This window comes from Excalfactoria chinensis, chromosome Z (assembly GCF_039878825.1).
Source record: "Excalfactoria chinensis isolate bCotChi1 chromosome Z, bCotChi1.hap2, whole genome shotgun sequence".
Taxonomy (NCBI): Eukaryota; Metazoa; Chordata; class Aves; order Galliformes; family Phasianidae; genus Excalfactoria; species Excalfactoria chinensis.
The window spans coordinates 74,854,108-74,925,970 of NC_092857.1; the positions used below are offsets into that span (position 1 = coordinate 74,854,108).

Genomic DNA, 71,863 nt, shown 5'->3' on the forward strand with positions numbered 1-71,863 from the left:
GTCACGTTGTTTTTCAGAGCTAAGGCCTATAGGAGCAATCTTGCTCAGCCAAAGCCAAGTTGCCTCTATCAGCACCTCGCATCTGCAGCAACTGCCTTCAGCACACTGCAAGAACTGCCTGCACCGCACATGTAGTATCCTTCCCTGACACTGAAGGTAAAGAAGGAAAAGCCACCTGCACACCTGTGCCTTCAGCTATCCACCCCAGTCTCCTGAAGCCGAACCAGGTCTGACCTCTAGAAATAAAATGTGAACACTGACTCTATAATTCCCTCCACTTTATTTTCTTGGAACCTGCATTACGTTTGGAGCAGCCCGCATAATATACATCCTCCATCATATCTGAAACGTTGTGGCTGTCCAGTGAAGTCCCCAGTGACTGTTAAAAGGGAAACATTAGCTCTATTTGTAAGAAAGGGAGAAAGGAATTGCAGGCGAACTACAGGCAGGTCAGCCTAATCTGTGCCTGGGAAGACCATGGAGCAGGTCCTCCTCAAAGCTTAAGGCTCAAGCTTAAGGTTCTCTATCCAGGAAGTGGTCCATCCGTCAGAACCATTTTTCTCCATTCTGGTTTGGATGGGCGTACGCTCTGCTGGGTGAAACACTGGCTGGATGGCCGGGCCCAAAGAGTTGAGGTCAGTGGAGTTAAATCCAGTTTGTGGCCGGTCACGAGTGGTGTCCCCCAGTGCTCAGTGCTGGGGCCACTTCTATTTAACAAATTAATTAACGATCTCGATGAGGGGATCGAGTGCACTGAAATGTTTTTGCTACTCCTGCCTCTGATCACATGAAAGTGGAAAAATTAAATCCGAGGATACTTCCATTCTGTCCACATGAGTGTATGTGTGTGTGTTTCAGTGGCATCCGGTCCCCCTCAGGAAGACAGCTTTGACTGGGAGTACAGTCTAAGATGCTCAGCTGGAGGGTGCAAAGAAATTCTGCTCATCTATGGGAGCCAGATGACAGGGAAAGCACATGAACATCAAAGTTGGTCTGTATGTGCCTGAGGTGCCTAAGAGTTTGTTCTGCTTGCAGCAAGCTCCAAAGTCTGTCCTGATCCATTTTGGCTTGAAACTTACAGAAGCTGGCGATCCAGTCAATCCAGTCTCCTGACACAATGTGAGCAATACCTTGTATGAGCTGACCTGTACATCCGAGCGTACACCAACAGACATAGGAGTTTCAGTGTTTCATAGGAGTTTCAGACATTTCAATATCTCTCTTCAAAGCCTCTCTGAACAGCTCAGCTTCAGGATGTACATGAACTTACTCAGTATACCTTCAAGCCTAGTGTGAAAGTCATAGTTGAAAACACTCTAGAAGGCTGTCCCTGTAATTGAGCCTTGCAGAATCCTGTTAGTGATTGGTTGCCAGCCTGATATAACCCCCTTTACTATAACCCTATGAGCCTGGAAAATTAGCCAATTATTCACACATTACACTGTGTTTTTGTCTGGCTTGTAGGCTGGACATTTTGTCCAGAAGGATACAGTCAGAAACAGTGTTGAAAGTTTTCTTGAAATCCAAGAGGATTGCATCAACTGGCTTTTGTTAACTGGATGGATAACATTGCCATAAAAGGAGATTAAATCAGCTAAACAGCTTCCAGTCAACTTAACTCCATTAGACTTATATGCTTCTAACAGAAAGCTTAGAAACAAAGATAAATCAATGTCAGATTGAACATACATGCTGTGGTTTAATATGGTGGCCAGCTAAACACCACAAAGCCTTTCAGTCCCTCCTTTCTATCCTGCTGGGATGGGAGAGAGAATCAGAAAAATAAAAGCAGAATCTGTAGGCTGAGATAACAACTATTTCCTGAGACTGAAAAGAAGACAGAAATAACAGTAATGATAATAACATATATATATATACATATATTTACTAAATAAGCAATGCACAGAGCAACTTTTCACCACCAGCCAACAAATGCCCAGCCAGTCCCTGAGCAGCAGCTGCCCCCAGCCTGGCCACCTCCCCACAGTTCAATAGTTTTTGATGTCATATGGTGTAATATGATATGGAATATCCCTTTGGCCAGTTTAGGTCAGCTGTCCTGGGTCTATCTATCTCCTCACTGTGTACCCCAGGTCTATCTCTGGCAGGACAGTACAAGAAGACGAGAAAGTGAAATGTCGTTGGCTCTGTAAAGCACTGCTCAGCAACAGCTAACACATGGGTGTTATCAGCACTGTGTTGTTGTTTTTTTTTCCTAAAGCTGAGACATAGCATCATACCAGACAATATGAAGAAAAACAAGTCTGTCCCAATTGAAACCAGGACAATATTAGTGAAGAACAGTTCTAGTGCTTTTCTGTAAGCAGAAAGCAATCTGCTTAAGAAAAATTACAGTTGTGATTTACGATCACAACTTAAAATGCGTGTATAAAATAGTGAACAAACCATACTTTTAAGGTCATAGGCTTCTTACACCATTTCTTATGCTATTGTCTTTCTAGATAGCTAGCTAGTGTTTCATTCACTATAGTAGGCATTTTTCCAAATACAGAATAACAGTGAGCACTGTTGGATAAACTGAAAAGAAGAAATGTTAAGGCCTTCTCCACCTTACTTAGGTGAGAGACACAAGCAGTTCGAACAGACTTCTCAAACACTCACCATTAATTGGTAACAGAGACTAGATAAAATCAGCTGAGTTTCCTTAGCCTTTGGCTAATACCTGCACATCTTCAAATTTCACTTAGTGTAATTGTAACAGCAGGTGTACTGTTATTCAGCTCTCAGATGTGGTGTTAACTTCATTAGCTTGTGTTTGTACAATGTTTTAAGCTTCTCATTAGAACATCCACAGAGGTATTTTTCACTAATGAGGGACTATTGCTATAACCTATCACTGCACAATTCCAACTGCATTACATGCAGACGAATTCTGCATGGGAAATAGTTGTTATCTCAATGGGACGAATTCTTCTACGTGATATACTGGTATAACAGTCAGTTTCCGTGGTCAGGTGTCATAGAAATTCTTTCCATTATGCTGAAAAAAGAAAATCTAGACACAGCTGGTAAATATCTCACCTACTAGCAACAGAGTGCTGCAGCCTACAGCCTCATCACACAGCTTGAGCTGCTGCCCAGGGGGCTCTGGTGGGCTCCAGCCCCTCAACCCAGTCCTTCCAGCAGAACCCTCCACAGATACAGCACTGCCTTACCCACATAATGGAATGGAAGTGGCCCCAGAGATCTAAATATGCAGTCTACTCCAAACAAAACAAAAACCCTGTGTTCAATACAGTGTCTGCTTCTGAAATAGTTCTCTTCAGGACAGTACACTTTCTAAGGTTATCATTGCTTCCAAGAAGGAAAGACAATGAGCTTAAGTAATTTAAATCCTGTGCATAGCTAAATATAATGCAATCTTCAAGGGAAAAGAGCCACACCTCAAACTTGTTTCCTCTTTTGCTGCAATAAGTTTTCTTCTAATTATCTTAGCATAGAAAAAGAACAACATGTATTGCCTTTAACAGATCTGCACAAAGAAAGACAGCAGGTTAAAGTAGCTCTTCACTTATGTAGGGGCTGAAATTTGTTTCTGAAAAGATACTGAAGAGGAAAATGATTCTTTTGTTTTTCAGACGCAATTTTGTTTTGCATTTAGAAAACAGTCTGCTGTACAATCATGTAAGATTAAGTCAGACTCCCTGGTTCTTCTTGTGCTTGTGTTAGGCATAATAAAAATACAAAGTAGAGGTTGTATGGAAATTTAACAGTGGGGATCATATTAAGACATGACAGCCAGGCATCAGAGTAGTAAGCTGCCATCTTTCTGATAGAGCAGAAAAACAGGTTTTGATACCCTGTATGTTTCCTGGACATTTATTTTTCTCATGAACTAGTCTAATCATTTTCTGAGAGAACCTGAGCAATCAGATATACGATTCACTCAGAAATAACTGTGGGAAATTTCCTATCAGTTGAGTTCTTTCCATTCCTTCTATTAGGCTCACTGTCGCAGCAGAGGATTGTCTGACCGTGGTCTGACTACAAGCCTGATGAAATACGTGAAGCTTTTGTTCACCTCAGTGGAGTTCTATGAAATGCCTCAAAACCTCTCCTCATTTTAGCAGTTTGCTGTATTGACATTCTAGATCTGGCCTTGCTAGAATTTTGTTTCTGTTATGATCTTGTTGCTGTTTTTCTGACAGCTATATTAACAGCTGCTATCTCATTATGTGCCTCATGTGTTATTATTGGCTCATGCACCATCCTGGTGCCGCTATTTTGGATAAACACTGCTGGAATTTTGGTGTTTTATTCACTATTTTGTTGAGCCATATATCCCTTAATTGAGGGTGCCAGTGCACAGGCAATGACAGCACTGCACATTGTGCAGACCAGTACCTCATTTACAGACTGCAGTGTTCCATAAAGCAGAATCTAAATGGAAGACAGCCAGCATAAGCTATGCTTATACCTTAGATATGATGACAATCCTAAGGGTAGGATGAAATTTTCAGTGTTTCATTGAGCTTATGTCATTCACCTCAGCAGTCGCCAGCCTGGTGAGATAAAGCCTCTTCTCGATTCTCAGCAGCATTTTACTGAAGGCTGTAATCCTCACAGTCACCACACAAAGAATAAAAAGAAAGGTGCGCTTTTTAATGTAAAAATCAGAGAAAAATTGCTAGCTTTTGCACAGCTTTGTCCAAAGCCAATGCCGTCTCAAACTGCTAGTATGACATCCTGCCACAAATACAACAGCTGGTTTCTTGTTCTGATTTATTCTTGGATAGTAGCAAAATTGAGTGTTTTCTTCAGAATGGAGTTTCAGACATCTCTGTTTCTTTTCTTTCTAATGAAGTCTTCCTTTGCCATCACTTCAACCTGTAATTTTTAGGCACTTAGTCAGTTTTCTCATTTTCAGCATAAACAAAATCCTCACTCAGAATATTCAGATTTCACCATATTTCTTTTCCTTCTATCTGACAACATCAGATTATTCCATCATCATACGGTGACTTACAATAAACATAACACAATTACAGTTGCTAATATATTTCATGCTATGTCCTTACCCAGAAAAAAATACTTTGGGAACTGAGAAAGCAAAAATAAAACACCATTTCTTCTACTGGATTAACTTCCTTTGAAAAAAAAACAAATCTCAGCATGAAGAGGATAGAAAATAAAAGAAAACTGTACATTTTTCAGGAGAAATTGTAACCTTCCAGTGTTGTCTGCACAGACAGGATAAATCTGTATGAGGTTCAAGGACACAAGTGACTTATTTTTTTCCTGTCTGCCTATCAGAAGTAATTGCAACAGCACTGGACTCCGCAGCACACAATCTAGTAGGAGAGCAGTACTGAGTGTCAGTGGCAAAGGTCAGAATTAAAGGATATAGTTCTGTGATTGAGAAAAGTATCCATATGCTGGGCAAGGGAAAGTGTTGAGAAAAAAAAGAAGTAGATTAGAGGAAGAAAAATAAATAAATAAAGAGAGAAAACCTGTTTTTGTGACACAGGTAATGAATTAAAAATCAGGCAATGTATCCAAGCTTACACACCACTGAGCTACTAATTTCTTGAGCACACAATGACTTCAGAAAGAAGTCAATGTACAGCAGGTAGCTGCACCATCGGGGATATCAGCTTCTTACTAGACCTGATCCTTTGCTGGATCAGAACAAGGAAAGATACACTGACAAAGTTTGTGCCCATTAACTACTACTAAGAGACCTGAAAGAAACAGCTCAAAGAAATATTGTCTCTGCCACATGCCTGTGTATGTACGTTACTTACTGCGTCCTACCATGGAAACTACTACAGATACAAGGAGTCCAATAATATGACTTGATAGAGCAAATTCTCAGCTACAAGACACTATTTTTCAACTCTGTCATCACCATTAGGTATATATTTTTGCTAGTGACGAGCAAGATCCTGCATGCCACGCTCATAAAAATCTGCACCAGTGGAAGTGACTCACTGTCACTGCTTCCACTGCTGAAAGGCACCACCCACCTCAATGTGCTGACATCCCTTGTTTCATCTCCATAAATGCTCAACAAGCATCATTGAATAACAGTGGGTGAATGGGGAACATTTATCTCAGCAGCCAAGCACGTGATTAGTTGGAATGGCACCAGCACAGGGAAGCCTGGAAACCCTTCAGTACAAACACGGGAGGAAATACTTTACAGAAGGGATGGTGTGGATCTGCAACAGCCCAGAGAAGCTGTGGATATCCCATCCCTGCAGGTGTTCAAGGCAAGGCTGGATTGCACCCTGGGCAGAATGACAGTGTCTGATGTTGGCGATCCTGCTCATGGCAGGGGCCTGGAAGTAAATAGGCTTTAACATCTTTTCCTACCCAATTCATGCTACTGTTCTGTGATTCCGTACACATATTCAGTGTGATCGTGTTATTGAAGGCTGGAAAGCACACATTTAACCCATGTTAGCACATGACAGAATACAGCGGTTTTGAAAGAGTCAGGGTGCCTGGTAAGAGAACTTATCCATTCTGTGGACAGCAGCATGGATGCATAAACTTAAAGGAAAGGAAATAAAGCCACAGTGCCTCTTGATGAAAAAAATCCTGCAGTTAATCTAGACATAGAAAAAATCAATTGCACTTTTTCAGTACTTTCTTTTTAATGCCCGGAGGGAGCACAGCTGTCTTTCTGACTTTTTATGGAAGGTTTTCATTACGCTTTCACATACAGTCAGTTTTCAAAATATAAATATTTCTCATTAATGATTTACAAGCTCACTATATCACTTCAGCTTTCCAATCAGTTACAATGATGTTTGTTTCTTTAAAAAGGACTTTTTCTCGGAAGTGGGAGGATGTCAACAAAACAGTGGAGCCAAGGCTGATTCTCCTTGTGACTAGGAGAGGAAAAGAGTTTCCTCTGATAGATTTGTTGAAGTTTACAGCACTTGCTGTATAGAGCAGGAATATATAGGAATAAATACATACTGCATGGCTCACCAGCCCTGTGTCTGTAATTTGTAATCAGCAGCATCAGGTAGAATCAGAATCACAAACAGGCCCAGATGGCAGGACCCAAATACACATAGCACAGCTGCTGAAAGAGGCAGCCATTCTGAAATTAGAATTCAGGGGAATTTTAAGCAGCTTGAGCACTGTTCCTAAATACAAGTGGCTTGATTTGTTCCAGAAGACATCTAAAAGGATCCAGAGTACACATTTCACTCTTTTCTTTCCCCTTTTCCTTTCAAGAAGAGGAAGTCATATATTTGAAATGTTCACTTCGCTTATGTGTGCTTCTTGACTCTAACGCTATTTCAGTCTTTTAGACTTGCTGTTTCTCTTGTTTCTGCCATGTGTAGATTTCATTATGATTTGCTTAATACTGATCACAAGATAAAATTTATATTAAAAAAAAAAAAGACTGCAATTTTTAATAATGGGGGAAAAAAAGAGAGAGAGAGAAATATCCATGTTGACATCAGAGTTATACAAGATTTCCTTCAGCTCACCAATAAAACATGAGAACATTCCAAACGCAAACATATTGCCTCACCATTTCTTTATAGATGCTGAGAAAAGAAAGAGAGGACTGAGAAAAGAGAGAGCTACATTCCACGTGTTTGTTCAGTCTCACTGCAAATGCTTCTTGCCATTATTGCCATGCAGATCTGAAATGAAGATTAGCAGAAGTTCGGAGTCCTTGCAGTGTTAACTCGACATTATGCCTTGCTTATTGTTTCTTCGAATAACCTTATCATTTATAATCATCTCCTACAAATAGCTATCCATGCAAATTTGCAGTTAATGTTTGACGTTGAGCAATCTGGTTGTGTCCAGTAGGTGTTTCGTGCATTGAGGTTTAAAAGCTTATCTGTATTTAAGATTAACAACGTTGGCTTTATTTTATGGCTTCTACATGCAGGCATTTGCAAAAACAAATCACTGCAGGAATGCACTCTAGTAATTTTGACATGCCAGAACAGGTGAATACAGTCACTTTTGAAAGATATACTGTCACATTGTTTAATCTTGGATAACTAGAGCATAATTCTTGAGACAAAATTAACACTTCTGGTAAAAAGTCTGTCAATGAGCCAGCAACTGAATCAGAAGTTGTTTTATATTCTTCTTACTAATTCATCAAAACAAGTTATTGCTATCAATGCTGACACGCTACCCCCAGCCTCGATGAGATTTATTACAAAGTAAACTTATGAAGTGTTCCAGATAAAAAACTAGCTTATCGTGTCACATGAATTTGTCACTTATTAACTGATTTAAAAAGACAGCCAGTGCTGTAATCAGACCGAAAGTGCATTTCCCGCTGCAGTGAAAGGCTGTGCATTTGAAGGATCACTACAGACCAACCAGAAGGTGCCTAACTCAGCAGCTGGCTCCATTAAGATGAAGAGAAAAGGGAATTCTTTGGATAATTCCATTTCTGAAGGTCAGAGCAGCTTCCGAAAGTCGAGCAGCATCCCTCCAGTCAGCCCTACAGAGAGTTCTGGATCAGTATTTCTAAGGTAAATAAGGAGGTTTTTGAGTACTCTCTCTCTATATTAATGCTGGGATGGAGAGTGCAGCAGCACAGGAGGGCACTGGGACAAAGAGACAAGCACAATGGCAAAAAATACCTCTTAATTTTTTGAAGGCTATGCATGCAGAGATGATCATACAACTTGGCATTACTGATTGCACTAGAAAAAGGAGAGTAATAGTGAGTGTAAATGGGACATTTGTAAGAAAGGACAGAAGAGTGTTGTTTTTTGTGTAACTATTACACTTATTTAGGGCTTTGAATGTGTACATTACACTAATATACTCGAGTCTTAAAATGACCTCTGCAGGGTCATCAAATACTATCTCTGATATTTGAGTGGGTCTCTGTATAAAACAAATTTAAACTAGGTTAGAGCACAATTTGAGAAAGCGTTTTTGTGTGTGTTTTGTCCTATAGCTCATGTAAGCTGAGATTGCTACAGGGGTTTATGACAGAACCATCAGGAAAACAATCACAAAAATAGTTTCAAGATGAAATCTCTTTTCTTTGAGGTGTGGAGATGCTTGATTGTGGGCTTACAGCTGCACTGTTGGAAGATTTCTGGACAAATCATGCATGTTTTTGACAGCATAGAAAAGTGAGGAAATTCAGTGTCAAAGTATCACTAGCACGTATCTATGTGATCTGCAGGGATCTCCTCTATATACTGTCTGTCTTAAATTATATTCCTTTGTGGCAAGATGACAGCTCATATTACTAATTGGGTAACAAGTATAAATAAGTCTGTTGGCCCCATTTTTTCATCTTGTGAAATGTTTTGGCAGCTTTTTAAGACTCTACCTGTATGTCTTCCTTTCCAACTTAACTGTCCATCAGCCTGCACAAAGAATGAGTAGCCAGAAACTGAGTTTCAATTGGACGTCTTGAGGGCTCTTACCTAGAAGTAATTACTTAAAGTCTGCTTTTTGAAACAGCATCCACATGGCTCTTCTTGTGCCTCTCTAGGTTCATCTTGCAATTAGGCATCAAACATAAAGACATACAGTGTTGGAGGGAGAGTTCAACACAAGTTGGTGATGTTTAACTGTTTGCAATTCAGGCAATAAGAAGTTTGCACTCTTTCCTCTCTCCAGCATGGAACACCAAGCAGACACTTGCCCACTTCTTATTTACCACTGATAACTGGCACATAAAAAGTTACATGTACTCTGATAGCAATGTAGAGTTATTTTACTTCTGTTTCTCAATAATCAGCCTCTCTGCTAAGCAGAAATTGGCTGGGTTAAGACCTTCTAGATATCTGGTTTATTCAGTCACTGCTTCCATAAGAAGGAATCTTTGGGATCACAAAACCTGGTGTGAAAACGTACTTCCAACAGTAGCGAATACAGAATAACAGGATGTAAATACAAGACAATTCAATAAGAAACATGCATGATTGCATTGCACACTGTGAGTTCAATAGCTCTACGGAGCTCTCACTGAACTTGCATTTCATGTGCTTGTCACAGTCACAATTTGCTTATCCAAGACTGGGTGCATGAAAAATCAGGGAAACTATTCTTAGGAAAAAACAATATATTTGTAATTCGGGTTTTCAGTTGGTATTTTCAATATAATCCTTCTCACTGAAGATACTTGCCATAAATTAAGATGTATCCACAATGTTCTGTATTAATGATTGCTCCTGTTCATCCTAATTATTCATGCCTGAGGCCTAAAACTGACTAAATAGCCAAGTTTTTACACACTTCTCTTTGCACTTCACCGTAATTGGCTCCAGGCAGATGAACATGAATTCGCCAGAATTCAGGAAGTTATTAACATTTTCAGACAGGGAAGCTCACAGCTTATCACCATGGCAGCACGTTATTCCTGACACCAAGAGGAACCGATTTCAAAAGCAAATTAAGACTCTGGAGCTGTGGCTGAGGTGTCATCCATGCATCACTGTTTAGAGATTTGGACACACATGTGAAGCATTTTATCACTATGAATGCACTGAGTTGCTCTCACAGCTGAACAAAAGATTTTCCAGTGTTCCAGGACAAAACACTGACCAATATAAATAAATAAAGAAAGAAAAATCTCAGCCATTGGAGCCCATCTCTATAGTGCAAGTCAATATCCTGCATTCAGATCTTCTAAATTCCTAAAAATCTTCAAGAGTTGACCCATCTTCAGAATGACCCTGAAAAACAAAAACAAATGCACTGAATATGGGAAAATGTGATTTTTGATCAGTTTTATCAGATCTACAAACCAAAAGTTCTGTGAGCATTGGTGAGTGGCAACACTGAAAAGTAATTAAAGGGGAAAAAAAAGTGTTGCATGGAAAAGCTAAGATTTCTAAGGGCACAGTGATGGAAATGGATGCCAAAATGTCCCCAACATTGCTCCTGGTTTGGTATCTTATTAAATCAATTAAACACCGTGCTTTTTTTTCCATCTGTGATTGGACATTAATATCTTACCTACAGTAGAATAATAGGGGGAAAAAAATGTTTAACAGCTTGCAACATAAAATGTAGATGTATGACAAATGTGTAAATTCATCTATATTCCTTCAAAGAGATTTCAGTGTGTTCATGTTTACAACACAGAGATTCATCTGTCTACATGTAAGCAGATTATTCATTAGGCACAAAAACCAATGACTTAGATTGAAAGCTGTTCAGTGCACTGGGTTTGAAAGGCAGTAATGCCTTCTATTTAAGTCCATGGAATCTACAACAGACACAAAGAGCACAGAAAAGCTACTTGATTGAGCAAATTCTTGCCAATGAAACGTTGTTTTTCAACATAGTCACCACCATTAGGTCTGCATTTCCACCAGTGATAAGCAAGATCCTGCATGCCAGGCTGGCAAAAATCTGCATAGTGCCACAAAACATTGGCATGAATAAGATGTGATTGTGAAGTGGGGGATATTGTTTTTCTCTAAGAGAGGTCTTATAAAGTTATAGTAAAGACACACGATCAAATCTTGAGTTCAATATCTGATTGCAATTATTTGCATTCCACTTGAAAATAAGGTATTTGTGTTGACTGAAAATGGAGTCACAAGTTTACAGTACACTCACGCTATATATGTGTATGTATATATCTACAGAAATCTTAAGGCTTATGTTCAAATTCCTTTGCCAAAACAGAGAGCAAGACTGAACACTTTTCCCTGTTTACAAGGCTGTGTTTAGGCGATTTATCAGAATGCATGCCAGAATGCACAGTTGCCACAAATTAATTTATCATTGCATTGCACCACCTCCATGTCTTAATTTCAAGCCATACCAGTCACACACTGATGTGAGTGTTGCTGACCAATGAGGCCAGCCTGCTAACTGGGGAAGAGCCACCTCCATGATACACTTAATACATTTTCTTCTCCTGCACTGTGTAAGTACTCAGTGTATATTCTACAGCCCTTTGGTCTGTTGTGTGAAGAGCGTGGTTATAAAAATGGAAGTAAATGTGTTGATAGGGTACACATACAATGTGTTACACATTCACTATGAGGGAGGCTGACACCACATCATTAGCACTCCATAAATTTTGTGAATCTCTCTGCTTTTCTTTCCGGGTGCTACAGTGTATAATTGCAGTGTAGTCTGTTGCATTCACTTGCATCAGAATTCAGCCACAACAAACAGTCTCAGCACTCCTCACAGTTTATGGTGAGAAATTCTCCATCCAGCAGTCTCCTTTACATGCCTTACACATCTACCTCCATGTCTAAAGGGTAATACAACCTCTGCAGTAAGCTGAACTTCTTTCAACAGCAACAGCAGAAACTTATAAGTAGATACAATTCTACCAAAAATATGAGGTGAAACCTATGCAGGAAGAGTAAAATGTTGTCATAAGTATCTCATCAACACTGAGTAGCAACTAGGAACTGCAACCACTGCTGTCAAACCAGACTGGTACATCAGTTCCATGAAAGCAAGGTCATATATTCCACCTTTCCACCAACATTCTGTTACATTCTGTTGCCATAAGACACAGAGGGGTGGTCTGGCAAAATAGTGTCCAACATAGAAGTGAAATAAAGGTGTGTCATTGAATTCCTCCACGTAGAACAAAACCGCATCTATTGTCATTGCTCAGTGCTTGCTGAAAGGTTATAAAGACCAAACAGTGGATGTGAGCACAGGTTGGGCATTTCAGCAGCAGTGACACTGACAGTGGATCAGCTCCATCGGTGCAGATTTTTATCATCATGGCATGGAGACTTCTGTTCATTGCTGGAGAAAATGCATAGTTAATGTTGACTACGTGGGGGAACAAATAGTGTCTTCTTCCTGAGAATTTGCTCTTTGTAGCTGATTTCATTTCCATGGGTGTAAATAGAATGCATTACTTTCGGAGCAAGCTTTGTGTATGCAACCCACGATGAATTCCCTCTATACAATGTGGCCCAGTCAAACCAGAAGGTTGGGCACCCATGGAAAAAGAAAACATTGTAATTGGAATAGCGAATTGTGATCCCGCCAGTGTGCTGCAATTTTGTTTCTCTGTCTTTTCGCATGGAACTTAAATTATTTTTGTGCAATAATTGCTTTTCATACTGCTTCAATTCTACTTTTTTTTTCATGCTTTTGTTGCTTTGCCTTTTTCACTCTTGTTTCGCCCTTTAATGTAGGCTTTTCAGGGCAGGAACAGTAAAAGATCCTTTGCAGTTTGTTTGTTTGTTTTTGCATCTATAAGATTCACTGTGCCCTACTAAACAAAAACAAAGTTCTTGATCATATTCCACCCACATGAGCAGCTGCACGTTATTTAATAGTTTAACATAACACATTCAGAATACTGTTATTCAGAATTTTCTCACTCTGGAATGCATGACTGTGCTCTGAAGTTGCTGCACCATGCAGATTCTGATGGAGCTTAGCCTCTGTTTCTTTTTCATACCCTCCAGAAAGAACGAGCTAGAGCAACCCTTGTTACTTCCACTGGCATTAACAGAATGTAATAGGAAAGAAACGCTAAAGAATTGAATCTTTGCCACAACCAAGGCTCTGAAAAGAGTAAAGACATCACTATATGCTATCAAGCATTATTCACTTTTAATGCGCAGGCAGCAAGGATCCATTTATTTCAATGTAACTTTCTTTTTACAGCAAATGCCTTAGCTATTCAATACAGAATGCTTTGCATACCTCAGTAACAGAGCTGGTCAAAACTAGAACAGAGATGAAGCTCCGGGAGACAAGAGACTTCTTCCTTTTCTTATGTCACTGTGGTCAAGGAATGAACCTCTGGAGAGCAGTGAGCAAAACAGGCAGCAGCAGCATTTCTCTCACATAGCTAGATCTGTCAGAGATTGAAAATCAAAGCACTCAGAAGGTGATTGATTTTATTTGTTCAAATATTTAGATGCCAGATTCTTATTCAGTATTATTCTGCTGGAGGGAGCAGAGCAACACAAGGGGACTAAAATAGCAACTGATGCATTTTTAGTGCATCCCAGTAATGAAAAGCCTTCAAAAACAAGGCAGAGGGCAGGCAGTCACTATTCCTACTGATTCCAGACATACTGTGCACACTATGGTAGCACACAAAGATAGTGAGAACGATTCCTAGGGAACCCAGAGCCTCACATAGGCTGCTGCACCCAAGCAAAGGAGCCTGGGTCCAAGCGGATGTGGGAAGACAGCCCTGTTCTTAAGTAATCTCTATTTCTCCTGCTCTATTTGTAGCCCAAATGGCTGAAGTGAGACCTATTCTGTTATCCTTTCCATGAATGGGACTCAGCTATACAACCACAGTCTGTGTAAGGTGGAGAGTGAAGCTCTGCAGGCAGTGCTAAATCTGCTCAGGTACTGAGTAGGATAGCATGAGGCAAAGGAGTTTCACAGGTCTGGGACATAACAGGTGTGGATGATGTTTCCTATAATCCACAGGTCTTTGTTTTCCACATGGGCCTTGGTTTTTACATTAAATAATGAAATATATATATATATATATTAGTTAATGATTTATCCCAGAAAATATTCTATTTAAAATTCGGAGCAATTTCTCATTTTCTGCAGGCTCCGTGTACCCAACCAGTTGTGGCATCCCTGAGCTTTTTACCCTTTAACTGTTGTTTCCCCTTAGTGAGTTCCCAAATATAATGCAACATTTTCCTAATACCAAGCTCTTCCTCTTTTACCATGCACAAGCATCAAGAAATCTATGAATCTTAGTGGTGCCAGCCATACATGTATTTGTGTCTATAATATTTTCCTAATATCCACTGAGAACACTCCCATGTATGTATTTTGCCCATAAAGCTCAGTGTTAGCCTGTTAGCTAAGAAGTTAGCCAGATAGCTAAGAAGAAAACGTTATGATTAACTCACAGATATATTATAAGACATTAAGCCCTTCCTTAGAGCTTCTGTGCCAAGACCAGCCTTTCTCATGTCACCCACTTAAAGCCACAGACTCGTTCTGTGCGATGGTGTTTTGTTAAACTAGTATCACCCCACACTGAACAGTCACTCAACCCTTAATCAGGTAATGAGAGCACTTCCCATATGTGTATACTCACATTTTGTGCTCGTTGTGTAAAAATGGTTTGCACCAGAATGCTTTGGCAGCTGTGGCTTTATAAAACATTTCCCTACAACCTGACAAGCACCAAGCACAGGAACCTGTAGATTTCTTCTGTTTTTTTGCCCAGTTTCCCACTGCTGACCAACCCTCCTGGCGTGGTGTTGAAGAGCATCCTCCAAAGGCGGATGGGGCTCACGGCCAGCGAAGCCCCCGTGGGGCGGGGATGGCCGGGTGGGTGACAGAGCCCAGACACAAGTTTCCAACCTTCTCTGTGCGCAAAGATTCCTCTCTGCTGCTCTCTAAAAAGCACGAGCTTTTACCCGAGCAGCACCTCGCGCTGCAGCATCCCGCCGGCCTTACACAGGGCTCAACTACTCCACCGCTGGCTTCCCCACTCGGGTGAAGGGGGGAACTGTTTTAATCAAAGCTTCCTAAGCGCTCCGCCCCCGGCTCAGCGCTCCGGCTCCACGGCGGCGGGTCCCGCCCCGGGGCGGGCGCATCCAGCGGTGCGGTCCGTCCCGTCCCGCCGCGGCGGCGGAGGGTCGCGCATTGCGGTGCCGATGGTGCTGATGACGGAGCAGCGGTGCGATGCGGAGGAGTGTAAGGCTGGGCGGCCGGCCGGCCGGCGGGAGCATAGGAATGCCTTGCATCTGTGAGTAGGACGTGGAAGGCGGACCGGCGGGGCGGCCCGGGGCTTTGGGGGTCGGTGTTCGGTGCGCGTTGGCTGTGCTGAGAAGTTGAGGATAAAGTGGAGAGGAGCGTCACGACGAAGCTTGTCCGCCATCCCCGGCGGTTTCCGGCAGATTGTGGAGTTGTGCTCCGCTCCTCCGGAAGCCCGCAACTCGGCCAAAAAGTGTGAGCGGGGCTGGGCTGGAACACAGCGAAAATGCTCCGTGGGGAGGCAGAACTGGCTGGTTGTCAAAGGGCACCGAGACCGAGCGGCTCCTGGGTGGCTCTTCTCCTTCCGAGGAGGCCTTGGGTGGCTCGGACGGTTCTTCGGACGGGGAGTGACCGCCAGGCTATGACCGTGCTCAGATCGAGCAGATGTCAGCTTCCTTCCCCGGCTGCCGGTTCACCAGGGAGCGAGCTCTCCCAGCGGCTCTGCTTGGACGGAGCACCTGGGAAAGGTGATACTGGAAAATCTGCTGCTGTTTCATAGCAAGAGGAAGAAAAAGAGAGAGGGAGAGAGAGAGAAGAAATCATGACTTGCTTTTAACGTGGGATAATTCTTCTCCTTTTAAGTATCTTTCTTCAAACAGATGTAATCTCTGGGAAGAAGTTAAGGGAAGAGAGGAGAGGAGAGGAGAGGAGAGGAGAGGAGAGGAGAGGAGAGGAGAGGAGAGGAGAGGAGAGGAGAGGAGAGGAGAGGAGAGGAGAGGAGAGGAGAGGAGAGGAGAGGAGAGGAGAGAGAAGGGAAGGAAAGGAAAGGAAAAAGGAAAGGAAAGGAAAAAGGAAAGGAAAGGAAAAAGGAAAGGAAAGGAAAAAGGAAAGGAAAGGAAAAAGGAAAGGAAAGGAAAAAGGAAAGGAAAGGAAAAAGGAAAGGAAAGGAAAAAGGAAAGGAAAAAGGAAAGGAAAGGAAAGGAAAGGAAAGGAAAGGAAAGGAAAGGAAAGGAAAGGAAAGGAAAGGAAAGGAAAGGAAAGGAAAGGAAAGGAAAGGAAAAAGGAAAGGAAAGGAAAAAGGGAAGGGAAGGGAAGGGAAGGGAAGGGAAAGGAAAGGAAAGGAAAGGGGAAGGAAAAAGAAGAACAAGTTGCCAGCAACCAGTTCCCTTCCTAGAGGGAAAGTCTGCGGAGTTCTGTTTTGTTTTTGTGGGGTTTTTTTGTCAATAATCATCCCCAGTCTTCAATGAGGTGTATTCCTAAAAGTTTATATCACGGTTGCCAGAAATAACACGCCTGTTAGAGAGCAGCAGTAGTCAGAGCTAATTCTAAGTGTCCAATGTCCTGCATGGTACAGCCATGTCAGCGACTTGACGTAACAAGGGAGACATAGCTCCGTGACCTCTAGAACATTTTGACTTCCAGCCTTGTGTCCTCATCCCCACATGGAAATATGGCAACCTCGTGAAGACATTCAGTTATTCAGAATTTGTGTCTGATTCTGCACTTGGGGCCAGGAGCACCAGGCAGCGTAGAAAAAATGTAATGTTGGAGTTACTAGATGATGCTCTGTTTTGTCCCATCTTTGAGAGGTGAATCTAGTGTGGTTTTAGAAGTCTTAATCAGCATGGTAAATGTTGGAAACTCCTTTTTAGCATCTCTGATGTGAGGAAAGGCTGAATAACCTGGGTAAGCTCAACCTGGGGGAAAAGAAGACTCGAGGGGATCTGATAAATGATTATAAATCATTGATCGTTGATGATTATAAATCATCAAGGGAGGTGGGAGACAAAAGGATGAGGCTATACCAACAGGACAAGGAACAATGGCCTAAAACTTGAACGTAGGGTTTTCCATACTAACATGCAGAAGAGCTTTTGTGCAGTAAGGGGGATGGAGCACTGGGACAGGCCACCCAGAGAGGTTGTGGAGTCTCCTTCTATGGAGATATTTAAGAGCTCCCTGAACACCCACGAGTGCAAGCTGTTGTAGGGAGCCTGCTTTAGCAGGGGGTTGGATTCAGTGGTCTCTTGAGGTCCCTTCCAACCCCTGCAAATCCGTGATTCCCAGCCATCAGTTTTTGTACCTACACCTAGAACGTGGCTGTCATTTGGGGCAGCTTCTTGGTTTTTTGTTCTGCAGGCTACAGAGTATTTGGTAGTGCTGGTCTGAGCAACAGGAGAATGGAAGTATTGGGGTAGCAGAAAATGTTGGTATGCTAGATTAGGAAATTGTATTAGTATGTAATAGCTGGAAATGAAGTTGAATTTGCCAATCCTATTTTAACTGATAAGTGGATCCCTGAAGAAGTGCCGTGTTAAGTTGGCCCAGAGTTATTGCCAAAGGTAAAGTAACATTGGTTTGACTGAAGTGCAACTGTAGGGAGACTGTTCAGCTGAAGAACAAAGGCAGCATCTTGGTTTTGATTCCTTCAGAGAGCTGAGCTAGCAAAAAGTTGAATTGCTGAAGATTTGTTTCTTAAAAAAAATAAATAAATCATAAATAAGCACATGCATGTTGGGATGGAGGAGGGGTGTTCTTTCGTTTCATGTACTGCCATGGAACAGTCTGCTACCAACAGGGCTTGTGCTGGCTTCTAGTTGAAAAAAAAATCCACCAGAGTTGCAGAGGAGTATGGAATCTTAACATTTTCCAAAGCATAAGGGGGAGAGAGATGTGTGTGTGGTTATCTGTACTTCCTTGTATGCTGTACATACCCTCCTATGCTTAAAATATTGTTCTGTATAGGGATGGACTTTGTAGCTCAAAATGCATCTGCAGCCATTGTGGTTTCCCAGGGGGATAGGTGTTTCTGATGGGTTGAAGCTGCAGAAGTGTTTGTTTTAGTTAATTGGTGTAAAGATTTGATCTGAGATTATATTTATCTGCTCCGTGATTCAGGAATCTTTGCACTGGAAAATTTAAACATGTTCTTACTGATTTAGGAAATTGGATTCTCTGGCGTATTCAGTAATAGGCACATGACCTCTACAAAGCTTACATGACATTTACAGAACAAAATACCGCAGTGGCTTCACTTGGGCAGAAGATGTGTGTTATTATTATGCACACACAAAGTAGTGTTGTGCCAAAACTTCACTGTTAAGTGGAGATTAAGTGAAACACTGGGCAGAAAACACTTCCAAGTGGTCATCAGTGACTGCTGTATCCTAGCATGGATAGCTGGTGTGTGGTACAGCACCAGAAAGGAATTTACTGTTGCACTGTACAGAGCAGACGTTGATTTCTCAGGTTGGGTGTGTACTTTGGGATGCTTGTGATGTTGCTTTAAGAAGTTGGAAGCCTCGCTGCAAGGACTGCTGTTGAAACAGAAGTTGTATCACAGGAAACAGTGCTGTGCTTTAAGGAGAAATGGCAGTGCTGTAGTAACATGCAGAGCGTATTCAGTGTCGGCATCTTTTCTCTTTCCACACGTGCTTGATTATGTTGTGTCAGAACAGAAATTTCTGGTTTCCACAAGTAATGTTTATCCTGAGACCATTAAATCTGTCTGTGTTTAGGGCAGTGTGTTGAATTACTGAATAGTAAGGTGTTGCTAAAATTAAATGGAGCGACGCTGCAGGCTCAAGGTGGCATCCAGCTACTGAGTTTAACTCAAACAAATGAGGAGCTGAGACATACAACACTGAAAGATTTGGAAACTTTTCCTTTTTTTTTCCCTTTGAACAGAATGGTGTGTAGGTCCTTGGGAAGGTGTACTGCTGAAAGCAGCATCAAGTGCTTGCATTCAAAGTATGTACTCCTGGGCAAAGAGAGAATGTGATTTGTACTGTGCTTTACTCTGTGTTGTGCTGCAGTGACAGATGTTACCTCGAAACTGTTTACCAATTGATAAGTGAGAAGATTATTAATTGGCTGACCTGTGCATAAGCACATCTTATTAACTTTTGTCTTTAATTACATTACTTGAGAGAAGTATGAAAAATGACAGAGGCAAGTGGTGCTTATTTACTACACATTCGAAATTGTAAACTCTGATCCAGATCCTTTCCAGCAGCAAAATACCTACTGTGTGTTATGTTAGGCCTTTTATTATTATTAATATTATTACTACAATTGGTTGTTTGTTTTTCAAGGATTGCAGGGCAGTGTAGGTGTGTGCCTACATACGTGCTCTATACTAGAAAGCACAATGCATCATGTTTTTTAATTCTTGCCTGTTAGCTGTTCCTTATTCTTTATAGTCTCATTCTCACTGTGTGGCCTGGAAATGAGGTTATGATCGTAAAGTGAAACATTTCACTTTGAGGTGTGACATAATAGAGTTTTCTGGCCTGGACAACTTTTATTTGTTCATTATAATTGGTTTTTAATTGCTCCTTTTTGTTTTTCTTCCTAGTATTCTTATTTTGTTCATGTATATACATGCTTAAGTTACAAGGCAATGTTTCTTTACAAGAAAACCAGCAAACTTGTGTCATATGTGAAGGCATATGTATCTCATGAATCTGAACTGATCTTTGTACCAAAGCACATCACTGATTAGCCTGAAACACTCCCAGATGTGCTGCCTTTACTCTTCATTTGTGGTCTATGAGAACTGCTTCTTGGCCACATAATACTCTTTGCAGATAAGCGTTAGGCACTGGGATTGATTGCTGGTGTTTGACAGGTGATACCATGCTTACTGATACCACTACTGGGACCAGTAGTCTCCATGTTCTGCACATGGTTGTTGCCACGTCCATATACTGCACGGGTTAACTGGAAAGCTTATCACATCATCTCAGCTAGACTGGGACAAAAGAAGTTAACTTGCAATGTTAATTAATTAATTTAATTATTTAATTTAATTAATTAAAGCCATTAAAGTGCATTTCATTAGGCTTGATTAGAGGCCTAGCTTGCTTTCCTCTTCCTCGCTAGTTTATTAATGCACTCCTTCTCCTTACGTCTTGTTATTTTTCTTGAGTTTAACCTATCTATTAAACACCTATGTTAAACCACCTATAGCCTTGAGGATACTTGCTCTTGTTGAAGTTTTGTTTGGCCCTCCTCTGGACAAGAAGCAATGCTGTAGTACAGAAGTCTAATGTATAACAAAATGGAAATCTTATAGTACGTGTATAATTGCTAAGGCCAGCATAGGAAGGACTGATTATTGCTATGCAGAATGGCATGTAGACCATGGAAATACTCAGTAAAATGGAGATTTACAGAGCATTCAGACTCAGTGTCCTATGATGCAGGAAATAGCCTAAGCACAACAGAGATCTGGTCACCATTTGTTACATCTGATTCTAATAATATATTTTTCAAGACTATGGAAGGAAAATGATTCTTTATATGCTGTGTTACAGTCAGAGGCGCTGCCGTGATTAATGCTGGTTAGAACCATTGTTGAGTGTAACGGTATTTCCTACTATGAAACAAAAACTTTTGTGTTAGGTAAATTTATATTGTTATTTTCTATGGATACATAAGCAGGTCTGTAAGTATACAAATTATAGATTGCAGAGATAATTATGGGAAAATTTGCATTTTTAGACTCTTGGAGAGCAGGGAGCCTCCGGTAGTTACTTAACTTCAATCAGTTTTCATCCTTAATGTAAGGTGTGATGAAACAGGGGTAGATGGACGCAATTAGATAATTACTTTCATTTCAATTGGGCTTTAGGCTTTGCTGTGTACTTTTCTCGTTGGAAAACCTGCAAAACCAAATGCTGTAGTTGGGCACTCTTTTAAGTAACACCTTTAAGGCTTTTTTTGTGCACAAATAGTTGCCTTTTGTGCAGAGAAACCTCATGAATGCTTGTAGATTAACTGTTGTCAACACCTGGAATCAAAGAAACTGCTACGTGATAAAACCTCATCATACTCCTATTCAGGAATATCCTGATTGAAAAAAAATTGAATTGAAAAGAACCTTTTTTCTTTTACTGTTTATTTATTTATATTTTTTGCCATGCATCTATTAAAGTTTGTGTGCAGCTTATAGAGTTATTGTGTAAAAAGAGAGAAGGAACGGAAGTGATCAAGTGATTCCTGGCAGACTTAGTTTATCACTGTGAGAACAGGGGAAGGAAATAAGGTGTATGTAGGTTTGCTTCCAAACTTCTCCCACAATCTGTAACACTTTTGCCTTCTTAATAGCAGTCGCTAATAAAACTGCTTGTGGCTGGGGTTTTGTTTGCTTGATTATTTGTTTATTTAAATCCTGGTGCAGTCCAACAAAACTACATGCATTTTCTTTTCTCCAAAACGCAGTTAATGCTGGCAGCCAAGTCTCAGATCATGTGGAGGCATGATTTTGTTTTTTCTCCAAGACAAATGAATGTAGCTTCAGAGAGCAAGGCCAACCCTTTGGACTTCTGCTCCAGTGATCATGCCTCACTTATAAGGATGCCTGTGTTGTTCCAGAGAGAAAATTATGCTGTTTCTGTCTGAGTTGTACAGCAGATTGAAATGATAGATACCTGTGACACAGACACAGGAGTGCATTTGTCCTCTTTTCTACATCCTGAACAAAACATAGGTAAAAAGATTCTATTTTCTCTTCTCTTCTTCTCATAACCTCCGGAAACTAAAGATAACAATGTGGCCTAACCTAAGGCTACATACTTTTTCTTCAATAGAAATTATGATTCTGGGATTCTTTCTTATGCCGGGTAGGGCAGAACTAGTCATCAGAAAAAAACTTTCCACATAAAGGCTGCCAGCCAGGGGGGGAATTAAAAGAATGCATGCTCCAATCCAAATATGAAGGAACATCTTCCCCTAAGGCACGAGTGTCCAGACTTTCTGCTTTCCTGGGCAGCACTAAGCAAAGAGGAATTGCCTTGGGCTGCATATAAAATATATAACATAGTTAACATATGCAAGTAACAAAACTTTTTTTCTAATATAGATCTTTTTAACAAAACATAAAATAATACAGAGCAACAAAAAGATAAAACCAGTGTGTGACCGTATTTTTGTGAAACTAATGCATCACTGTCTGGTTTGTTGGAAGTGGTTGCACTTCTTAATAAGTTCTCAAGGTGTTTGTCGTGTGCTTGAATACAGTTGCTCACAAACATACATACGGCCAATAAGAAGTGACATGAATAAAATGGTGCTGTGAAACAAGGAACTTTTATTTTCTTTTCTCTTGAGATAGGTCATATGAAAGTCCAGTAAGGAGATATGATCAAATTCTTCCCTCACTTGGATGTCTGATTGCAACTCTTTACATTCTATTTGGAAGATTGCTGGTCATATATTTATGTCAACTGAAAATGGAGTCACAAATGTACCTAAAAATCGATGATTTTTTTTTTTGGCCATCTTCAAAGCTATCCTCAAATTCCTTTATCAGGATGGAAAGCAAGGCTGCATGTTTCTCACTAAACACACAGGGCTGTGTCTAGCCAGCACATCAAAATGCATAAAATTATTTGCTGTAACTTAAGCTTGCCCTAATTTAACTTCAAACGCTGCTGTGGTTTGAAATGTGGCATAGCTAAGCTGATTTTCACTTTGAAGATTCACATTTGATTCGCTTTAAGGGGTAGCCAAATCCACCAAAAATGCTAAATCTGTGAGCCATTTTTTAATCTTCCAGTTCTGGGACATACATAAGAAACTCCTGGAACTGACGATGGTTTAAACCTGTTTTTGTTTGGTTTGGACACATTATATCTGCAGCGCTGGTCCACACGTTGCACATCTGCTTTAAGGGCTTTCACATTTTTCTTCTTTTTTTTTTTCTTTTTTTCCTTTATTTTTTAACTCATAAATAAGCCTATCGGGAAGATCTGTGTCATGTGTTGATCTGGGTCCATGTCTGTATCCGGATGAATAGTTGAGCACCCTGCTGTGACTTCATTGAAAACTGCCTCTCAGAAATCTTGTGGAGCTGAGCAAATACATGTACAAGAGGGCTTTTACTTTTCAAAGTGCATACCTGAAATGGAAACTCTTGACAAGACCAGAAAGCTAAATGGCTTATGTTCCTGTTCTAATGTTAACCTAATAAAATATCTTGTTATAGTTTCACGTTTCAGAGCACAGGGAATTCTTCTGTGTTGTTTCCTTTTTTTCTTCTTCTATTTTTTTTTTCCCCCCCGTGGAACTTGATATCAGTCTGGTTTTGATTAGACAGAGAATACTGCCAGTTAATAATAGATGGTATTTGGAGCAGAGAATTTACATACTTGCTGATGACGTCTGTGGTGTCACGGTGATCGTTCTGATGTCCAAGTGTGAAAGTTGATCTGGTTATTATGTGGAATGTCTATTCAGCTGAGGAAAAAAAAAAAAGAAAAACTGACTTTTGCTCTTAACAAAGTTGGAGGGGTTTCTTTTCAATACTAAGTCGTGGATTTCATTCATCCTTTTAATAAATACGTTGAGGTACAGACACCTGAAACACGTGTAGCTGGGTTCCTAGAGATAGCTGTGCAATGCAGCACACTAAATAAATCTGAAATGAATTACCTTGACATATAAAATAACACTATAAAAATGTCTTTGGCTACTAATAATCAGTTTTAACTGATATCAGGTTCCCACTTATGCCTATAGATGGATTTCATCAAAGATATGCCTAGAGTAACACATGGCATATATTGTTATGCACCCATCAATGTCTGTATGATATTCAGTTAGCATACCACTATATAATGTCTCCATTATTTCATATTTGACTGTGGTTTGTCAAGAAGAAAATTAGCCTGCTCCTTGAACAACTTGAAGTAGTTGAAACTCAGCTGGGTTTACACCAAGCACGTCCAACCCATGGCCTGCAGGCTGCACATGGCTCAGCCCAACCTGTTCTATGGCCACCCCCTGCCCCACACCATCATGGCAAAAACCCTCCCCATTGAGCCCAGCCCAAGCCTGTGAATGCACCCCATTGCACACCAACAACCACACATCAGTGTGCAATTTACGATGTATGTCCTGAAACTGGGACACAGGAAGGATGCACTGCAGTGCTAAAGGAAGTTATGGTAGATAGTTGCGTATAATCTGATACGCTGCCTAAACACTGATGTGTGAATAGGGAAAAATATGCATCCTTGCTTTATTTTCTGACAGAGGAACTTGAGAACTGGTTTCAAGATAGAAAAAACAAAAGACCTTTTTTGTCAATTTGCAACTCTATCTTCAGTCAACATAAATAAATTACCTGCTGATATGGAATGTACAGAGTTGCAACCAGGTATTTAACCCCCCCCAAAAAATTGGTCATGTGTCTTTACCATGCCTTTGTAAGACCTCTCTTAGAGAAGAATAATATCCCTCGCTTCACAATCACATTCACAGTCACATTCGTGTTGTTGCTTTTTGGCGGTGTGCACATTCATGCACAACTGTTTTCAAGGATGAAGTACAGGAGGAGTAAATTTTGTCATAAATATCTGATGAACGCTCTGAGAACTCTCTAAGAACTGGGGCCACAACCAATGAGCTGGTTTCACAGAAGAAAGGTCATATATCCCATGAGTTTTATGACTTGGTTGCCTTCTTTGTTTTGTTTTGTTTTAATAAAAAGCATTAGACATTAAAATAAGCTTCGTTACTTAAGTACATCAAGTATATGTTATGAGGACTGCACCGAATTCAGCGTCTCCTATTTTATTCCACTGGCCTATGAACACTAGAGGTGTATGTTGGAAGTATGGCAGTGGAGGCTGAACCTTCCCACCAGTATTCTATTGCACGTTGTTGCTGTGCAACAGCTGGTGGTGGCAGAGGGGCAGCCTGACTTAATGGCAGCTGATGTGGAAGTGCCGATGAAGCAGAGGTGGAGAATTAAATTCCTCCATGCAGGAAAACAAAAAGATGACACCCACTGACATTTATCGATAGTTCCTGAATGTTTATGGAGAACCAACAGTAGATGTGAGGACAGTAAGGCAGTGGGTGCTGCATTTCAGCAGCAATGGTGGCAACAGTTTGGGGCACCTCCGCTGGTACAGATATGTGGCTGCATGGCACGTTCATTGTTCTTGTTCACTACTGGTGATAATGCATGGCTATCAGTGGCAACTGTTGAAAAGTAGTGTTTTTTAGTTGATCTGTTGCTTTGTTAAATAGTGTTATTGTGCTTTTTGGTTATGGTTTCCATGGTCATAAAAAGGAAGTACTTCTTTTGGAACTACCTATGTATATGCAGCCCAAGACAATTTCTACTGACCCAACACGTCCCAGGCAAGCCAAGAATCTGGACACCCATGTTTTTACCCATTTACTTTTCAGCTTTAAGTGTAGGGTGTATGCTAAGTATGTCAAAATACACAAATATCAAATGTATATAAATATATCTCAGTATTCTGCTGGGATACATTATGTCTGTTCTTTACATCTATTATCGCAGCTGTTAATCAGGTCACTGTTGCTTTGTGATTAGGGGAACTGTAATTCTTTTTCTGCCTATTTTGATAGTTCAGGAGTCTCAAAGACAATCAGTGCTTGTCTTCCCAGTTGCACAGTAGAAGTGATACTTGGTCTTAGGAAAAGGTAAGAACATAACAGCATTCAGTGGCATATTTCTTTAGGAGATGTGCTTTCCCCCATAAACAGTGCTTGTATCCCATAGCGCTCTAGTGTGGCTGCACAGATACTGGAGTCTGTGTGGGCATTTTGACCCCAGCTGACCAAACTGTAGAAACATACAGCTCTAAAATCCTTGAGCACTGTTGATATTTTATCCAGTACCACTCTAATATGCTACAAAGAGGACAGCAGGACAGTTTACAATATATATATTGTATATATATATATATTCCTTCTTCTTCAGTCCTGGGGTGAAATAATTCAACTATATAAGGTATGAATGCAAAGCTATGAGATGAAATACTTCAGACTCCAATTACGTGACCAAAAAAGGTTTGTTCAGGCTGGCTTGGGGTAGAAAAGAGTTTTAATGTAATGCTAGGACATAGCTTCTGAAAGAAGATTTACAACCCAAGCAATTTTAGGCCAAGTGAAAGGAATGCTGAGAACGCTCCATAGCGGAATGGTAAACCCAGGGATATCTCTGCTGAGGAGGTGGCCTTTGACTTCAGCACACTTTGCAGAATGTCCTTTCAAACATTAGCGTATTTCATCGTACAGCCTTGCAGTCATCTTTTCCTGGAGGCTGTCTCTGCTATGTTTTGAGCCTCTCCATTTCATTTTTAGCTTCTGAAAGGATAAATGGTTCATCTGAATTTTCTCACATCTGCAAGTAAAAATAGCTTAGGTAACACTGTCTGTTAATGTTTTGGCCTTATGGTTCAGTTTCTTTGACAAATCCCTTTGATCAGCTTGCAGCTGCCCAGTAAACGCAATAACTACTTAAATGAGCTGAAAGATACAAGATGTCATTACATCTGTGATAAATATTTCCATATATGTTATACTGAGCCCACATGTGGACAGTAAAGAAGTTACTGTTTGAGGGAACTGGGCTTGTTCAGCCTGGAGAAGAGAGATTAGAAGAAAACATCACTGCAGCATTCCAGTACTTCAGTAGGAGAGGAAGTGAGTTTTTACATGGTCTGATAGCGACAGGACAAGGGGGAATGTCTTTAAAAAGAAGGGGAGATTTAGGTGAGACGTTAAGAAGAAATTAATTACACAGAGGGTGGTGAGGCACAGGTTGCCTGGAGAAGCTGTGGATGCCCCGTCAGTGAAGACATTCAAGGCCAGGTTGGAACTGGGACTTGGAAAAAGATGTTTTTAGGTCATGCCATGTTCTTTCCTTCTCCGGAAGATCGACTAAAATAAGATTCCTTCTGACATCTCGAAGATAATTATTAGGAAATTAGCCACTATATAGAGCTACAAATACCAGAAATACAAGGACAAATTCTCATGTACTATTTCATTATGTGAAAGGGCAATGTGAAGAGGGTGAAGGATAAGTATAGCAAGACTGATGGCTGGGAGGAGCATACCCTATTACTGCTTTCAGCAGAATGTGCTTATGAGGGTATCTCCTCTCTATTGATTTGTTTTGGAGCCAGTTATTACCTGTGTGCATTCCTTCTCAACTGCAGCAAACCTAGATATTCAAGACCAGCATGGATACTTTCCTGTGCAACCAGCTGTAGGGAGCATGCATTAGCAAGGGAAGTTTGGGCTTGATGATCCCCTGAGGTCCCATCCAACCCCTCCAGTTCTCTGATTCCGTGGAAAGGCAGCCAGGCTGACATGGAATAACTCCATTTTTCTGCACAGAACAGTCAGCAAGATTAGAGTGGCTAGATTCCCTAGGCTTATTCCCTAGCTCTCTAGCATCTGGAAGCAGCCAGAGAGAATGAATTCAAGCAAGAGCAGTTCAGAAACTGTAGCAGTTAGGAGAGAGGGTGAGGGGTTCACAACCTGAGGGTGAATATAAAACCTCATGGGTTTAACTGTGGAAGAGGGAATAATTCATTTGGGGGGGGGCAGGGAGGAGGGAGTGTGAGTGATAAGTGATAATGTATTTGGGAGTAACAAAACATCTTACTATGCTGATGGGTGTAAGTGAACACCAAACCCCAGGGCATATGTTCTTTTTCAAAACAAGCTTTTTGTAGTGTGGTTGGTGACACGGGCCGCTTTGATCTGCCAGGATTTGCAAGCTTTGAGGATACAGGCTGTCCTATGTCTGTGGGGAGCACCTTAGTTTGTCAGTTTTATCCTCATAGGATGTTAAACAACATAAAATTGCTCATTTGGGTTTTTCATTCAAATGACTGAGCTCCAGCTAAATCAGACTATTTAATTCTAATGTACGTTGGCTGAAAGTAAAAGCTGAGGTCTTGTGGTCAGGCAGGGCCAATCCAAGAATAAAGCAACGTGGAAACTATTTTTTCCTCATAAACTTCGTTAATGCTGTGACCCTTTGCTAAGTGTGAACTGACTTAGCAAGTGTCAACTCAGTGCCCCTCTGGTGAGGGGTGTTAAGTGGTGGGAAGGATTAGAATGGGGGATAATTGCTGTGTGGAAGCATAAGGCTCTTTGAGAACAAATCTCAGAGTCAGCAAGGCAAAACTCCGTGGTTTTAACCCTAATTTTGCTGTGAAGTAGGTTACTACTGAATTCATTATATCTCCAGTAAGACATTGTGAGGTATATCTTCTGATCTTATTTATCAAAGCGTAATCAAAGCTGAAAATCTTAAGCTCTTACTAAAAGCAAATGGAATTAGTCTGGGAGTCTTTGTCGGCAAAACTGCTATCTTAGTAGGAAAAATAAGATCCCTATTGATACAGCAGTGTTGCTTGATGGCAGTGTCTGTGTTGTCATCGTAGAATTGTATATATATATATATATATATTTATATATATGTATTGTATATATAAACATCGTAATGAAAAGTGTGTGCGAATACACTCATTTGTCTTCAGGCAGCATAGTTTGTTTTTCTTTCTTTTCATGACAAAGCTTTAGTCTTCCCTAAGAGGGTGTGTGTAGATGTGTGAATCTGTATGTCTTGTCTTATTGTAGCGTACTGCCATTCTTCAGACCTTGCTATTAGTGATAGCTTTTTCCTCTAAGTTTTCTAAGATAAGAAAATGATGAGGGAAGGGCTTTACCATATCACTTATTGCTGACTCTGTTTTCTTAGTATGCATTCCTGGGGCAGTGCTACGTGCTATGGAAGAACAATGCACTCTGAGAGTTCAGATTTTGTGGGGGGGAAAAAATAGCCCACAAAGTGAGTGGGCCCTTCATTTGTTAATATTGCGTAGATCAAGTCTCGTGGAAGAGATAAGTGAGGCAAAACACAATCCAGCATCCTCTTTGAACGCTGAACCACAAATACTCTGTCAAGAGTTAGGTGTTGTCATGCAGGATGTTTATCTCCCAACCTGCCAATCAAAGTAATTTCCATTAGTCATCAGATCGAAGTACTAAAAATGAAGTGCATTTTTCCAAAATGAGGCTTTACTTTTGGAAAGGAAACCAGAGCTGCAAATGTCATGAGCACTGTAATATCCGTGGCAGGAGTTCAGGATTTCATCTCCTCATGTCTGAAATTCCAGTGCTGTTAACTGTTGAGATGTACAATCATAAAGTCATAGAATGGCTTCGGTTGGAAGGGACTGTAAAACCACCTGTTGCCAACCCAGTTGCCTTGACCGGTGTTGTCATACACTAGATCAGGCTGCCTGGAGCAACCCTCCAACCTGGCTTTGCTTCCAGGGATGAGGTCTCCATAACTTCTCTGTGCAGCCTATTCCAGGGCCTAACCACCCTCTGAGTAAAATATTTCTTCTTATAAACACTTCAAGATCCTTCTGACAAGTATAAAGTCCTGACATAACACTAACAAGTCGGTAGATACAGACTTTTCAGGACCTTAGTGTTTAAGATGTCATAAATTTTTTCATTTTGTTCAATAGTGACAATGTATTAGGTGGCATTTGGCATTGTTATGGATACTGCATACATATTGCTTTCTTTCTTTTTCCCCCCCACCCCTGCAGTTCTGACGGAGAAAATGGAACGAGTGAAAGAAGAAAGCCAGGAAAATCACCTGCTGGTTTGCTGCAGACCGCTAACAATGAAGTGGAGCATTTTGATGATGGGAAGAAAGCTGATTTTGCTAGGTAATGGTCAGGAGCAATGATAGATTTCTGCTAATGAAAAAAATCAGAATGCTTAACAATCCACTCAAGAAGCTAAGCTGAGAAACGAGATTTATCGTATGTCCCAGTTGTGGGTTAACTTGCACCCTAAGCAAGTAAGAGCAGAGCCTACTTCCAGAGCCTGCTCCGTCAGGTTCAATTTCTTATAGAAATTGAGGTAATAATTAAAAAAACAAAACAAAACACCTGAAAGACAAATTTTGCATTCCTTTTACTTTCAGCTGGGCAGCCAGTCAACCTGGCAATGTGGTTTTGGTCACAGGGCAGGTAATTACAAAGCAGCACTTAATTTCTTGAAACATCTTTGAAGAAATCAACTTGTGATGTAAAACTTCTTTCCAGCTTTATCTCTCTCATGCATTTTGACTCTGTGCTATGTGGAAGGACTGGCGTAAGGCAAAGCTAGCTATTCAGTTTTGACTGCTACACTGCACAGAAACATGAATATGCCTACAGATGTAAATCGGAGGCATCTTCTGTGAGGGAATACCTGAGAAATGCAACAAGTCTCCCTGCTGTATAATCTCTTAACCACTAATTTAAGGTTCCTCTCACTCTCAGCCCTGAAACAAGGCTGGAAACAAGCAGAATTTCTTTTCCTAATCATAAAACTTATTTTCCTAGTTGTCCTCAGGGGTTTTCCTCTGTACTCTTTCTACTTCAGAGTTGTTTGGCTTTTTTATGTGTTTGGTTGTTTGTTTTTTGTTTCATTTCATTACTTTTTCATTTATTGAACACTTCACTTCCAGAATTGCTGGCTGCCTCACTGATTCCCATACACTACAGTGTTTGTAGCCATTCTTTGACTTGTGTATCCCTGTTTCCTCTCTGTTGCCCTTTCCAAATAACTTCCCTTCTTGTAGGATAAGTTCATAGCTCGATGGCACTACCTTGAACTCTCTGCTACTAACTTTTGTCGTACTTTTATTAAACTGCTAAGTAAAGTGCATAGTGTTTCATACGTTGCCCGGAAACAAACAAACGTGAAGCTAGGCACTATGATAATCCATTAAACCTATAAAAATGCTTAGTACTTTCTTTCCCTTACAACTAGTGGTTTAAAATATTCCTCACAAGTTAAAAATAGACCATTCGGGAGGACTGGCCTAATTCAAGACTAAGACAGACTCCTATACATTGCTACGTAGTACTTGAAAAATCAGGTTGTCGTTACTGAAAGATTAATGTGTTTCACAGAAAAATACGTCCTGTTGATAATAGAGGTCAAGCATCTTGCATGGCATGTTTTGTTTTGTTGCATTGCTTTTTTTTTTATTATTTTCAGGGCAAAGAGCAGTACAGAAGGTCCACTGCTGACAGTGGAAAGCAAGAATGATTCCAAAATTGAAAGGAAAAAACATATCTCAAATCAGGTATGGAGAAGATGGACTGTTTTTGTTGATGAGTGATAAGAGCAGATACAGAACTGGAAGAACACCCTTGTTTACTAGTATTCTAATTCCTGGTCAGATAAGGATGTAGGTTCCTTTATTCATATAGCAAAAATGACAATTTAATGTAAGACAAATGGGTAAAAGTAGAAGAAAATGGGAGTGCAGGAAGTGGTATGAGTCACTTAATTGTAAGAATATCTAATAAGGCATGTGCCTTTGGCCTTTTTGTTTTTTAGCTGAAGGCAAATGCACACTTTCATAAGCTGTTTCTGGATGTTTCCATTGATGAACCACTAAAACAAAGTAAGTATAAAGACCCCTGTTATGGCTGACTGTGGGTCAAAATACTGTTAACATCTGCCAACTCTGGCGGCATACATAAAGCAGTACCTAAATTTTATAAACCTATAACTCCAGCTGCCTGGAGCTTCAAGGCCTTGGTTTGCATGCAGGGGTGTTTCTGCTACAGTCCTGTAAAACATACATTTCTTTATTCTTCATGCATTTAGCATCTTTTGGTATTATAGCTCACTTTGTACTTCTTAACAAAGTAACCTAGTTTGGTGTTTTGGTAGCTTGTCTAAAAGTTTGCAGGACTCGAGGTGGTACTCTGTCAAAAAAGAGTTTTGGCTTCTGGGTCTCTGTAGCATATTACGCATTTCAGTCTTTATTCTTCGTATATTTTGAATTAAAGTAAAGCTTGTGAAATCTTCTGAGCTTCTCTGTACTTGTAAAACTTTTTCAGGATGACAAGGTGTAGAGTCACAGGATCATTTGAGTTGGGAGGGACCATTAAAGGTCACATAGTGCAAATGCCCTGCAATGATCAGGGATGGTTTGACAGTGTTTATCAAAAGGTATCTACCTAAACAGGTAATGGGAAAAAAAAAGAGAAAAGAAAAGAGAAAAACAAAACAAAACAAACAGGAAGCCAAAGAAATGTGAAGGTGTGTTGTGTGTACAATAAAAATTACAAAATGCCACTTTATTTTAGGTTTTACCTGTGCTCTCCAGAAAGAAATTCTTTACCAAGGAAAGCTATTCCTTTCTGAAAACTGGATTTGCTTCCATTCCAAGGTTTTTGGTAAAGACACTAAGGTTAGTGCAATCATTTGTACTTAATAGTAATGCTGTTCCTTAGAAATCTAGTCATCACTTGAAACTGGCTTTATTATGCAAGGCTAGAAAACTTCTAATACCTCCAAGTGTTACTGAATAGAATGACTACGCTCAAAAGTCTCTCTAGAACAGGAGTGCTATTTCAATTAAAGACCCAGTCTTTGCTTTAATGATTTCCTGTCTGAAAAAAAAAGTAAAAATAATGTTTAAGAACTTGACATGGAATTACAAAGGCTGCCAAACCCACTCAGCAGTAACTGTACAAAAGTGGCTCTCTTGGGTTACCTTTGGAAAAGAGGGGAAGGTGGCAGGATGAAAAGTATAAGGACTAGTTGGGGAAACGGTGGGAAGGATCGAGCACACTCATTAACAGTCAGTTAAATGAAAAACCTCCAGCTTGCTTCAGAGTGGAGTTGCATGCCTGAGGGGATTCTTCTATCTGTTCCTTCTGTTCTATATGAACAGAGAAACTCTACTAGGTTTACACTTGTGAGCCTAGTGCGAAGAACAGAAATGGGACATGAACAGCTGGGACGATCCTAATTACTCTTTTCTCAGTACAGATATGACCTGCATAAGGTTGTATCCCCTGCTGATGAATATTATGCATGTAGATAAAATTACACTGGGCCCAAAAATATGCGTGATCTGTTTTTGTTGATTTGGAAGTTTTGGTGTCTTGGTCAAAATAAACTCTTCTCTGTCTTTGACCTGTTACTGTGAAAAAGCACGATTTGCAGTAAGGATCTGTTTGGCTTCTTTCTCTCTCGGGTACTTCATTGAGTTAATTGCTTGTTAGAGTAAAACCCCTTCTCAGTGAATCAGATGCTGAAACCTCTTTAGAGAGTTCACGTTATCTTATTTCTTTGCTGTCAGCTGTTGTGATGGAGCACGATGTATCTCTGACAGGGACCTTAAGAATGTATAGTATGTTTTAAAAAAATGATTAATATTATTAACAACATGTTACTAAGACTGGCTCTGTAACTTGCTACATATTACTGCTTGGGCCAAGGAACTGGACTATTGTTTCCTAGATGGTGGAATATACTTTATTTATTAATAAAGTATAGGTAGTATGTTAATACATATGGTGTTGGTGTGCATGTCAGTGAAAGCCAAATAAATCAGAACTAATGAAGGGCTGGATACCATCATTTAAGTTCATAGCATCTGTCCTGTCAGGTAGTCTCATTAAAACTGAAGTTACTGTCTGTGTCCTGTGTAGCACAAATCAGGGTGCATGGGCCTACTCCAAACTGTGGGACAGCTTTCTAAAATTCAAGCTCAGCGATGTATACATGATTAAAATCTAATAAAAACCTACCAAGTTGAATAGAAAGGCATAGAATAAAAGCTGCTAAATGATAATCATGTAGTACTGGAAGATGATGCTAACAAGATGTCAGCAGTGTGAGCTTAGGTATATATTCAAAGAAACGATGCAAAGGGGAAACAGAAGATAAAGTGGGTAAGTTTTCTACATGTGTCTAATGATATTCCAAGTGCAGTCAGTCCTGGGTCCTTGTTTTAGAAAACATCATGAAGGGAGAAAAATGAAAAGAAAAAGATAGAGGCCTAGTCAGGTACTTCCAATTGTCTTCCCTGCCTCCACATCACACACACTTTAATGCTTGATTCAGTCACATACAGCACGCATAGATTTTTAGACATATCATCAACGAAACAACAGGGAAACTGGGCATATAATGAAGGATCATGTAATAGGGGAGGAGAAAGTCAGGCTTGACACAGGCTTTGAAACAATTCAAATTTAGTCATAACCCAACTGCTGAGAGAAGTAGCAGGTCTACATGTTCTGTTAAGTTTGAAATGCCAAGTTCTTCTACGTATGGATTTTTTTCTATCGAAGCCTTTGGTGGGTGAAATAGTCATGCAAGGAGATTTGAATCTGCAATGTAAACACTCTGCATGTTCAGAAATAAAAGAATCCTTCTGCAGGACTTATCAGGCTTTGAAAGACTTTGCTGTCTTTCCAGGTTGTTCTATTTCGGTTATATGTGTTGACCTCCAGTCTTCTCTTCATCATCTTAGTTGCTTTTCAAGACGCCTGCATGTGAACTTGTTTCCTGAAATAATTATTACTCCAGATAGAAACAGAACACTTGCAGTGATTTTCCCATTTTAATCTAATGCTTAGGTAAGAGTGCAGCAAGCAAGTACTTAATCCCACTTAAGTATTCCTTAGTCTTGATTACAGTAATGTTATCCATCAAAATTGCATGCAGCAGAATGCCATTAACATCTCTTACTTGAAGTTCTTTGAGGTGGGCTGAACCAATTAGAAAACCTCTAAGCCGCATTTGCTATTTGCAGGATTTCTGCTGAAAAATCTTTGGGAGCGGTGGGGTTCATTTATTTTGGTGGTGTCATTTATTTTGGTGGTAGCAATGCTTGTTATGGTTGTTGTTGGTTTTTCTCAGCAATGCAAGTTGTATTCTGACTACATGACAGTCCTGCTTTGTTTGGTTTGGTTTTGTCTTCCTGTCAAACAAGCATCATATCTCCTCCTTTCCACTCAAGAAGCAGCCTTTTTTGAACTGAAGTGTTATAAAATCTTTTTGGATCAAGAAAACATTCAGTTCAGGAAAGGTATAGTAGCGGATCTATTTAATTAGCCCATTTTCAAAAGACTTGACCTCTGAAGCTGAGCAAACAGAATTTGCATGTTAAGGTAGAATAAATAATCAATAGAAAATAGAATAATCGGTAGAAAAAAAATGAGTCCTGATTTGCAGATTCTTATACTCAGGCATAGGCCTATGAATAATATAAAGTTACAGGTGTTGGCTTTCGTTGTGGTTGGCTTTTTTCTCTTTTTTCTGGCCTGCGGATGACAGAGGAATGGCTCGCCATGCTTAAACAGTGTCCGATTATCTTGCATCCACATGAAGCACATTTCAGATGAAGCCAAAAAACATACTTTTTTTTTTTTTTTTTTTTTTTCCATTTAATGTCTTGGTATTGCTTTGCATTTTTTTATTCTGAACAAACATTAATCAAGTTTTATGAACTTGCACAGAGAGTCTTTATTCTCCTGCGCTGTGTTTTTAGTTCTGTGCTCTGATCACTCAGCACTCAATCTCTGGACACTTTTAGTTCTGAGTTTCTCAGGCTTTTGAGACAAAGGTATCCTCAGCAGCAGCTGTAGCCTGTCCATGTGTATCTTGGATTATTTTATTTGCCTAACTTCCTAAGCTTTTCAACTTCAAGTCGATCCAGCTATTCAGTCCTTTGTAATTCATAATTTACAGAAAGATCCCATGCAGAACATTTGAACTGAAATACTCTGAAATACAGCACCACGCATATTACCAATGGAATTGGATAATAGCACAAAGCAGGAGGGAAATTTGTGAACTTTTCAATGTAAATGTAGGTAGTTTGGATGACACACACAGGAATCAGTATAAGTGAGTCAGAGGGCATGTGGGTATTGGATCTTTCAGTGATACTGGTGGACAAGCTGTTTTACTCAGATGTTCCTTGTAAATGAAAGGATCTATAGGTGGTGAAAAGAGCTATATGCTTATTCTTCAGTATGCTGTTGTCTTGATTTCTGTTCCTAAGCAAAATGCCTAGCTTAAAGAACACTTTCTTCTGCAATCTACAGTGAACGAAGCTTCTAGTCTTTTAAGTACATCCGATGAAAACAGAACTAAAAACAATTAAGAAATAGTATTAATCTGAAAAAGTACCTGTTCAGTATGAATTGCTAGCAATCTGGGACATAGAGGAGAAATCCTCTCATGGAGAGCACTGAAAGCATGGCTTATCACAGTTGATAGGCTGGCTGCTTATGGAACAGCATGCAGATCTGTATGCATGTACTGGGACTAATGCTGCAGTGGTCTTGTTGTAGATCAGCATCCCTGTGCTCTCAGTGACACTTCTGAAGAAAACCAAGACTGCCCTTCTTGTGCCAAATGCTCTGATCATAGCAACAGTCACAGACAGAGTAAGTACGCAGAGCACAATGCTGTTGTACCCTGCCCGCTTTCTTTTTCAGTTCTCAACATCTTTTGTCCTCTTTACTTACTGGCACTCGTATCATGAGAGATTCTTGAAGGTGCCAGGTGGTCATTTAAGCAGGTAGAGGAATTGGTCACATGTAGTCATTTAGATTTAGGATCCCAGTGGGTCTGGTTTCTTACCAGATAATTTGAGCTACTTCTGCCTCCTCAGGTGTCAAACAAGGGCTGTGTAGAACTTGATGAGAAAGTAAGAAATGGAACCTCTTGTTGCCAGGTGTTGCCTGTAAACTATCATTCCTCATTCTTCAAGACTACTGTGTAGTGGCACTCGTGGATCAGAAACAAATGGGTCTGGAAAGTGCATGCAGGGAGGGTTATCTGCCTTGCTGGCAGCTCTTTACAATGTTCTGACATTTTCTTGGGTCTCTCATCTGATCAGCAATACCTCAGATGCAGCAAAATGCAGTTTCGCCCTACAATCTCAGTAGTAGTTGCATCAATCAGTAGAAAATGTGATTATGCCAAGAGCAGCTTTAGAAAAACCCATTTTCTCTGCAGAAATGTTTTTTTTTTTTTGGATTTGGGCAACTAATTTATTATTTTACCATGGGAAGTTTTTAAGACAAACAAACCAACAAATAAAACTAATAGATCTGGACCATGTTGTAATTTTATGTGCCTGTTCTATGTTCCTTGTGATTAACCTCAGGTCTTAAGTCTTAGAAGGAGTGGAGGTTTTCCTTGCTACATGAAGGATCTGGAAAATAGGAGGTTTTGCTGATCAGGTCACTGTCAGTTTTAGTGAGATGAAGGGAAGCTTGTACTGTGTGTCTTTTCTCAGATGATTTTGGAACTTCTGTTTTTCAGTATATGTTCGTCTCCTTACTCTCCAGAGATACAACCTACAAGCTACTAAAATCTATATGTAGACATCTTGAGGTAAGTACTAATGGGAGTGTAGAAATACAGCTTTATGTTCATCATTACTGCTTTCCCACTTTTAAGTGCTGGGCAATTGCTAGGAGTGTTTCTTGTTAAAGCTGCTGCATTATTTTTTCAGGATACAAGCATGGGCAATAGTCCCAATCCATCTTCTGTTGAAAACAGCTTCAGGTCTGATCGTCCTACCACTCTGTCCCTGGTAAACAGCTTCAATATTTGCTCTTTTGTTGCACTGCTCTGTTCATTGCCAATCCTACTTATAATGTCTGAAGGAAGGAGACCAAAGAAAATCATGACATCTGTTAGTGAAAACGCCATGAGCTTTTTAACATTAAGAAGCAGTGAGTATGATTAGCATAGGTATAGTTTGATCTAAGTAGGTATATACCATGTATGTCATATATATATTACAAGGTGTGTGTGCCCTACCTATCAATCCTTGCACTGTGAGCCAATTCAGGCAGCCAAAAGAGCTGTTTCTCCTCATGACCAGATTCTAAGTCCAGAAATGCCTTTTCTGGACTGTTCGTTTAGCAGTCTTTCTTTTTCAGGCATAGTTAATGTCTTCACTTAAACTTAGGCAGGCAATGAGGCTTAAATTCTGGTGGTTGTAAGTGGTTTGCTTATTTTGCTAACCCAGTCTCAACATCTTGGTATCAAAGATTATTTCTGGTCCCAGTTTTAAATATGTAATTATTAGGGAAGTCAAAGGAAATAAGGCTAATTAGACTTGCTGTGACTGTTTCCTCATCAGGATTTCAATGAAGACTATTCTGATCTGGATGGAATAGCACAGGAGCAGAGACAAGAGATGGAGGAATCCAGCAGCACAGGCTCACAGACCCCAGAGCTAGAACGCTTCCAAGGTAAGTGGGGTCGTGGAGCTCCAAGAGAATGAGAACAGATTAGCTCTCAGTTTTGCTTCTGTAATTCTTTCTGCTGCGGAGGTAGATCTGTGTTCTCCACAATCCTGCAGGCTGGTTATGTTTGGTCTTCCTCCCAATTACCAAAGCTGAATTTCCCTTGTTATATTGCTTTGCAGTCCATAATTAAATAATGCCTTTTCAGCATCAGGCTTGATTTATCTCTACTGACTCAAATTGCATTCACCATCTATTTCCTATACGCCTTATCAATTGTGCTGTCAGAGATATAGCTGAGCAAGTGTTCATGTTTCCTTCCTCTTCTTCTTTCCCCTTCCCTGACCCTTCTCCTTCCCCTTTCTTTTTCATTTTTAATTAAAAAAGCAAAAAACAAAACAACAACAAAAAAAAAAAAACTATTGAAAATTGCTCAAGTTATAAAGAAATATCTTCTAATCAGTGCAAATAAATATACTGTGGTGGATTTTAGTAATCAGAACTATTTCTTAACACGACTTTGTGTTTCTGGTTTATAAACCTTAATTCTATTCTTTCTGGTCTCTGTTCATTCTTAACTCTACTGTTTGTAGTCTCATACTCTTCAAGTTTTTCACCTTGTTATCAGGAATGCTGTGTGGAAGCACAGTGCACATAAGTTCATAAATATGGTGAAACTCATTTTATGAAGGATATCTATGTAGGATATTTAAAGTATTCTAGGGTGGTAGTCTGTTATGCAGTTACTATATATTAATGTATTCGTGCTGTTGTTCCATTATTTTTCTGGTTCTGTCTGAACACTGTATTTGAAAAATGAGAAGCCTTTACTTTGAAATGAAAGATTACATTTTTATATAGCAACTTTCAGTAAGCCTAGTTTTACTTAACTCTTCATTTCTCATATGTCTCTTTTGCTTAGTGGTACGGTTTGGGGTTCTTTAGTGTGGTGTATACGGTGTGTTTTTAATTGGTGGTGTTTATGAAGCAGTAACAAAATCATGGTGTCATCACTTGTGGAATGAACACTTCTGAATATTTAACTTCCTGTCTTGCTTTCTTGAGGCTGATAATTACTTCAAACCTTTCAATTTTCTTTTTCATAAGGAAAAATAATAATAATCCCCTAAAGATGTGCAGGGATGTGCTTGTAAAACATGAACAGTACTGAGTGTGACTGTATTTTTCTATTCTATCTCACTCTGTATCTCATTCAAGGTATCATCTGCATGTAAAAAAAAGGTCAGGAAAGCGAGCTGTAATCTTCCTTTTTAAAGTAACAGTGCTGTATCCCCATTTGATAGTGATATTAAAGTCATTAGGAGTCATCTCTGTAGCATATACGGTCTGTTTGAGAGATTGCTTTTGTGCCTGTTTAATCTCCAGACTGGAAGTTTAGTTATAATCTGTGAAACTTGCACGGGTTGCCTCCTCTTAATCAATCTGGAAATGTAAATGTACCATACATACATAATCCTCTTCCAGCCCATGTGCTTTTTTCTCCTTTGTCGTTATGTGCAGTTATTACGTGGGTTATTTTAAGACCAATAAACTCACTGCTGCTTTCTATCTATGTCCAAAAATGCACCTCTTAAAATCCTTCAGTTGCCATATTCCTTGACAAACTAACTAAGTAAGCTATAAATCTTTTCCTTTCACCCCACCTTTCAGCTTTATTAGAAATCTTTCTTTTGACAGATTATCGCGTTGTTGAGACACAGACTCACTTGAAAGTTTCAAAGGCTGAAACAAAGTCTGTCCGTTCTGATGCACGCAGTAAACGGGTGCCTGAAGGAAAAGCCAGAAACTGCATTCGAAATGGTAGGAAATTAAGGGCAGATCCTCAGCTGAAGTTAGCTGGGACAAATACATGTAGTTATGTCACTTGACGTAATATGGAAGATTTCTTCCTTGTTTATATTATCTGTTTCATGTTTCAAAACGCCACTGTGTCTTTGGTGTTTCCTGATCAAAATAACACGTGTTCTTTCCCTAGCAGGTCATTCTGAACCTTTCGGATTCTTCCACAAACTTAAGTTCCAGAAGCTCTTATCTCTGAACCACATACTTATATTTTATGCAGTTCTGTAAGTAAACAATTAATATCAAGATTGTTGAGATACTCTGACTTTTTTAAATGTAGATTAATATTATCTCAGCTTTGCTTGACAAAGTGGGAATTGGTGAGAATTTTGGCCTTCATATCTTTTCAGAACTAGAAATGCCAGGATAGACCTATTTAACAGAACTTTTACTTCTGAAAGCAAAGGATTTTTTGGTTCAGGAATTGTTGAAGAGTTTAACTGCTTGCACTTAGCAGAGCCACACTCAAGGTTCAGACTTTCAGAACTATCTGAATGCCAACAGTACCTGTGCAGCACATACAAATAATGATTTAAATGTCTTTTAATGTTGCATTTGTGTGGTATGTCTGACATTCCCTCGTCCATATAAACATAGCTGATGTATCTTTTTTTTTTTCTTCCTCTTACAGTGTCTGTGTTTTAATATTTTCTACCTTCTACATGAGATACAAAATCAACGTCCTGGAAGAACGTCTTATCTCCATTGCATCTTTTGATTCACATGTTAAGGAGTAAGATGGACTCTGTGACCCTTTCAATTAAGAATTACTTCTCCAGTATCTCACGCTAATCCAGTCTTTTCAGAATCTTCTATGTTACTGCTGTGCCCTCGTGAAACTTAATGTAGTTCTTTTGTCTGCACGAGCCTCATCTCACAGGTTTCCTTTCAAGACTTTTAACGCTAGCATGTTGCATGGTGTAGTATTGCTTTCAGGATATTTCAGATAACTCTGATAATAGCAGTAATGTAAACTGCTGAAATGAGCTCCTTTCCAGATAACCATTCTGTGAGAAAGCTACGACTTTGGTCTTAGTGTCATCTCATTAACCTACGACGACAGAAGGTATTTTGTGATCTGCCTCTGACTTACTTACTTTTAGGGTGTTTTATGGATCTTTGAGCTGCTTTGAGCAGTAGGTCATATGGGCATCCTCAGAGAACTTAGGTCAGAAGGGAGTTCAGCTGGATGCTGAAAGTACAAAGAGTTCATTCAGTATTAAATTTAGTATTAACTCTTCTCTCCCTCTTATGACTTGATTTCTCTGAAAAACGTGGCTTAATCGTTTTGAAACCTCCCTGCAAATTCCGCTGTGACGCAGCGCAGTTAGCGATGCACTGCCTGAAACAGGGGACAGCTGTACCCAGGTGGAATGGAGCTCTCTGCAGAGTGTTTCAGGCTTGGTCGTATTGTCATCCTGCTGCTTAGGCTCCACAGAACACAGCTGGAAGCAGCATGAGTTGCACATGTAACTAAGCTAGGCTCTTAAGAGGAAAGAAAAGGAAATGGTGATTTATCGTAAGCAGGCTTGCATTTGTATTTTACCAATAGAATGGGGAGAAGTGTGAACTTACTTAATAGTAGGCAATATTAAAAGCCATTTTCCCCACTTTTTACTTATTTCAATTAGCAGGATCATCTGAAGCACCCTTGCACAGAAAGGGCCTGTTTTCTGTTGTTCTGATCCTAAAGCAGGGATACAGGATGACCTGATGTGCACTTGTATTATGTCAAGGGGCTGCGCTTTTTGGTTTTCTCTAAGTCACAAGACACGGAACTTATGCAGCTCTTCAGCTGATTTCTGATTGGAAAACTCGACAGCTATTTCCTCTAAGCTTCTGGGGAGTGGAACAACGTAAGGAATGTAGCCAGAAGTACAGAAGTGACTCAGGGCTTTGTTTCTGTAAACAAGTACAGTTCACAGTGTTACCATTCAAACAGTTCCTATCTGAATGTGGCTTTCAGCTCTGCTTTCCATTTTCTCCTTTCCACCTCACGGAATTCTTCGTTCTGTTTGACAGGCATCCGGTGCACCAACGTTTGGAATCTCACCTGCAAATTAATGCTGATGCCTTCTGTGATGAGTTAACCGCTAACCTTATGAAACTGGAAAAGGTAACTTAGTAGGATGGGATGCAAAAGCTGGTAACACTCATTGGGTTCTGCCTGAATTTCTGTGTTCTGGAAGTGCCAAGTCACTCCCAGATTTCATACTAGAAACTGGCGTGTTGTACTAGAGGGTGCACTTTTTGGGGGGCTGTAAGCTAACTAACATGCAAGCATTGGTCTGTGTAGCTGTTTTGCCTTGAGCTGAGGCTCAACACCAAAAATACTACTAGACCAATCAGGTCAGTGGTAATTATTACATTTAATTTTCTTGATTTTTATTTTATTTTTTTTAAATTCTGTCTGATTCTAAACTTAGCAGGAAATTTCCTTAACAAGAATTCCTTGTCTGGGGACCCCTTGCTTGGGTTTTGGTTTTCTGACAAAGAAAAACCATGCTGGCATTCATACGTAGTCATCCTCTTCATACAAAATGGCCGGAATCCATCTCTCTTCAGTAACACAAATGCTGCAGCTTCACCAGCTGTCTAAGTCACTCTACCTGAACTTTGCCTATACCTTTAATTGCAAGCCAAAGTGCACTTGCTGGAATGGGAAGTCTGTGCAGAACAAGAGTGAATGGGGAGAACTTATTTGCACTTTATGTACAGCAGTGAGTTTGCCTTGGCCAACAGTTGGGCCTACCAGCTCAGCAGGTCTCTCATGCCCCCTCAGCAGAACAGGGGAAGAAAATAGGATGAGAAGGACTGTGGGTAAGATAAAGGCAAGGAAATGGCTTACCAGTTACTATTGCAAGCAAAACAGATTCAGCTTGGGGAAAGTCAGTATGCTATTTTCATTAGATAGGGAGAAACAAAGACAAATGTTAGAAAAGCACCTTTCCTCACCTGTCTCCCAGGCTCATCTTCTCTCCTGACTTCTCTTGTTCTTCCCTGACACCAAGTTATTCTTGGGGTTCAGTGTAAGGATTATCGAGACTAAATATCAGTTTTCAGCCTGCCACTCCTTCGTTTCATTTCTCTTCTGCTCCAGTTGCATTTTATCCTTCACTGATGTGGCCTAATTCCCATGTCCTTAAACCAGATAGGATATTTTTGCTTCTGTATCTAAAACTGGGTTTTTGCCAAGGCTATTCAGTGCCTTTTTGATTTTTTTTCCTTTCGCCCACAAAGTTGGTTTATTAATTAGTTTAAAGGTTATATAGTATCATGGTTACCCATGTGGCCACTGGATCGAGAGAGTCTCTTCCACACAGAGATCTCCCTCCATACACACCTTCCTCCTTGTCTACAGCAATCTAGAGTAATGCTGGCATTAATACTTCTGTGTGCTCTGGGTGATAGCAGTATGAATACCACAGCAAAATTCTTACCAGATGATTCCTAGTTACAATCTTTAGCCAAAGTTGGCCATCTAGAAGTTATTTGCTTCCAGCTGTCTGCGACGAGCTTTCAGATGGCAAGATGACGTTGCTGTGTTTCAGTAGGAGGCCTGCAAAAGCAAGAGGACTAGGCAGGCGCAGTCTCTTTCATATTCTCTACCTGGAAACACAGCAAAAGGCAGCTGGATGCTGGAGCATTCAGTTGTTCCCAGAGAGTTGACCCTTGGTCCTGAATTAGAGTCTGAAGTCATGCACTTCTTTCACTTGGTGTCTACAGAATTGAACCCTTGTCACTGCAAAACAGTCCAGACTGTCAGCTGCTTCTCAGTCAAGTTAAATGAGCACTGCATGCAGCTGACACAGCCGGTAGTTGGAACACTGTTTGACTCTACTGCAAAACTGGCTGCAATCTACTAAATCGTATGCTCAAGTTTCTGCAGTTGTTGAACTGTTTTGTCTCGGTAAGGGCTGGTGATTGACTTCAGCTGGCTTCAACAGCAAAACTAAGGCAAAAGTTTCAGTGCAAATAGTCATCTCTTCCCCCCTTCTTGTGGGGTTGCAGCACTATAAACTACTTCACAGAAACAATTTAGGTTAAAAATGAAAAATCACTCTTTGTTTAGTAACTGTTCAGTGCAAAAGTATGCTAAAGCTGTCTCGGAAGGTAATTTTCCACTGTGGCTAAAGCTTCTGTGGCTGCTAACCTGCTAGTTACTAAGATACTGTGAGCACACGTGCCTGGGGATGTGTCTCACTGCATTCCCCTCTTCCTCCTGTTAAGATGGAGAACAGATAAAGCCGCTGTTTTAAAGTAGGGCTGTGCCAATCATCCTGAAGATGTGACTGCTTTAAATTGCCTTCAGTGTATCTGAGGGAATGTAATCAATAGTCAGTACATGGGCATAGGGGCACATGTGGCTAGAAGACCCTATTCTGCTGCATACATCAGAAGCCTCTGCAGCTGAAGCTGATCTAAAACTATTCGAATGGCTGAAACCTAGAAGCTGTGACTTTTGTGTCCAAAGCCTTTTATTGTGTTTTGCTTGAGTTCAAAATGTTGAATTTATTGACAATTTCTTTCTAGCTCTAGTTTTGTTCTCCTGTCTCCTATCTGATGAAGAAGAGAACCCATGGGAGGTTGCAGGAGATACCTGTAAGCGATATCAGCTTGGTTTCAGTTGCTCAGCTAAGCATTCTGCTGACTGATCATATCTGGATGCTTCCTTTGGCTCTTGTCATTTAATATGAATACTCTCCATACGAAAAGCACTGGTATAAATAGCTGTGACAGAACTAACAAGCACACAGAGAATATACTGAAGAATGTCTCGATTTTCTTAAGAATGTAGGATAACGCTTTCTGTTTCCCAATCATTTTTGTCTCTTTTTCTAAGATACAGAATAACTTACAAAAACTGCTTGAAGATGGTGAATGAAATGTTTGTGCTCGTGGACTGCTTCAGACTTCATTCATCCCGCTTGATCCAAAGGAGCTCTGCTGGACAGAGTTCAAGCTTCTTTATTTTCAGTCCAAGCCAAGGTTAAATTGCCGATGCTCATGTCACAACACAACACGGAAAGTCATTTTATTGTTCAGCAGCTACGTTTGTGTGCATGTTTTGAAAATAAGGGTTTTATGTTTTGTTTTGCTTTTTTTTCCCCTTCTTTATTTTGTGTGAAGTAATTAATGGATTTTACAGTTTGTTTGATTTTATCTTTCCTTGCACCAGTGCAAGCCTTTTACCTCAGCATTTCTTTTCTGCCTCTACTTGTAAATAATGATTTCAGGCACAATTCATATACTGACGTGTTGTATGAATGAGCTGGTGTGTGTCTCACAACCGTGGCTATGGATCAGGGCTGAGCTTTCTTCATTCTATCCTATCATCCCAAAGATTAAAACCAAACACCTCTGGGTTTGATTCAGTGGAGTGCTGAATGTTCGATGTCTGCTCAGGCTCTCAGGTGCTGCAAAAAAGGCTCAATTCCATGCTCTGTGGCACTGGATCACTGCTGAGCATAAAGTCTATTTCTATTGGGGATTCATCTTACATCAAAGTCAAGCTTGAAATATGTGTGAACTTGCCAACTCACCATTAAGTCGCTTGTGAATAACATTATGGGTATGACATGTCTGTCAGGAAAACCAGCTGTTTTTCCTGCCAGCTCATTAAGACTCTGTCCTTTAAGTTAATTTATCAATGTGGAGATCTCAGCTAGCTTTCCTTAGACCTGCATGGAGTCTCAGTTGGCTAAGCAAGTATATTTCATATTCTGGTTTATATAAGTCTAGTCCTGATATGGAACAGATATTTCCACATAATAGAAATTACTGAAATTATTTTTATTGCCATGTTGTTAAAGAAAAGGTGGATGTCTGCTTTGTTATATCACAATATTTTTTCACCTTACCTAATGGGATAACTCTTTTGGATTTTTTTAGCTTTCTGATTCACAGAGCAGGGTGGTTCATCTGAAAAAAGCAATATTTGGGATAATGACCACTTGTATATGCAATGTAACTGTTTATATATGCTCTGCATTTTATAACCATTTCTGTGAAATGTACCTTACTTTGTTTAAATAAACTTTTTTTTGAAGCAAGCAACTCGGTGCTATGATTTAAGAGGAAGTTTTTCCCCCAGAGGGTGGTGATGCACTGGGACAGGTTGCCCAAGGAGGCTGTGGATGCCCCATTCCTGCAGGCATTCAAGGCCAGGCTGGATGTGGCTCTGGGCAGCCTGGGCTGCTGGTTGGTGACCCTGCACACAGCAGGGGGTTGAAACTTGATGATCATTATGGTCCTTTTCAACCCAGGCCATTCCATGATTCTGTGATTTGGATCGTGCTACTTCCATCCATCAATTATAATGAAACGTGATATTCATTATCTGAGTAGACTTACTCTTCACAATGCAAAGTACATGTAGAACTCAGTACCCCAAGCAAAGGAACTTCGTACTGCATGTGAGTTACCACTTACTCAGTAATACTCAATATCTTACCAGAGTAGAAAGACAAAACAATACAATCAAATTTCCCCTTTCTTGCCTCTTGTAAAGAAACGTTAATAATTTTCTCAGGTGTTTCCTCCCCGAGGAATAAGGGATGAATAATGTTGAGGCAGCTGAGAGATCCATTCGTGCTTTGTAACATGGCTGCTTAGCACTAGGATCCATCCAAGTGTGTTTGGTTAGAAATCTGTAAGATCTTTTCTGTCTGTTTCAACATAGAGGCTGTGGTTCTATTTATGGTGCTCTGAAAATTGGGGTGACAAGTCACTTCTGTCAAAGGAGCGCCTAGGTAATTTAATTACACCCATCAGCTGGTCTGAATTAGCTTATTACTCCGTTAGATCAGCAAGGATGTGCTTTGCCATATAAAAAATGAGAGGGTATGACATAAAACAGACAGGTTAAGCCTGTAGGTAGGCTTATCGCCAGCCATAAGCAAACAGAATGATTGTAGAGGTGAAAGAGTAATCCAAGGTAGTGGCTGTCCTTTAGCCTGTATGGCTGCACGCCAGGGGAGGTGAGTCTGGACAAAGGTGTTCAAGCTACTACTCATGTGAAGTTTGCTCTGCAAGGAAAGCCAATGTTAAAGGCCCTTCACAGCAGAACACAAAGGGTAGCAGCTTGATTAGCATTTGCAAAGAATACAGATGGTTTCATGTGCGTGTGTTTGATTTCAATACTGTCACTGCTTTCACCTGACTGTGCACGCAGTTGCGTAGTAATGCTCCCAGCATTTCCAGTTGGAAAGACTCTTTAAGATCATCAAGTCTGTCCATCACCCAACACTACCAAATCCCATCAATAAAGCACATTCCGAACCCATCAATGAGCCATATCCCTAAGTGCCATATCTACAGGGGTAGATAGCAGGGGTGAGGGCTGCACCACTTCCTTTTATCCTTTATGCACAGAGTATGTGCCAGTGTATTTTTATTATGTGTGACGTGCTTGCCTTGCCAGTTTCTGTACTGACTTCATTTCATCAGTGCCTAGAAGTGTGTTGTGTGTTCTTATAGTTCAAAAAGTACGTTTTTCTATGATTATTTAACAAAACAGCAAGTTCATGCGTGATGATGTACGAAGAGCATCCTGTTCTGAAAGTGAGATGTTCCATACTGAGCTCAGTAACAAGGATTTGTTAGTCTTTGGCACCATACAAGTTAATTGCTGTTCTTACTTCATGATACTGTGAAGGTAATTTTCCACTGAGCAGGTATTTTAGCAGTACTGAGCAAGAGATTAAAGGAAAATCACACATACGTGCTCTCAAATACAAGATCAAAAGCCAGCTCTTCACCCTACCTACACATAAACAAAGAAGAAGTCCTTCGAATAAGAAAAGGGATTGAGTAACTTAGTTATCACCCTACATGCTGGACCTGTCACTCAGGGCAATACATAGCTCTGAATCTTCCTAGGGCTTTCAGCTTCCTAGTGTGGCACTGTGCACACGTGGCTGCATGCTGGCACAGGAGCAACGTGAGAAAAAAGTCAGCCTGTGCTATTTCTACAACGTTAACTAGTGAACCATGAACCCTCTCACACAGATTAATCACATGTTTTGTGATAGTGGTTTACGATACTAGCGTGAAGATAGATAGGTCCTTTATTTGCTTTCCCGTAAAACGATTCTAAGAGGTACAACTAACATGCAAGAACTGATGTTGGCTGACCTGGAGATGCTCTTTCTGGTCAATGATAATTGCAATTTGCTCATCTGAAAAACTCTGGATTCTTGACTGTGGAAAACACATCTTCCAGGCTTCTCTTCCAAGTCCCTTGGCACATTTCTGCTCCTGTTCTCTCTTTGGCCACTACAGTAGCTCCATCCGTGAAACCTGTTTGTGGTTTGAAGACTAATGAAACCAAGGCTGCTGTATTGGGGTTAGAAATAAAGAAACCAGAGTGCTCAGAGCTGGCTGTTGAGAACTCACTTGGTTATTCCCTCCTCTACTTCCACGTTTCTTCCTGAGCTGCCTGATATAACCTGCATCCATAAGTTGATCAGGTAAAAAGTAACCCATACAAAAAACATGGTTGACTTTCCAGCAGATATATGAAGGCAAAGAAGATCCTGTAAGACAGCCCAGTATCAAAAGAATGAATGCCCATTCAGCAATGCCAGAAACCTGGGAGATATACTGCCATTACTTTCTCTCTGTGTATTGTTTCCTGTAATATTATTCCACAAAAAAGAAAAAAAAAGAAAAAATATTGGAAATTACAAGGATATCCTGAGGCCGTATCTCTATACATCCGCCCTGCAACTCTTCACTTAACCAAAACCCATTGGCACAGATGGCTGAGATGAGCCAAATGCACCAGCAGCGATTAGTTAGGCTTCCAAGCATCTCTGGTTGCTCTGTTAGCACCAGAGGAATGTCCTGTTTGTATGGAAGATGATCAGTGATAAAGTATTAGTCCTGCAGCTTTTTCTTCATATTTATAATAACCTCTTTTGAGCTAATTCTAGAAATTCCATTTATGCATCTCATGTTGGTGCACCTTTATTTATTAAAAGATAGGTGAGCAAGGGTGCTCAATGGTGCTCATCCCACACTGGTCCCATCAGGAGAGGAGACCTGTCTGTCCTTAAACTGAACCAGGCTCATCAGTTGCCTGGGTAAATGAGTTTGTACACTTCTAACCATGCCTAATGATGGAAAACTGCAGTATTCTTACAAACCTTGCCAGGACTAAACGTGAATGGTGCTGCAAAAGTTCTGGATGCTATTTGAGGACAAAACAGCAATCTTTTATTATTTGAAATAGCCTTGATGTTTCCCCCAGCATTTGTCTTCATAGCTGCCATGTGTCTCGAAGTAAAAAGAACTGGCAGCTTTACCAAGGAAGTAGATAGAAAACCTACCTCAGCAATAAGAAATAGCAGCAGTCTGGACTGTCATCACTTTATAGTCAAGAAATGGTCAGAATGACCATTGTGACAGTCCTTGTTTGGACTCTAAGGTCACACCCTCTATGCTTTGCTTCACATGTGATTACATAACACACAGCAGTGCAATTAAAGCATGAATTGCTGCGCTGGGTGGGCACACATTGGAGCAGAGGTCTGAGCCAACTGTGGCTTCTGGCTCAGTGCCCTTTGGCAGCAGTGCAAATTGCAACACCGGAGAAGCAGCACTATGCGACCTGCTGCCAGCGTGCTCCTATCAATACTGCTGATTGATGGGGAAAAAACAAGGCAAAGATTTTACTAACCGCGTCTGGTTGGCTTAGCAGGGGCACATTTAATGGAAAGAATATGAGCAAAACAAAAGGTGGATCCACTCACACCTCTGTTGCAGAATTGGTGGATTTCCAAGGTCCCCTCAGTCTTATGCAACCAGCCAGTTTCTTTCATGAGGGTCACTAATGAGACAGGAGTTGCTAACGTAGGATTTTACTGCCAGTAATGTGAGTCATGCCCTTCACCACAGGAGAGGCTGGGCTTTTTGAATGACCAACGCCACCTGCTTTCTTCCACGTCTCTATCTATTAAACTACTAAGCTCTTTGTTGTAGTTCCTATGGAAATAAAATAAAAAGCGCTACTTACAGAGCCACCAATGTATTCCTTAGATAATTTGTTACCCTGTGGAGATCAGTATTTGGCTGGAACAGTATTACTTTTGTCTTTTGGAGTTAAAGGGTTGTATAAGAATTCCATTAACCAGATGAGCCATTTACAGAATAAAGTGGATTTAATTCCCAACGAAGAATTAATGGTTACAGTTGTGCTGGAATATAAGAGACCTTCAGAAGAACAGGATTGCGTTTTTTCGCATTAAAAAAGCACTATGGTGCTCAAGGAAGTTTATGAAGGATTGCAGTCAATCCAGTTGTTTACAAACATGAGACATACAGCAATTTACAGCACAGGTGGGAGGAAATATACTTCAGAATACCAAACACAAGGCATTGTAAAAGTAGTCCCTGCCCCTGCTGGGTTAAAAGTAATATAGCCAAAAGAATGTTCCTTGCAACAGCGTTCCCGTCAATATCATTGCATGGTAAGCAATACTGTGCTAATAAATGAATTATTGACCATGTGTCATTTAACACCTGTTATTCACGGGTGTTACACACTAAATGGTAATTAACTTTTTGCAACTGTGGAAGACGCTGGGAGAATTTGTATTATAACTGCAAGTTCCATTATGTTGCATACACCAATAGCTCCAAGACATGAACTGCTTGGAAAGCAGAATAAATGTTACCATTATCAGCAGCAATGCCGTAGAAGAAATCAAATGTCAATACAGATATCACGGCATATGAAAACATGATTTGCACACTCAGCACAACTCAGTCTGAAATCACAACCTACTTACAGAGAGAATCTGTTATCTGTCTGCATAAAGTGCATGCAACTGGGGTTATTTATCATATTTGAAGCAGGGAGTCCTCTGCAAAGCTACTCAAAAGGTGGTTTTAATAAGAATTGTTAGATCAAATTTTCAAGTTAAACTTCAAAAATAATTTAGCGTGATTGCTGTAGTGCTCAGTCATCCTCATGATCACATTCATATGGTGTTTTTTTCCATTTATAATTCTATTTAGATAGAACGGCCTGGGTTGGAAGGGACCTCAAGGATCATGAAGCTCCAACCCCCATTCTGCAGGCAGGGCCAACAACCTCCACACTGAATACCAGCCCAGGCTGCCCAGGGCCCCATCCAGCCTGGCCTTGAACACCTCCAGGGATGGACGGGGCATCTACAACCTCTCTGGGCAGCTGTTCCAGCACCTCACCACTCATAGTGAAGAACTTCCCCCTGACATCCAACATAAATCTTCCCTCCTTCAAACCATTTCTCCTTGTCCTATCACTATCTACCCTTGTAAAAAGTTAATTTCCCTCATGCTTTTAAGCTTCCTTTAAATATTGGAAGGCTGGAATGAGGTTTCCCTACAGCCTTTGCATTTCCAGGCTGAACAAGCCCTATTCCTTCAGCCAACCTCCACAAAATTGGTGCTCCAGCCCTCTGATCATCTTTTGGCCCTCCTGTGGACCCTCTCCAGCAGCTGTCTTTCTGTACTGGGGACCCCAGACCTGGACACAGTACTGCAGATGGGGCCTCACAGGGGCAGAGTACAGAAGGACAATCACCTCCCTGTCCCTGCTGGCCACCCCTCTTCTGACAGAGCCCAGGATACCATTTGCTTTCCAGGCTGCAAGAGCACACTGCTGGCTCCTGTTCAGTTTTTCATCCGCCAGGACCCCAAGGTCCTTCTCTGCAGGGATACTCTCAAGGACCGCTCCTCTCAGCCTGTATACATATCTGGAATTGCCTCAACCCAGGTTCAAAATCTTGCACTTTTGCTTTAATGAGCCTCACTAGTTTCACAAGGACCCACCTTGTGGGAGTTCTTTGCTTCTGCTACTCAAGCACTACATAGTTGGGGAGTGGTGGTCAATTGCTTGTGCATCACTTCTACACATCTGTAGGCATATACACACACATATACAGTCCTAGCTGTTATCCTTTTCCTTTTTTCTATCTTAGTGAGTAGTTTTATCTCAACCTACAGGTTCTACTTCTTTTTCTCTTGATTCTCCCACCCATTGGGAATGGGGCTGGGGAGTGAGTTTCTGACTGTGTGCTGCTTAGCCACCTGCCCAGATAAACTACAGCAGTAGGAAAAAAAACCTTTGGCTGCCTACTCTACTCTACTCTTCAAGAAGTGGTATTCAAAGGTTTCTATACCACAGATGTAAAATTCAAAATGCTGTTTTAAAACAGCGGCTATTACAATGTAGAAGACTTGGCAGTGCTGTCATGCATTGGCTCTTTTGGATAGTTTGGGTGTTGCTGTTGTCAGATCTTAGAATCAAGGTATATCTAAAGCCAAATTAGAAAGAAATCCTAGAATCTGAGACAAAAATAAATGTTTTCTGTTATGTTTACAGTCTCTCTCAGCAGTCTCTGAAGTTACTCACTGAAAAGCAGCAGCCTAGAAGTGCCATGCCTCTCTTTGGCTTGTATTCTGCACAAAGTTCCCAGCTGCGTTCCCCATGGCAACAGCCTTCAGCCTCCATGAGAAAATCCCACTTATTTGAAGTGGGATATAAACATTTCCCCTTGCTCAAAGAGTTTTCCCTCCTCTCTGCTTATCTGGTTCTTGAGCTTGTTTGACCCCAGAGTGTTGCAAGGACCCTGACAACCAGCTCTGAAATCTCCTAGTTGTAGAGATGTTTACAAAAGCCTGCAGTGCCTCTTGATCTTATCTGTTACCTCTCAACATACGGAGTTAAAAGTTTCCTTTCTGAAGGAGAGGCAGGAAAACTGAAGTGGTCCATTTAGCCCAATGACATTTCTCTCAGATGTCAGCTCAGTGTGAAAATGGCCAGCCTGCTGACTGCTCCTGCTCCAAAAACAATGAGCAAAAAAACATAAACTTAGAAGGCCAAGAGATTTCACAAAATGTAAGTTTATTTATGCATTGAAAAATAGGTCTGTACTGTCCACCCCCCACAGCACCAAGCATCTGTATGAAACTCAATGTATAGTGTGAAACGCAGACCTACCAAATGGAAAAATAACAGGAAATGGTAGGGAGGCAAGAAACAGAGACAGTGAAGGACTGTGATAAGGCAACAGAAGATTATCTAGGCCACCTCAATCCAAGTTTATTAACTCCGGTCATTTTTCCCTTCTTCCCAAAGATATTTCATATCTGAAGACTGAAGTAGTGATTTCATACATTAGAAGTCAAACAATTTTTTAGAGTATCTGATTTTCTGACAGAATCAGCATTGCAGTTAGCTGAATTTCAGACCGCTTTCCTCACCACGAGTTTTAGAAGGTACAAGGTTTTGAAATGCTAGGAGAGTTCCTGGCACAGTCATTCATAAGGTTGCTACTGAAACTTGATTCCTTGAGCCAAAGGTAAATCCTTGCTGTAGTTGATCGTACTGGAAGAGAAACAATTATTTAGACAGATTATGCAGCCTCCTTCCTATGTATACAGCTTCTAACTGGTTGCACGGTAAGCAAGTCAGCACAGGAAAGTGCAGGAGATAGCAAGAGGGAATAGCAAAGACTGACTGCTACAAAATACCCTGCACAACATCCATGGGGAGATACCCAACACTTCAATTAATCACCCACACAAAGGCAAAACTGGCCCCTCTCTCTGTGGTTCCTATACATCTATTTCCTGAGGTTTCACTAGTCTCATTTTTTGCTTACTTTAACATCAAGAAAGAGGTGAAGGAAAAAACATTATAAAGCAAAAACAATGTTAAAAGAATAATTTATGTTTCTAGATCCTAGAAACCATCCCGCTCTGTAAAAGGACATGTTCATCTTAAGGAACATGTCAACAACATCTTTAAGTGGGTAAAGAAATGTCTTTAATGAAATCACTCTCTATTGGGAACACAAACATAATTTCCTACATGATGAGAAAGACAAACTGAACTTTTTCATGATTATCTCACATTTAGTGAAGATAACTTCCCATAGTCAGGGGTTTATTTTGGGCTTTATCAAGCCCGTACGTAATTTTACATTTGTTTGAAAAGAAAAACGTATCTTACCACGTTGACCTTCTCATATAAAGCTTCCATGAATCACTTCCAGATTCTCTTCCCCCACCAGTATGCTTTTCACCACCTGCAGGGAAAAAGGTTGTAAATGGAAACATGACATTTTTTTTGGAGCACGGAAACCTGGGTTAGCTCCAGGAGGTTCAACTATAAAAACTCATGGAAAAAACATCCCTATCCTTCATTCTAAGCCTGAAACAAATTGCCAAGTCACCACTATATACAACTCACATAGTTAATTCTCTCAATTCAAATAAACTTCATTCCTTTCCTCAGATTCATTATTTAGATAGACTGATTAAAGCCTTGAAAAAATAAGACGAGGAGATCCAAGTTAAGCTAATTTTACAACGCTTTAATTTCGTCTCCATCCTTTCTTTTCATGGAAAGCTAATAATATCATTAGATAAATGAAGAGTCATTAAAAAAAAATGAAACCACAGGGGTAATATCAAGACACTAGACCCAGCACTAGAGATTTCACTATTTAAAGAAAGAAAAAGCATATGCTGTAAGTAACATACCAAAAGCACCGCCAATCTCTGCCCCACTTGTTGGGATGTTGACATTCACAATGCCACAGTCAGATCCCTTTGGCCTATGGACAAAGGTAAGACAACTACTGATCAGGATCAGCAAAGATCTTTCTGTTACATAAGAGCTGAACAGTGTTCTTCTAGCAACACATGTACGTATAAAAACAAAACAAAAAATAGTAAACTTAACTTTTAACAATGTAAAAAAATATTCTGAATCATACCCAAGCCAGCGAAAAATCCTTCCCAAATCCCTGGTAAAGATACTGCTGGAAAGACCTTGTTTTACTTCATTATTCCAGGCAAAAACCTCCTCTTCCTCCTAGAAAGAAAGAAGGTCAATAGCTGAACAACATCCATTCAAAATAATTCAAAAGAAGCACTGTTTTTTAATTCCAGTATGCTACAGACGTAATGCAAATAAATGGAATACCACTTTGCAAATACATATGTAACAAATAAAGGATGGATTTATTTATGGATATCCCCACCACTGCAGAGAAGGACAAAACTTACTATAGAGTAGGCTGACATCAATGAAAAAATCTGTTTCTGCACAGACGTAGCTCAGTATCTTCACAGAACATGCACAAATGTAGCTATGTGTGGAGATAAGCCATTACAGTGCAGAACAACACTGCATCTTAGACTGTCAGGAAAACTGCATATATACATCAGAAAATGCTCTCCTGACATCCCAGACATGAGGCACAATTCACTCTGCCATCTTACCTTAAATTTCAGCACATACAGTATAGGAGCAAATGTCTCTGTGTGGACAATGGGTGCATTATGGGCAAGGCCAGTCACAATGGTTGGTTCAACATAGTTTCCAGGGCGGTTTATAACCTTCAAAGTACAAAAGAAAAGAACTGAGTAAGTTCAGCCAAACTAGCATCCTGCTTAGTACCAGTGTGGGAAGGGAATCCTTCATAGTTTTATTACTGTAGTTGTACCAATCGATCAGAAATTGAAGTTCAGATCATCTTTGTAGATAACCTGGAATTTACTATTTACATGTCTAATATATAGAAGTATAACTTTGTTTGCTAAATAAGAAATTAAATCTCCAACTCTACCAGCTGGAAAAAAACCAGTTACTTTCTCCCACTTGATCAGTAAGCCAACTAGAAATTTAGAGGCAGTAGGAATAATGAAGAATAACCTATAAAAACAAGAATTCTCAGACTATCAGTTAAGTCCTGGAGAAATACACATCGCACATGAAGGCTGCACTGAAAGTAATGCCTCCTTCTACAAGTGCTGCATGCAGGCTTTTCTGCTAGCAGTTTCTTTGAATCGTCAGCATTTCTCAAAGTTTGATAGAGTGAACCCAGGAATAGAACAGCAGTTTTTCTTTACTGTGTGCACAGCAGTCCCCATTCACATTGCTGTCTGTATTTTCACCATCCTCTGAGACTGAAGAGTAGTGCAGGGAACTGCTGAAAGTTCACAGCCGTTTCTCGGCTTTCTATATAAAACTGTCTTTACTGTAAGCACAGGACTCCAATTTGGACATTTCGAGACTGACTGACATAAACTGAAATACAATTTGGCCTAAGCCACAATGCTACCGTACTTTTTCCCCTAGGAAATTAACTGTAGAAGGGAGAATAAAAGTAAGTCACCTTTCCACCACAGACCACAGAGCCACCTTGTTGTTTTGCTTGTTGTACTGCATCAAGAAACATTTTCACTGCTTCTTTAGTGTGAAGGGGACCATACAGAGTGTCAGCTAAAGAAAAATCCAAAGACATTATTTCAGAACTGTAAACTTTCAGTAACGTTCTTGTAAAATTTGATAAGTAACTATTTAATCTGCCCAAAGATGAACAGTGACAGCAGGATTCTTTACCGTCCTTTCAGGGACTGCATTCTGAATGAAACCATTCTGTGGTAAACTGCTAAAATTAGCAGTTCAATTGCTTCAGAATTTTAACAGAAAGATGCGAACTGAAATATATCCTAAACCCATGAGTTGGAAACTTCTACTTACAGTCCCATGGATCACCGATGCGGACCTGGGCATAGGCCTTCGCAAGCTTTTCCACCACTTCATCATGGATACTTTCATGGAGGAACTAAACGAAACATGGTAAGAAGACTGTAAGCCAGCAAAGCCTATGTCATTCCTCCTGAAGCACTACTGCACTTTGAATAGCGCCAAAGGAAGTGCAGAGGTAGTGCTGCTCGTATTTATCTAATACTGAGCTTAAATGAATACAGTAGGAAGTTTGAAAACAGGAGTATCGCCAAGAAGGCAAATCGTGAAGATTTAAAAGAACTAAAGGAACAAAAACTCTACATCTTTTTGGATGAAAATGTATCTCATCAACACAGTTCTGAAAAGACTAAGGAGATGCACGCTGACACGATAATACTTCTACACTTCTTCAAAATGATTGGTTTGAAAAACTGGAGGGGGAAAAAAGCATCAGGAGATCCATGCACCCTTGCTCTTCTGAAACCCCACAAACCAAAACCTGAACCAACCACAATCAAATTTAAGTAAGTTCTGGCAATGGAAGTGGAAAGAATCAAAGACAACACGATGTGCTGAGTTTTTGGACCATGTGAGAAACACATTCTCAGAAGCCCTCTGGCGCTAGAATTACAGTGACAAGCTGCAGCTACCTTCTTTTCCTAACATCACATTGATATCAGAGGGAATAAAATATGCCAAACAAATATTTCTTATTTTCCATGATATAAAGTAACCAATAAGAATTTTCTGAGCTAATTTGGAATTAATTGTTGAAGTCAGGGCTATCCAAACCAGTTCAGTTAGATTTACACACCAGTCTTCTGGCAGTTGTGCATCGCTGACCCGCTGTTCCCACAGCAGCAAACAGTGTAGATGGGATGACTAGGTTCAGGTCTGCATCTTCAAACACTTAACAGAAGTTAAACAGCAGTATGTCAGTAAAGCAAAGAGAAAAGGTGCAAAACGGTGTTAAAGAGCTGAAGGCTCTCTAAATTCACCAGATTTAAGACACTAAATAGCATGCAATAAATTCTAGCAAGGTGCTCAAGAAGCACGAAGAATAATAGCATAGCACATGAACACACACAAAGGCTACTCAGAAAGCAATGCCTCTTATTTCATCATGTTGACCAATGCTGGCAGTGGTTTGGCAGCAGGGCTTGAATGTGCCATGGCAGTAGAGGGGCAGTTGGATAAAATGGCACCTGATATAGAAGTGCATATAAAACAAATGTGCAACTGAATTCCTCCATGAGTTAACTGCACCCAGTGACACTCAACGCTTGCTAAGCATTCATGGAGACCAAACAGTGGATGTTACCACAGTGGGGCAGTGGGTGTTGTGTTTCAGCAGTGGTGACAGTGACAAGACACACTACGTACAGAACAATCATGCAAAGCTGTCACACCACAAAATGAAGAGCATCTCAAACAGCTCATCTGCACCAATCAGTGAATTACAATCAGAAAGTTGTGTGCAGAGCTGAGCATCAGCTTCAGTGTGTTTGAAATGATGGTGGCAATGCTGGAATACCACAAAGTTTGCACCAGGTGAGTGCCACAAATAGGACAGGAAAAGGAGGAACGAAGTATACAGGTTTGTCAGGATCTACTGAACCAATGCAAAGCTGATGGTAACTTAATGATTCGCCTTTCATTACCAGAGACGAAATGTGGTGTCATCACTACAAACCAGAGTCAAAATGAAAGTTCATGAAATAGTGAAACATGAATTCCCCATCAAAGTTCAAGACTCAATACCCTCAGTGGGTAAAGTGATGTTTTCACTGTAGAGTCTGGATTTGATGTCTTCTGACTTCCATTTATTTAGGCAGATGAAAGATACTGCATAAGCAATATCTTTCTAGCAACGTTGCTGTCAGAACCTCACCTCTACTGGTCCATATTTGTATGAGCATGATATGCAGGCTCTTGTTCATTGCTGGCAAAAATGTATATCTAATGGTGATGACTACATTGAAAAAGAGTGTTTCGTACCTGAAAATCTGCTCAATCAAATAGTGTTACTGAGCAATTTGTTACAGTCTCCATGAATACAAATAGGAGGCATTGCTATCAAAGTGACTTATGTTCAAAAACATCTCAGATTTCCCATGCTTATACACCTGAATTCAACACGTGCAATTGGACGTAAAGAGATCTCTGAACTACTGTAAAGAGCCACAACAAAGGTTGCAAAAACCTCAGATTCATTTTAATTCAACAAGGTACAAGCAATTTCTTGCCCTTCTGCACCTTCCCTCTATGAGACGACTAGTATCATAAAGAGGAATGTACCCAGGTGGCACACAGAAAAACAGCTGCTAAAACACACAGCTAACCAACGTAAATGTAAGATGCAAATAAGCTGAAGAAATGTGTGTGGCTAGAAGACATAGAAATATTTAAAGCAGAACAAGTAAGCACAAGACCCAGAGGATATCACTCAGCTTAACCAGACCCAAAGCATTTGGGGGAGACAAATCTGAGACAAAGTCCAAGCTAGTGAGCTGAACACCTATGTGCTTTTCCTCCAAATACCTTAAGTGGTCAAATATTGTCATAGATGGCATTTATATGACTGTCTATATATATATGCAGATGTACTTTTATTCTGCAATGATAAAAATTGTGTTCAAGTGATTGGATCCTAGAGTCAAATTTCATGAGCAGCAGTGTTCACAACCCCATGCCATTCAATTCAAAACTATTTACATGAGTTTGAACTCTGCTTTTTATCCTAAATCACTGCCCCTCGGCAATATCAAAGACATGAAAAGGTGATAAAAACACACCAAAACATTCTACTAAGCACTTTATGAAAGAAGATAAAAAGAACAATTTGTTACAAACACATGTATACTAAGTTTCAAATAATGTCTATGGGTCTAAAATTCTACACTGCATATTACCAATGATGGCATTGTTTCCTCCCAGTTCCAACAGACTCCGGCCTAATGAAAACACACAAGGATTACATCAGTTGTACATATACTCAGTATGCATTTCAGCAAAGTAGTAAGTAATCAGATTTAGACTTCAGTCCACTTTCCTTTCTGGACAGAAATTTTTAGGCATCATTGTCAACCAACTGCACTAGCCAAAGCAGTAAATGATACTGAACATCACACCTACAGCACAGTGCAAAGAACAACACCTGGAGAACAGCTGGAGAAGAAAAAAGCATAAAAAAAAATAAAGTATGAAGCAAAATAGCACTAGAAAAGAAAACAAAACAAGCTGCAGAATAAATAATACAAGGCAGATGAAGATTAGGAGGTGCTATGCATATAAAAATGAGTAAATTAATACTTCAGCAGCCTTAATTATTTCCCTAACAGCTGCTTTATCTGAAATCTAAAAGAAAGAATCACCATCTACTTAGGAATTAAACTTTGCAACCTATCCTGAAATTTTTTGGCATTTAGGACCTTGTCCACAATATATTCCTTTCAAGACTAAAAACTTAGAACCTTGCAACTGTGCATGGGTTCACACCTATACAATTTTTATTTGAAGACTTATCTCAAGGGCGCTGCATTTTCTCATGTATTTATAAGGAGTAAAAGTGAAGGGATATTTTTTTCATGAATGGATTTTCCAAAAACTGTCATTTGCCAGTCACAAGAACTTACACCAAATTAACTGCAGTAAAATCGATTTGTGGACATCGTGGGGAAAAAAAACACCACCAACAACAACTGAATTGTAACTGAACTAGAAGAAAAAGGAATAGCCAGACCTGAGCAGTTTCCTCATCTTACCTTCATCAAGATGAAAAATGTTTAAACAGGAGATAGGTGAAACAAGTTGTATTTTAAAATCCTATGAGGTTACCCTACCTTTCCCAAGCACAAAAAGAAAAATAAAAGACTCCCACTCACCGAATCTCTCCTGAACCATGAGCGCTACCTGCTTGCCCACCTCCGTGCTGCCAGTGAAAGACAGCAGGTCCATTCTCCCATCTCTCGCCATTGCTGTCCTGCACAACAGGACATGCCACCACATTTACAGGAAGAGCAAACAGCTGGAAAAGCTGCTCACACCTCCCATGTAAACCAAACATCGGGTAAATGAAAAGCCATCAGGAAAGCTTCTTATCACTCAGAGAAGAGAGACAAGACTGCTTCCCTGCCCTGCTTCATGCAAAATAAGAAGTGCATCACCTGTACAACTAAATACATGCCAAAGAACACAACGACATCAATTTCAACTGTTCTGTTCCCTAAGATAAGCACCCCTACAATACCTATCATCTATTTTGATATCACTTCTCTTGAAATGCTGAGCTATTAATCTGCAGTAGGAATTTACACATTTTAGAGCTTCCAAGCCACATTACACAAATACACACAGGTGCACAGCCTAGTGTAAGCATGGAACATGGGGGACCATTCTTCTCTACAAATGGCCTGAAATACTGATGGACTAAATAAATAAATAAATAAGGGAGAATGATGAATGAAATTTTTAATGTTGGCCATATCCTTTGCGTGTAACTACATGCAGTAGAATGAAAACTGATCCTCGTCTCTTCATTTCTTCATTTCACTGGAATGTCTGGTAAATTACTTGTTAATAGCTAATCTCAGAACAGCAAGTAGAAATACATAGTATGTTTGCAGCAGATACAAACTCACAAAACACAAGAGATGTTACCTACCCTATCTCCGCTCCACCACAGACCAAAGAACAGACAGCTCCAGGTATCTTGTTATCCTCCAGGACTTTGGCAATAATCCTAGAATCAAACATATGAAAAATTCAGTTATCTAATGGGCGCAAATAATAAGCAATGAGCTATTAAAGACATATGAGAAAGCCTCAGAATTTATTTATTTTTTAAAGCACCAATCTTGCAGATAGTCTATACAATAAATACACACTCAAGGACATTACAATCACTGCTCAGGGAGAAAAACGCTTGACAATATATTCCCTTTGCATCCACATAACTGACACAGAGAAGCACTGCAGCAGTGTATAAAAACCTCATCCCTACAACCTTTCACCATTAGAAAGAGATGTTTACATAACTTTAAGAAGTTACTTAAAAATCATAGAATCACAGGAGCTGGAAGGATCCTCTGGAGATCATCTGGTCTGCACCCCAGCATCCCCAGAGTAGGCTGCACAGGACAGATTCCAGGTAGGTCTTGAATGTCTCCAGAGGATGAGGCTCCACAATCTCTCCAGTGCTCTGTCATCCCCACAGTAAAGATTTCTTTTTTCTCAGCTTCAGACGAAACTTCCTCTGTTCCATTTTAAGCCCACTGCTCCTTGTCCAGTCAACGTGCACCATCAAAAAGAGCCTGGTCCCATTTGCTTGGCTCCCACCTTTAACTTATTCATAAGCATTGATAAGATCCGCTCTTTGTTTTCTCCAAGCTAAAGAGATCTAGGCATCCCAGACTTTTTACACAGGGAAGAAGTTCCTGGCACTTAATCAACTTTGTGGTTCTCCACCACAGTCTCTCTGGTAGGTCCCCATCTTTCTTGAGCTGAGAAGCCTGTAACTGGACACAGTATTCCAGATGTGGCCTCACCAAAGGCAGAGCAGAGGAGAAGGATCAGCTCACCAGGATACCAATGACCTTCTTAGCCACAAAGGCATGCTACTGGCTCATTCTGCTGTCCACAGGAACACACAGGTCCTTCTCCACAGAGCACCTCTCCAGTAAGTCAGCCCCTAACCTACACTCATGCATGTGGTTGTTTTTCTCCAGGTGTACGATTCTATGCTTGACCTTATTCAGTCTCATCTGGTTCCTCTCTGCCCAACTCTCCAGCCAGTCCAGGTCTTGCTGAATGGAAGCACTGCTTTCTGGTGTGTCAGCCACTGCTCTCTGCAACATCAGCAAACTTGCTGAGGGGGTACTCTATCCCTTTCTTCAGGTCACTGACAAAGATGTTAAAGACCAGACCCAGTACTGATCCCTGGAGAACACACTGCTAGCTGCAGACCTCCAAACAGACTCAGCACTGCTTTGCATCATAATCCTCCATGTCACCCAGCTCTCAGTCCACCTCACCATCCCACACTTCCTAAGCTTACCTACAAGGATGTTACAGGAGACAGAGTCAAAAGCCTTGCTTATGTTAAGGTAGGCAGCATCCACTGATCACCCCTCATCTACCCATAGAATTCCACCAGGTTGCTCTAGCCTATTTTCCTTAGTGCTGACAACCTTATTTTCTTCCACTTGCTTGGATATGAAATCCAGAATAAGTTGTTCCATCACTTTTCCAGAGACAGAGATGGAAGCTAAGTGCTCTGTAGTTTCTTGAGTCTTCCCTCTTGCTCTTTCTGAAGACTGGAGTGACACTGGCTTTGTTCCAGTCCTCAGAAACCTCTCCTGTTCCCCATGACCTTTCAGAGATGACAGAAACTTCTGCCAGTTCCCTCATCACCAACAGTTGCATCCCATCATGGCACATGGATGCAAACACTTTGCCTAGATTATCTCTGACCAGATCCTGCTCCACCAAGGGGTTTTCCTTCTCCAGGCTCCTTTTCTTACCTCCAGAATTCCTGAGGGTCAGTCTTTGCAGTAACAGTAACTAAGGAAGAACTTAGGAGTAACTAAGCAGTAACTAAGGAGGCACTTACAAACTGCCTTCTAAGTGTCCTCCATTACCGAGGCACTCATCTTATTCAGCATTACATCCACATTTTCCCCAGAATTTCTTTGCTATAAATAAAATTAAAGAAGCCCTTCTTGTTTTTCATGATCTCCTTTGTCAGACACAATACTTCCAAGTAGCCAGGAGACCTGTTCTCAGGTCCACAGTTGCAAGACTAAGAAATACATCATTTTAAAGAACTCAACTTATATTGTGCATAAATCTTTGCATTATGCAGTAGATACACACTTAAAATGCCAGCATAGTAAGGGAAGTAGTAATAAATATAGAGCAAGTGTCACTATGACATTTATTTGTCAGAATTCTCCTATCAGGGATGAGTTTTGAAGCCTGAAAAGACATGCTATGATGTTACTAGTTCTAGATAATAAGGACTGTGTGAACATATCTTCAGGAGATAGGTCTATAGAGCCAACCAGAAGAATTTGCCACCCTCTCAAAAAATGAAAAAAAAAACACAAAACCACATAACCAAGTGCTGACTGCAAAATAAATGGATGATTCAGAAATATGAGTGACTAAGGGTAGCAGAATTGTATGAGCTATTCATCTACAGAAAAGCAAACACCACAGCTGGATGTTCCTCAGCAGAAGCACAGCACTGGTCCCAGAAGAAAATAAAAGGACAATTGTACAGGTAACAAGCAATATATACTGTATACTGTCACTTTATCTGTTACAAGGGAAAAGCAGTTCTTCTCACCACTAAGCACTATCTCACCCAGAAGACAATTTGTTTAAAAAGGAAAACAGAAAGCAAAGGAGCCAGAACTCACTTTGTAACAGCTACACTTGTTAGAGACGTTGTGGGAGCACCTTTCCTGGAAAAAAATAAATAAATAAAAAAATATATATTATAATTGTTTCCAATTCTTCAAATGGGAAATAGTTGAATTACTTATTTATTATGGTATATCTTTGTATGCTTAAGCTGGTTTTCAGGTGCATGTTAAGACAAGAACCCACAGGCAGCTCTGTCCAGTGATGAGTATTTAGATCTGATGAGTTCATTGTGAACTGGAGGTGTGCTAGATATCACAGTGAGGCAGAGAGATGGAAAAGAAGCAGGAGCAGAGGGGCGGAAAGGAGAGTGGCTATTAAGATCCTTAATTTTATCTCTTAACAGCTCTGAAAACATTGATTTTTTGTTACTATCAGCATTGCTAAACCTCAGTTTATGTTTTTATTAATTTGCCATTTGACTAAATCCTGAATGGGTCTGGATTTCAACAACTCAAAGACACTAACAAGATTACAGAAAAAAAAAACAAAACTGCACTTTTTGACTACATATGCCTTACAAATAAACAGAATTTTCCTACAAGAATTAAAATCAAACATATGGAAACACGTGAAATAGGATAGCGATTACATGCCTGAGAAAATAGTTCTGCCATTTTATAATAGTGTTATAGCATGCTGGGAAGTTGTGCCTTACCAGAGACAAGCATTTCCACAGATCATTGCAATTGCACTGTTCCACCCGTACACTGCTACAGGGAAGTTAAAGGCTGTGATGATTCCCACTAACCCAACAGGATTCCACTGCTCTATAAGAGCGTGACCAGATCCTGAAGGAAAAGACAGAACATACCATGATTTGCATCCATTCAATGGACAAATAAGGCACATAAGGGCTCTACAGCTTACTGCACCAAGATTAGCTAGACTGTGGGGAAAAAACTAATGATAGTGAGAAACTTTGCTACTTAAACTACTCATATAATAGAACGCTGGTTGCTCAGTAAGTTAACAACTGACAAAAAGAATTCTCTTCTAAGCACACTGACAAAATTTTTACATGCTTTCCTCCAGCACTTTTGCTACAGAGATGGCAGAGAGAATCTAATGCTCCATGGAGCAGAGGAAAAATCTCTTGCCTCTCCTGATGGGTGTCATAGGACAGATACTTCATTAGGTGGCACTACTGTGCACATCTATTTATAAACAACATGCTTAATAACTCAAGCACAGAGATTTCACTGCACTACACCACCCTATATTTAGGATGTTACATCCTCAGCCTTGCACTAACACAAAAAATATATATACAATTTTAAATGGTAAAGAAAAAAAATGGAACACATACTTTCTGAAGGCAAGACAGGTCCACCAATCATTCGGGACAAACCAACAGCATAGTCACAGACATCAACGTACTCCTGCACTTCCCCAACACCCTCAACATAAATCTTTCCCATTTCCAAGGAGACCTGAAAATATCAGCAGCAAGATACATATATTTTTAATACACATTAATTTCCAATACATTTTGTCTCCTATTACTATCAGGTTTATGTGTACACCCAGTAAAATTCAATGTAGACTTTTTCAGTGTAAGACATTCACCTCTACAAGTTATCCAAAGCTTAAAGAAACAACATAGCATGTAACTACAAACAAGTCACACTCTCGTAAAGTAGGAGGAAATTAATAGAGAAAAATAGTAGAGAAAATTTAAAAATATATCCAATGAAAGAATTATTCAACAGTAATGAGTCTCATAGTTTGGGATCAAAGAACATTTCAGTCAGGACATTTTCGTATCTTTCATATATGCTGGGGAATATATTGGAAAAGAGGGATAACTACCCCAAAGCAAAGCGGTCATTTAGATTTTTCATAAGCAAATGACTCATTTTTACAGCATCTCAAAGCAAGTATGCAAGATTCAATTTTCAAATGCTGCTGAAAACGAATGCACACCTTCAGTCTTTCAGCCACCTAGATGTTTAATGTCTTTTTCTAAGCTATGGCCCTCTGCTAGAAGCATGTTATATGTGCACAGCAAAGAGATTGCCAGTGAGAGTATGATGATATTTGAAATCCACTCGTATACAAATTGAGAAGTCCCCCTTCACTCCCACTTCATTTTACAGTGATGTTAAGATAGTTACAAGCAACTTTACACAAATATCACCTACCACTTGAAGTTGAGGATTGTACTTTGAAAAAGCAAAGATTAAGACAGAGCTGACTAAACACATTCCTAGGTATTTCTAGGGTGCCTGTGGTCCCAAAGACTTGCTAGGCTACTCTGCTCACAGGGGAACTCCACATCTGACTTCTGCTTCAACCTAAAGAACAGGGAGCCGTTAAATGAGAAGTGAGAACACAAGAGTTCATGTAACACATTTGCTGGAAAGCTGTTTATAATTTGAGCCAACTCAGAACACGATGTCTGAACACCTCAAGACAGAAGGAAGAGCCCGTAGGCTCTTCACGTAGTTATTCGAGGATTCATGAGCTTACCTTCATGTAGTTATTCAACGACAGCTGTTTTTGAACAGCAACACATAAAGGTAAAAGGACAGCAGCAAGCTCCCCACTTTGCCTTCTTCCTTCTCTAGCAGCCAACTAATGTTTTAAAGGAATGGTCCTTCTACCTTTATACCTGACGTGGCACTGGAAGAATATCTCATTCAGCCCAAATCACCTTCTGAAACCTTAAACCTCCACATCTCAGTTCTCAAAACCCTACAGATCACCAGAAGAGAGCTCAAGGCTAAAAGCCTTGTATCAAAAGCCTTGTCCTGTCTTTTTCAGGACATTTTTAGTACACTACAGTGAGCAACTTCTCAGGTACAATAAGAAAACAGCATGGCAGCAGTTACAACACCCTTCTCTAGCCAGCGTACAGGCTCAAAATGAATTACACTTTTTTAATTTCTAAATCCACACCACAAATGCAACAAATCATTTTCAGTATACAATGTCAGAATGTAACTACCTGTTATCTTACACATTAAATCCCAAGTCCTTTAAGCAAGTCAACAGAACTAACAGCATTTTAACAGTTGTTAGGGTTAGTATTGCAGAGTGGTATGTTCAGACCATAGCAAAAGAGTTTTGACCATTCTACCCCCCTAAAGCTGAGCTGTTTCCTGAAGCACCTTACCAAGCTTCCTAGAACTTTGATTTTTTGTCTCAGGGCGTCACCAATCTGTCGTACTATTTCTCCACGCTTAGGTGCAGGGATCTAGTGAAAAAAGGGGAGAAAAAAGAAAAAAAAAAAGAAAAAAAGAGTATATTTGAGATTGAACATCTATGATTTCTTCATGTGTATTACGTTCACCTTCCATGCCTGCAGCAAGAGATCACCGACTGCGGTCATTTTTCATCCTCTTCCCAAGCTGCGGTTTCTCATTCATTTTTATCATGCAGTTGGATGACAAATCTCTTCCCACCTCACAGAGATCAACAACACTGCACACATCTGTATTTGTTCAAGCCTTTGTTTGCACTGAATGTGCAGAAGCCTTCAGATTAGTAGTTCTCTTTGTTTTATTGCGTCTGTTCAGACACAATGAAGTCTCAATCACAGGAAGAGTAAACTCAAGCAACAATTCTTTTTTAATGTAGTGTCAGTATATTAGATAAGAATCAAAAGTCAGGCTCAATAACACGCCTTTTTCATGTAACAACATATGTAGGATTAGAAACTAATGAAGAGATAGCTAGAAAGTGAGGAATCATCAGTGATAACGCACACTGACACTTTCAGTGAGGCTCAGTGAAACCAACATAATTCACAAACTAAAAGACAGCTCTGAGGTGAGGCTTTAAAGTCCTGGTGAACTTAAATACGCCTGGAGAGGTTACTTCCTCGCTTACCAGGTTTCAGAACTTCAACAGACCTGCTGGCAATGGCTTACAGGCACTAACCTGGGCAAACACACCAGGCTTCTTAAAACAAACATTTCTCTGAAGTCAACGTCCTCATTTTTGTGCTTACCGGTTAGAAATGCCAGCCGTGCAGCCCTGCACCTTGAGGCAGGCCCTCACTACAGATCTTTGCTTTAATGCAACACATGTAACATGATTATGTTTTTACACCTCCGACCAGCAGGGCAATGTAATGCCCTCTAACTGCCAGAAAGGCAATTAAATAGACAAACACCATAAGAGATAACGGATAACTTACATCAGCCCAGACTTTCCATGCCTCCTTAGCCTTCCTTACTGTTTCTTCATAATCCTCCAAACTAGCCTGCACGAAGAAGCAAGCCAAAGAGAAAGTTAGGAATACCAAAACTCTAAAATAAGCTCCATACAAAAAGCTTTTCTCACAGAATCACAGAATTCTATGCCCAGCTTGAGCACCGGGTACCTCGGGAGGGAAGACTGCATTATAAAAGATTACTTGCAAAGGAAAGTTATATGCTCTCATACGATATAAGCGGACAGCAGAGTCTCTCCTACCTGCCGCACTCTGGCGATGGGCTCGTTGTTGGCAGGGCAGTACGTGGTCACCACCTGGAGCAGAAGGACGGCCGTCAGCCGACAGACACAAGGCCGAATAGCGATGCCAGCAGACACCCGTCCCATCAGCCCTACCCCCCACCTAGGCCCATTCTCCACACCCGTCCCGGCCGCACCTGGCCGCCGCCGCCCCAGCTCCCATTGTAGACGCCCGGGTTGTCCTCCTGCAAGCCCAGTTCCCGCAGCCAGGCGTATTTCGGCTGCCCGATCAGCAACGAAGACATGGCGGCTGCGGGCCGACACCCGACCCGACGCGGCAGCAGCAGCACCGAGGCGGCAGCGCGGCTCCAACCCAGCATCGCCAGCGGCCGCACGCAGCTGGGTGGGCGACGCCTCGATGGCCGCCGGGCCCGCCCCCACGCAGCCCGCGCCGATTGGTGGGGGCGCAGCGGCGCCCACCGACAGGCCGCGACCACCCCCCCACGGCAGCGCCCCCTGGCGGTCGGCGGAGTGGCATACCCCGCGTTGCGGCCATCTGCCCTTAAAGCGCGGCCGGCCGCTGCTCCTTCTTTCGTGTATATGTAGATAGCGGGGGGTTGAAAGGAGATAATCCTTGAGGCCTTTTTTCAGGCCGTTCTCTGTGATTCTTTGATGACTGTAATGAATTACCGTTTGTTTTTGGGAACGTCATGTTTTCTATGGCCGAATCAATTGGGTGTAAGCGCTGGCGCTGACATCCAAATGCCTTGTCGCGTTCTAAAAGGAATAGGAAAAAGCCACAAACCTCAAGACTTGCTTCAGTTTATCTTTTGATTCCCACGACTGCTCACTCCTGCTTAATTGCACCAGCTGTAAGTAATTCACCCTTTGAGAAAAGATTATTCAAGTAGCTTTTTCAAGTGAAAAGCATATTTGGATGATTGTTTTAAAGCATTCTGATGTTGCTTTAGACCTGTATATGTCAGCGGCATACGTGCAAGACTGAGGTTTCACTTGTAAAAGAAAAGTGGCTTTGGAAACTATAAAGCTTGTAGGAGACATCAGTGCATTCACTTCTGAAGGAAGTATATAAAGGACATTGAACAAGGGCATCTTGAAAGGGAAATTAAAAGATAAAGCTCTCTTTCAGAAAGAGGATGAAACCTTACGTCTGTCTGGTTAAGGAGCACAGTCAAAAGAGTAACAGAGCTGACACTGTGCTTTTACAAACCTGACCTCAAGGAATTATCCTCTGTCTGGCACAGCGGATCAGTCCCTGGAGCTGATTGTTCACTGCTTGGCCTGCAGAGCTTACCGAGAAGGTGCTGGCTGGAGCTGGAACACCTTCTGCTCCTTTCACATCAGCCACCAAAACACATCAGGTAAAATTCCAGTTTCACGCTTGCCCTGGGGTGAGTTGGTTTTGATCTGGTGACCCAGAGGTTTAAAGCATCCTTTGAGCTGTTCCGTCTCCTGATGACTGTTAGTCGTAGCGCAGACTATCCCCTTCTCAAAAGGTTATTTTAGTGTAGACCAAATGTACACATGAAATAGGTTCCAGTTGTCTGAACAGCTTTATGTACCTGGTGAAGAGCAGTTCCTCATAGGCCTCAGGGTACAATAGGCTTTTGAAAGAGTACCTGGCTCACTTAGGCTTTTGTGGGCATAACTGTCATTGCATATTATCCATCCTGTATGATAAACCACCAACAGAAGAGAAGCCCTCTGCTTTGTGTTTGAAGTTGCCAAGAAACCTTGTGGAAACTACAGGTTCTAGTTACACCACTGAAGCTTCCCAGAGATGACCCCCATAAGATCAACTCTGAGGCTCTGATGCCTCCTATAGGAACAAAAATAGACAGGAGAAATACAGTAGCATAAGGATGCAGGCTTTCTCTCAGTATTAAATAATAAGGTTGTAAGTCCACCACCTCAAGACAATCAGGGTCCTGACAGCATTAACAGGCCTCCACCATGACTGGGTAGTGAGCCCTGTCCTGCTAGCTGCACTACCCCCCTTTGGCTTCCTGGGGAGCAAGGGATCCTTCCTGGGGGCGGATATTTAACAGTGATCTTCGTAAGGTTGCAATTATTGATGTATCTCACTGTCCTGAATTTCACCTACTTTTTGCATAATATATACGCTTAAATGTATATTTCACAGTAACACCTACAAAGTGCCCAGCCCAGGGATTGGGTTCTAGAAGGGAAAAAGAAAAGGAAAAAGAAAAGAAGAAAGTGTGATTGAAATGTTTAGGTCAGTGGCTTCAAACAACAAGTTTTTGGTTTTTAGGCTCCTGCGTGCACTTTTGCTTTCACCATAAGTGAGCAGTTTCTTCAGCTGTGACTACAGATGTCTATTGGTATAGCAGCTGTTGGTCAAGCAGAATGAAAATTGAAACCCTGGCACCGTGCCTCACTTGGCTCTCTTCTTTTTTTGCTAAAGAGTGTCCCAACAGTTCAATCTGTCACTGTAACAGCAGTTGCCAAAGTCCTTTCAGGAGCAACATGGGCAAACTACTCTGCAACAAAGTGGTCGGTAATCAAACATGCGGTACTACAGTGTGAGTCACATTGTTTTTTGAACCACCTACTGTAGTGAACCTGATGTGCCCAAGTCCACTTCTAAATCTAGGTATGCCACCTGTATTTGCAATAGAACTCTGAATTCATGCCAGTGCACGAAATGCAGCAGAGAGACACCGTGTGCATCTGTTCCACACTTACAGAGCAGAAGTGATCAGAACAGGCATGTCCAGGCTGTGGCTGCAGGCACATACAGCCACCACCATGGTAGCAGCTCTTCCTCCAACAACCATTCGTGAGTGTGAGATCAGCACTGTCTGGGCTGAATCCAGGACATGGGGAGGGCACAGTGAGATGCTAAATAAAGTTATGGTAAATAACTGTATTTATTCTATGGCTCTCCACTAGACTTCTATAAGATCTACATTGCTAGAGGAATATATCCTTCCCTTCTCCATCATACCTTATTCATGTCATCACTTTTTGGCACTACATACGTTTGTGAACAACTCTTTTCCAAGTTGAAGTACAGGAAGAGCAAAATTTCATCAGAAATCTCTGGTGAGCACTCTGGGGCCTCAAAGAGAATCTGTTCTATCAAATAGTGTTCTTGTGTTCTTTGTATCTGTTAGAG

At 40.6% G+C, this 71,863-nt stretch overlaps 2 protein-coding genes across 4 annotated transcripts; one reads left to right on the forward strand and one right to left on the reverse strand.

Moving 5' to 3' along the window:
- The first annotated feature begins 15,507 nt into the window (after positions 1 to 15,507).
- On the forward strand, positions 15,508 to 46,394 carry GRAMD2B (GRAM domain containing 2B). Of its 3 annotated transcripts, none has more exons than XM_072359774.1 (14): positions 15,508 to 15,655; positions 30,009 to 30,131; positions 31,456 to 31,543; positions 31,801 to 31,867; positions 32,559 to 32,662; positions 36,567 to 36,662; positions 37,546 to 37,617; positions 37,739 to 37,819; positions 38,375 to 38,486; positions 40,179 to 40,301; positions 40,480 to 40,567; positions 40,975 to 41,076; positions 42,366 to 42,459; positions 45,187 to 46,394. In XM_072359774.1, exons 1-14 carry the CDS (start codon positions 15,564 to 15,566, stop codon positions 45,226 to 45,228), a joined length of 1,284 nt encoding a protein of 427 aa, XP_072215875.1. In that variant the 5' UTR covers positions 15,508 to 15,563; the 3' UTR covers positions 45,229 to 46,394. The 3 variants fall into 3 exon arrangements, with proteins under 3 accessions (XP_072215875.1, XP_072215876.1, XP_072215873.1); XM_072359775.1 differs by having other exon boundaries at positions 15,512 to 15,655; positions 40,477 to 40,567; positions 45,193 to 46,394; XM_072359772.1 differs by having other exon boundaries at positions 15,512 to 15,655; positions 40,477 to 40,567; positions 45,187 to 45,375.
- A 6,830-nt stretch (positions 46,395 to 53,224) lies between these two features.
- Positions 53,225 to 69,102, reverse strand: ALDH7A1 (aldehyde dehydrogenase 7 family member A1). Its single transcript, XM_072360031.1, has 18 exons — positions 68,901 to 69,102; positions 68,725 to 68,778; positions 68,447 to 68,512; positions 67,421 to 67,501; positions 65,612 to 65,735; positions 64,961 to 65,093; positions 64,299 to 64,343; positions 61,541 to 61,618; positions 60,762 to 60,859; positions 59,790 to 59,831; positions 57,692 to 57,786; positions 56,890 to 56,974; positions 56,522 to 56,628; positions 55,626 to 55,742; positions 55,118 to 55,215; positions 54,882 to 54,955; positions 54,349 to 54,424; positions 53,225 to 53,721 (listed from the first exon to the last, which is right to left on the reverse strand). The coding sequence occupies exons 1-18, from the start codon at positions 69,081 to 69,083 to the stop codon at positions 53,667 to 53,669; spliced, it is 1,611 nt and encodes a 536-aa protein (XP_072216132.1). The 5' UTR covers positions 69,084 to 69,102; the 3' UTR covers positions 53,225 to 53,666.
- Between the last annotated feature and the right edge of the window lie 2,761 nt (positions 69,103 to 71,863).

What these genes read in the sequence shown, in the direction of transcription:
- GRAMD2B (XM_072359772.1), top strand. Translation starts at nt 15,564, where the DNA reads ATGGTGCTGATGACGGAGCAGCGGTGCGATGCGGAGGAGTGTAAGGCT. An exon ending in TTTGATTCACATGTTAAGGA is followed by an intron (nt 41,077 to 42,365) that starts GTAAGATGGACT and finishes TCTGTTTGACAG; the next exon opens with GCATCCGGTGCACCAACGTT. An exon ending in ACCTTATGAAACTGGAAAAG is followed by an intron (nt 42,460 to 45,186) that starts GTAACTTAGTAG and finishes TCTTTTTCTAAG; the next exon opens with ATACAGAATAACTTACAAAA.
- ALDH7A1 (XM_072360031.1), bottom strand. Translation starts at nt 69,083, where the DNA reads ATGCTGGGTTGGAGCCGCGCTGCCGCCTCGGTGCTGCTGCTGCCGCGT. An exon ending in ACAAGTGTAGCTGTTACAAA is followed by an intron (nt 61,619 to 64,298) that starts GTGAGTTCTGGC and finishes GTTTGATTCTAG; the next exon opens with GATTATTGCCAAAGTCCTGG. An exon ending in CTGTGGTCTGTGGTGGAAAG is followed by an intron (nt 55,743 to 56,521) that starts GTGACTTACTTT and finishes TGTACTTTGAAG; the next exon opens with GTTATAAACCGCCCTGGAAA.